The 72089-nt window shown below is 40.6% G+C and overlaps 5 protein-coding genes and 1 pseudogene across 5 annotated transcripts; 3 read left to right on the top strand and 3 right to left on the bottom strand.

Moving 5' to 3' along the window:
- LOC137268369 (toll-like receptor 4) overlaps positions 1-992 on the bottom strand; it is a 2607-nt pseudogene extending 1615 nt beyond the window's left edge.
- Positions 993-20755: 19763 nt separating this feature from the next.
- LOC137267567 (heparanase-like) lies at positions 20756-27424 on the top strand. Its single transcript, XM_067802049.1, has 10 exons — positions 20756-20994; positions 21567-21697; positions 22464-22637; positions 23152-23311; positions 23669-23719; positions 23992-24189; positions 24522-24633; positions 24922-25031; positions 26224-26367; positions 27062-27424. Exons 1-10 carry the CDS (start codon positions 20819-20821, stop codon positions 27240-27242), a joined length of 1437 nt encoding a protein of 478 aa, XP_067658150.1. The 5' UTR covers positions 20756-20818; the 3' UTR covers positions 27243-27424.
- A 2649-nt stretch (positions 27425-30073) lies between these two features.
- On the top strand, positions 30074-38195 carry LOC137267807 (heparanase-like). The gene is made up of 10 exons (XM_067802245.1): positions 30074-30243; positions 31256-31386; positions 32841-33014; positions 33602-33761; positions 34158-34208; positions 34642-34839; positions 35269-35380; positions 36733-36842; positions 37327-37470; positions 38015-38195. Exons 1-10 carry the CDS (start codon positions 30074-30076, stop codon positions 38193-38195), a joined length of 1431 nt encoding a protein of 476 aa, XP_067658346.1.
- A 677-nt stretch (positions 38196-38872) lies between these two features.
- On the bottom strand, positions 38873-70136 carry LOC137268394 (uncharacterized). The gene is made up of 4 exons (XM_067802963.1): positions 70076-70136; positions 69613-69877; positions 42308-42456; positions 38873-39120 (listed from the first exon to the last, which is right to left on the bottom strand). The coding sequence occupies exons 1-4, from the start codon at positions 70134-70136 to the stop codon at positions 38873-38875; spliced, it is 723 nt and encodes a 240-aa protein (XP_067659064.1).
- On the top strand, positions 46898-49994 carry LOC137268493 (uncharacterized). The gene is made up of 6 exons (XM_067803056.1): positions 46898-47088; positions 47964-48031; positions 48250-48402; positions 48772-48813; positions 49090-49152; positions 49393-49994. Exons 1-6 carry the CDS (start codon positions 46898-46900, stop codon positions 49635-49637), a joined length of 762 nt encoding a protein of 253 aa, XP_067659157.1. The 3' UTR covers positions 49638-49994.
- LOC137268730 (putative nuclease HARBI1) lies at positions 52104-53951 on the bottom strand. The gene is made up of 4 exons (XM_067803317.1): positions 53470-53951; positions 53093-53205; positions 52826-52937; positions 52104-52501 (listed from the first exon to the last, which is right to left on the bottom strand). The coding sequence occupies exons 1-4, from the start codon at positions 53888-53890 to the stop codon at positions 52104-52106; spliced, it is 1044 nt and encodes a 347-aa protein (XP_067659418.1). The 5' UTR covers positions 53891-53951.
- Positions 70137-72089: the final 1953 nt, after the last annotated feature.

Below are 72089 nucleotides of genomic sequence, written 5' to 3'. Positions count from 1 at the left end.
AATGTCACTCTATTGTGATTCATGGATATTAGTTCCACTGTTTTCAGGTGACCGATACATTCTTGGTCTATGAGTTCCACCCTGTTTGAATCAACATGAATCTCTTTTAAACTAAGATCACTGAAATATCTCGTGTTGTGTTTCTTTATGTGAACTCCAATTGCAAATGTTGGCACTATTCTGTTGATCTTCAAAACACTTAGAGAAGAATATCGAAGTCCATCTGCGGCATCACCCATGAGATCAAACCCTAAATACTGATTATCAGACATATCGAGTGTGTGAATATGTCTTAATGGCCAGAATGTATTTGCTTCAATAAAGGTGATTCTACATTTGCTTATGTCCAGGTTCCTGACAGATGGTGTGTGGAGAAATGTCGTGTTCAACAAGGTTTGAACTGAGTAGTGGCCCCTTTTGCCTGACAACGACAGAGTAGTAAGATTCTTCAGTTTCGAAAATCCAATCCCAAACGAGGCATTCTGAACACCGTCAATGAAAAGTGTCTGAAGAGCAGTAAGATCACCAAGGGCTTGATCTGGGTGTACTGAATCTGCGATATCAGTGTTCATGGCGATGTTCAGGGTAAGTAATTTTTTCTGCTGTCTAAATATTCCCATTGGATATGCTGATTCGTCAAGTTGGAGATAGTTTCCATTGAGGTTCAGATGCATCAGATTTGTAGCTCCTGTAAAAGTGTCTACATGTAATCGTTTTAGTTGATTGAAAGAGAGATCAAGATGTTCCAAAGCGGAGAAGCGTTTAAACGAACCACCTGGCAGATGATTAATAATGTTGTGAGACATAAACAGGTATGCTACTGAATTTGGAATGTGCTTGGGGATGTCAGACAGGTGTTTGTCCTTACAATTGGCGACCAACTTTTCATTGGATGTCCTCCTACACACACAAGGCTTGCAGGAGATGTCCACATGTTTCGCTTGGGTGAGATTAAGGCAGGCAAGGAACAGAGGCAGGACACACAGCAGCATGTTATCTGAAATCAAGGAACAAAATAGTTCTTTGATTGATTCGTTTTGTAACCTATGAAGCTTTCATAAAGATGTAAACTATGTAAAGATGACATATATGTCATATGTCAAGACACCCTCAAAACTGAAGTTCACAGCGTGCAGAACAATGCGACTGAGGTCTTCTGTAAGGTTGAGCTCCTCTAGTGCATCTTACAACCACACAACGTCTCCCCATCATTCTCAGGGCTCTGTGTATCCTAAATCCTCATGATATGTTTTTCCTGCGGATGTATCTCAATCGGTTTAAGTGAGCACGCCGGCATACATGTAGTACTTCCTAGTAGTTTTGGGCATTCACGATACTATGTTGCGTACGCAGTTCATAAGCTTTATATGAGCAGTACATCGGTCCCACACCAGTCGTTCGCGGTATAAGTCTGCTATGTGTTCTGTTTTCGTTCAGAATAAATGGTTCATACGTTGCACTTCGCTGATCTCCAGACACTATGAACCGCGTATATTTGACGCATACATACTTATTCAGTTTGACCTGTTCAATTTGCTACTCCACACACATATGCATGTTCCGGATGGCCAAATGGCAGGTCGAGTTATTAGGTTCCTTAAATAGGGGAGCAGAGAACGTGCATGTTTTTTTGCACGGTCACGCCATGCCTTAACATTCACTTGATCATCTCAAGATGAACAAGCTGTACCTTCCTTCGGCGGTGACACAACGTACACCAGCGAATGCCGACGTACTGATCGACCACGTGATTTCCATGAAGTCTCCCCATAGTATGATTTGAAAGACGTAACATTTCCATACAAATTTTAAAATAAATTGTTCAATTTATATTTTTAGCTTACATTCAATGTACGTGTTCAGCTGAAGGAAAAATGCAACGAATGACCCCATGATTTATCTGCTTTCCACACATTCAGTCCGTGGTTTTCATCTTCATAGGTTGCAAAGTCTCATTTCGCTCGGGAAGTTACAATTGGAATTAACGCATTCGCACTGTTTACGACTATAAGATATACTTGTAAACAGAAAAAGAGAAAGATCGAAATATGTCATTGTCAGGTTTTGTAATTTTGAGGATTTTATTACTATTTCGCACGTAGCATACTTTGTAAACATTGATTCACTTTAAGGTTATGCTGTGTTTTGTAATACGGTGACGAATGTTCGCTGTGGCATCAGAAACCTGGCTGCACTCAGTATATCTGTGTGGATGTATTAGTTTTTTTAAGTGAGTGAACGGTAAAGCCACTGCTTAACGTTTTGCTGAAACCAGGAAATTATCAACTATACTCAATACGCTTTAGAGAATGGACTGTGGACTGTAGTTACGGTCTTTTGAAACCAGACAAATAGTACAATCTTCTTTATAAATTATAAAAAAGTACAAGTCCTTGAGTAATATCGAGTGTCCCTTAATACAGTGATTTACGAGCAGAAGGAGTGAGTGAGTTTAGTTTTACGCTGCTTTTAGCAATATTCCAGAAATACCACGACGGAGGACAGAGATAACTGGCCTCACTCAACAAGCCGAAGGAAGAGTGTTTGTTTCACAAATACAGAAGGAAGACTTCAGACGCTGACAGACTCGTGACACAGTTTACCTTTCTCGTCAAGCCAGATTTGCAGGGCCAGTTAGACCTTAATACAGACACACCAGAAACAACTTTTAAATGTCGTAAGAAGTGACGCGGTATGTGAAGAGTTGCTCCTGTCATGTTACAGCGACAAAATTCGTTCTGTAATCAATATTAATTTTAGTAAGTGTTTGTAAGTGTAAGTATGAATCATCAAGTAATGAGGGCACTCGGTGTTTCCCTCAAATGTGCTCATTTTCTCTTGCGCAGTTTACACCAACCACAAATACATGCAAATCTGAAGGATATTCTCATATTAACATTAACATTCGACGTAAGTCAGCATAATGGGTTGTATTGGACTTTTACATGTCACCCGTGTGTCGAGTGTGGGAACGTCCCCTGCATATGAACATTTTGAAAGATTTTCTGAGAAAGATTTTATTCCATATGTAACTACATGTACGTTGTTAAAATAACTCGCTTGACACGTGCAATCGTATCCCAGTTGCATAGATCAATGCTCATGCTTTTGACCACTGGCTGGACTGTCTGGTCCAGACTCATTTACAGACAACTTTAATGTTGTCGAATGTGGCGTTAAATGGCTAAACAACCAGCCTCGATTAAATAAATGGACAAATGATTCGGTTCGTCTATGCATGTCACCAAGCAATGCAGTACATGCAATGAAATCAGTCGGCTCGTCTGACAAGAGCAAGCTGTTGGGGGATGAAATCTAACGCTGAATACCAATAACTGACATCTGTTTTCAAACGACCCTTAGCGTTTTGTCAAAATAGATGAAAATGTAATCTTCAGTATGTTTACATTCTCATGATTATGTTAAATGATCGACTTTGACGTAGGTCGTGAATTCGTTAATATTTTGTCAGGATATATCTGCACTCACATTCACAAACAAATGATATCTTAATAAAAACATATGGATTCATCAATGCAAAGAGATTGGGAGAGACGTGAATTCTGTAGAGGATCAGATGACATGACAGATCCTTTCACGGAACATCTTGTGGGTATTTCACATTTGAGGTATGAACATTGAAACTGGATCTGGGTTTTACCAGTCGTCCCGTCTGTGGTTTGTAAATTTGTCAAGACTGATGTTGACTACTTATAAACAGAAAAACACTTGTACAGTCAGATTTTGGTGTCCAGTTTCACCTTGTGTCTTAAATATTCCGCATTCAACGGTTACCAACCTTAACGGCTTATTGAACTCAATACATTTAGTCTAACGAGTCATGATATGAGAAGACACGGGGATGAGATTGCATTTGTCATCCAAAGTCATTCTCCAACAGTTATCAGTGAAAGAATGAATTTATCTGAATACAAACCTGCCGTTAGGCTTCTTGAGCAGTGATCTCACTGAGGTCACGGTGTTGTGAAGTCAACAATGATGACATCATAGCATTGTCACCCCTGTTAGTAGTGATGTCAAAGCACTGTCAGGTCTTCAACTGATGATGTAATAGCATTATGAGAGTTCAATTGTTGCTATACAATGTGGATATCGTTTGTAGATATCGCTTGATATCTGCTGTGGGAGCCAGTTTGGGATGACAAATTATCCTCCACTGAATACTGTTCTTTGTTCAAACTGATTAATACGGATCAGTTATATTTCTGATTGTGTTCGTGTAACCCGATGGTGTTGATCTATGATATTTACCGTTGGTGTGTCTGTACACTCAAGCATGATAGTTGATGACAAGTAGCGCCAAGGATACATTGCCGAGGATAGATTGGAAGGAAACAATTGATGATGCATGTACGGGATTCGAACGCGCACCCTCAGATCCTGGCACCTAATCGGCAGCACACTAAGTCAGCCGTCTACTCCACCCAACCAGGCATTATTTTGTTTTAGGCATGATCAGTTCCAACAAAGTCCAACCCATATGTATGGTTTTGATATAACAGAGGCACTTAACACCGTACGGCGAAGTGCGTTAGTCAGCGAGTCCACCAGTTAGCTTACTAACCAATTGTAAGTCTTCTTAGACACGTGCGTGTTTGCGTGCGTGTTTGTGTGTGTGTGTGTCCTGATCTACTAATCTGGTCTAATGCCATTTCTATAGTGATCTCCCACCCAGGCACCATGCTTTAGTTTACCATAAGAGTATCCCACTCAGGAACAATATATACTACCCCAAAGATAAAAGGCGATTTCTAGTCTAAAAAATCTGTTAATTACCTGTTGTGTTCAAACAATCGTCAAAATATGAAACAAAAGTGCTGATAACATGATTTTACACAACTGCTCATGTACAATATAGATTTTATCTGAAAATGTTGATTTTGATGATATTTCTGTAGTAGCGGACGAGGTTCCAGTTGTATAAATAACACGGAACAGCTTCTTGATGGTGAGCTGACAGTATGCACTTTATTAAAGAAGCCCAGATTTTCCAGTCAGTGTTTTCCAGCTCTGTGAATATTATATAAATATACTATTACCATACATGGGATAAATTGCTTGTACCAGCCATATCACACAATATCACAAATTATGCCTGAATAACATAGACATGGAATAGTCACTACCGTTAAACTGCAAAAGATTATTTTCTTGAGAATAAACAATATGTCTACAAGGCTGACACATTACAATCAAACTTTAAGATCTGCAGCCAATATATATACAATATGTACAGCTAACTTACCACTGTGTGGCAATGAGCGGGCAGTTCATAACGTTGCTAGTGTCCAATCAGGATATCCTATAAATGTTACACAACTATGAACTATGAGGAAATATGGCAATAAATCTATAGGTCATAAGTTCATGGATTAGAAGTGAAACTATAACCTTAAAAGCCGTTCTAATATCCGCACATATAAATATACTTACACACTAAATATGAATTTCAATAACACACCATAAATTGCAAGTTAATTTGTTGGTTCAGCAGAGAAATATATCCTATCAATGCATTAGCTTAATGCATTTAATTCTTATATAGCTATACACCGGCATATCTATATATACATAAACATGAGAACAAAACACAAACTGACCTTATATATATAAGCAGAGGTGAAGTCCTCAGCCACTCGGTCCACAAAAAGCCAAACTATTTGCTGAGCAAAGTATTGGACCTCTGACTTGTAACACTCTTATCTTACCACTGCTTGATCAGAAAAAGTTGAACTGTGGGCAACATGACTTACATAATGGAGAGATAGGAAAAAAGGCAGACAATGCAGTGCGCTTGGCATTAGATTGAAGCTGGCTGTTGAAGAGTTAATAGTTATGTAAGTGCTGGGTTGAACCTATTGTCAAAGTATTCTAACTATGCTACTTGTGTTATCTAGCTTGTACATGTACTTGATGAAAGAGAAACAAAATAGATTAAAACACGTTTCTAAAACATTTATACAGAAGTAATAAAATCATCCCGGCCACATTTCTTACAAGGATTAGAAAGGCACTGCCGCAACGCAACAGAAATCACCTTCCAGTTGAAATTGTGCAACAAAGAGCATTCACTGTCTGGCATTAAAATCCAGATTATGTTGAGAAAATGACATTAGTTTTGAAGTAGATTCAAGGTCAAATCGCTTCGTCACATACTGACTGCTACACGGAACATCTCTATTCAAAGAATGCCTGCTTGAGAATACCAATCTTCTGTTGCCTGGGGTCTGAATGTTAGTGTGAGCAAGATATCATAGCCTCAGCTCGTTGCAACCAAACATGTATAACAAATGACCGTCGCCGTGCAGACAGACCTGAGTTATCACTGCAGCCTAAGATCGGTGCACCTGGGTATTACACTTGCGTGATCGTACTCCCACGGATGAGAGCACACAACCTCTGATTATTCCTCTCTGACAAGACAATGAGAGGGATAGTATTGCTTGTGATTCACACGTACACCCGTACACCCTCTTAAGTTTGCTATCCTGACTTTAAGCAATGGCATTTGGGTTCTCATTATTTCATTACAAGATGAGGACATGAAGGGGATCCAAAACCAAATACAGTGGAAGCTGTCAAACCCGGCATCTGTCTAATCCAGCAAGTTGTCATCACCGGCATAAAACCCATGTTCCTTCCACGGCTTGTGCATTTATCATCAGCTCTACAATCCGGCACATTCTCTAAAATGGATTATTTCCTCCGTCTCAATGCGTGCCGGATTACATAGCTTCCACTGTACTTTCATTCATGGGTATTTGACATCAACCAATGCTACAAGTACTTGTGCTGATACAACTTGAACGTGACTTTATGTACTCGCCCCGATAATAGTAACTTGCACAAGAGGAAAGAGAGTCTTGAGACAGCGTTCAGTGTACATGTACAATGTAGGTCAAGCAGTGTGTTGTCATTCGGAAGATGCTGCATCAATGGTTAATAGGAATGGGAATTGTCATTCTATAGTACACGTTAAAAGCAATATAAAAGCACTATACACGTTCGTGTACCAGTATATAACCACACTCACTGACATACCAGGTTTCCTTGGGAGGTGACATTCACAGCGGCGCGACGCTTCACATACTACACGATTGTAATGAAAGGTTTCTTAGTGAATATTAGGAGCACGGCTGCGTCAGTCGTTTAGCCGCCGATATTCGATGTTTACTTTAACGTACTCGTGCAGAAAAGGCGATTACCGGGATCGGGTGACCAGGCTCGCTGACTTGGTTGAAACATGTCATCGGTTCCCGATTGCGCAGATCGATGCTCGTGATGTTGATCACTGCATTGTTTGGTCCACATTCGATTATTTTCAGACCGCCTCCATATAGCTGGAAGGTTTGTGGGTGCGGCGTAAAACTAATTCATTCACTCACTTGTCCTGTCTTGAAAAAAGACGATATAACCTAACACATCTCTTACTTAAAATCTAGACACTCCGAGGGCAAAAATGTTCCACTGCAGATATTAAATATCGCAGTGTTGTAATCCAAATTAGGTTTGGGAATCCCCATATATATTCAATACGGTATATAATTCCCAAGGGCCTTTGACAATCCGTTTTAGTTCTTAAGATTATTATTATTATTTCCTTAGATTATTTTTGTAAATGTATGAATGTTAGTATCGGGAATGATTAAACCGACGGACTACCTTACGAATATTTAGGACGCCATCAACCCCAGTGTCACCTGACAAGTACAACTTCCTGGTTCACACGGCATGACTTATAATGCCCTGCCTCTTTCTTACACATGCTCCGAAGCAGAACAGCTCAAAACAACACAACAACAAAGGAACGTCCTTTGAATGTGATGTTCATTATATGTATGGTATTGAAATAATAATTACGTGTCACTCTATATTCATCATTTCTAGGTTTTCTTCCCGAAACAGACCCGTGAAGGTCCCGGGGTAGAATAGGCCTTCAGCAACCCATGCTTGCCATAAAAGGTGACTATGCTTGTCGTAAGAGGCGACTAAAGGGATCGGGTGGTCAGACTAGCTGACTTGGTTGACACATGTCATCGATTCCCAATTGCGCAGATCGATGCTCATGTTGTTGATCACTGGATTGTCTGGTCCAGACTCGATTATTTACAGACCATCGCCATATAGCTGGAATATTGCTAAGTGCGACGTAAAACTAAACTCACTCACTCACTCACTCTTCCCGAAACACATTGATACATATTCATTTCACCTGGTCCCTTTGTAGTTCATCGGTGCCTCTTGATTCTTGGTGCTTGGACGCCATGAACTATTATTATTACAGGATATTTATATAGCGCACATATCCATGCACCTAGTGCTTGCTCAAGGGGCTGGTATATGGTTCCCTCGATCAATCTCAACTCCCTGGGGAGTATACAACTCTTGCTGCCACTAGGCGCACCGAGTTTTGTTGTGGCTCTCTCATGTTAACGAGGTACCCAATTCACAGCTGGGTGGACTTGGACACATAGCCACAGTACTTTGTCCAAGTTTACTGCATGTTACTGTACCCGCAACTAGGTGTATGCAAGTATTCGTGTGGTCATCATCTGGTCATATACCAGTGGCTACTAATGGCCTTACTGCCGCCTTAATAGCTGACACAGATATTTAACAACGGCTACCGTGACAATATTATACATGGCAGCTTTGTGTAATATTGTAACATGGTTAATCGAAAACAGTGCTAAACTTTCATAACATAAAACACAACTATGTAAATCAAATAGAGATTAATCTAGCCAAATAATTTGAGGTGTTTTCTTACCTTTTTCACTGGTTCCTTCCCAGATGCTAGTTTCTTCGCAGGAGTGTACAATACCACGCAGTACTGATTCGCCGGGTAGTTAACTGGATAAAGCTACTCAGTATGCTACACATCGGGTATCGCTTCTAAGAGAAGCAGTCAGGCATGCGTGAGACACACCGACAGCATGGCCAGCAAAGCGTTTCAGAATACTCAAAGGCAACGGTAATTGCAACTCACAAAGAAAAAAACTGTTCTCCTGTACACGCAAGACAATTACATAACCATACACCGACAACAAACATTAAAATGAATATTGGCCCTGTCGCAGTGTCCACAGGCTTGTATCGCTTAGAAACGACGTTCGAAAGACATATAGGTGTATAGAACCTAATACTTGTACTATATAAAAGGAAAGGGATGTAACGGAGAAACCACCCCTCCTCGTGAGTGAGTGAGTTAATATGTAACGTCACATCGGCAATATTGCAGCCATATCGTGACGAGAACATTCTTGGAAAACGGTTTTTATGCATATGGTAAAAAACTGTCGACGAAAGACAGTAAAACAACTAGAGTATCACAATAAGAATTAAAACTAGCTTGAAAAGTTAAAATTAATATCACTTTTCGGACAGTACAATATAAAAACAGGCTATAGATCACCAACAACTGAAGGTAGGTCACCATGCTAGAGACCAAGGGGACGTACAGTACTTCTGCTACCTGCATGGTCTCTAGCTGGATTTACACCATCCCTTCAGCTGTTGCCGACTGTATGCAAGATTAACCACAAATTAAAATGACAGAAATACTACGGCTAAAAAACGGAAGACTAACTTTGACTTCGGACTTAAGTGTTTTCGGACTTAAGTACCCTCTCAGGAGGACAATAATTGTACGTTACTTCAGCCCCCCTCGAGGATACAGCCACTAACAATCTTAGTTACTATTTGATCTTCCAATCATAAAATACTTATTTATTTACATGTCAGTCAATAAATTCAATTCTTTTAAAAATGCAATAATTAAATAAAAACGTACGTTACTAAAAAGGTCCTTCATACTTCTTGATTTAAAATAGTTATCCCTTGTGATGGAATATTCAACACAGTCAAGCAAGACATGCTTGACCGTGATTATTTCATCACAAGGGATGCAGAACGGAGGATCCTCACCTTTTAAGAGATATCCATGCGTAGAATGACCGCTTCAGATCTGGACCGACAACCCAAGTAGTTGTAACCAACATATATGGTTTTATTGTATGTAATTTATTGATACCTACTTATGAGTCCCACTTCTGCATTAGATCACGGATATAAGATCTAATGGTAGCTTTATAATCAGTATAGGGAATATGCAGTGGTGTCACAGATTTGTTTAGCGCTGCCTTAGCAGCAAGGTTATCCAAAGTGTTACCAGAGATTCCAACACAGCTGGGTAACCAACAGAAGACAGTGTCGTATTGGCCAGTCGCAAGATAATTATAAAGTTCAATAATTTCTATTAAAAGTGGATGTTTACATGATAGGTTTTTAATAGCCTGAAGGCACGAAAGAGAGTCGGAATAGCTTATATATTGTTAACGCTTAGGGTGTCTTTCAATAAATTTAAAAGCTGTTAATATGGCGTTAGCTTCTGCTGTAAAAATAGAACTATATATTTTCTGGTAATCTAGAAGACATTGTTCTGGATCCATTGAGAGTGGCACAGCTTGGACCCATCTGTAAATAAGGATTTATGATTGCGATATTTATGTTTCAATTGATGATGTTCTTCTTTATACTGTATTTCATTCGTTTCTGATTTTTTAAATGTAGTTAATGTTAGGTCAACTTGTGGCCTAACCAACTGCCAAGGAGGAGAAGAAAGAAGACGGGGGGGAGCTGTGTTTTCCAGCTGAATACCGGCTGAAGACAGAAAGGGTTTAATTCTGTGCCCTAGGGGTGGAACAAGAGAAGACTTCTTATCGTATAAATACTCATAAACGGGATTGAACACACAGTTATAGGCAGGGTTAGATTCATTAGAATATAGTTTAGTAATGTATCGTAAAGACAATTTTACACGACGTTGAGTAAGAGATGGTTCATCGGCCTCAACGTAGAGACTATCAATAAGTGAAGGTTTGAAAGACCCAAGACAAAGTCTTAAGCCTTGACGGCGTACAAAATCAAGAATTTTAAGGTTGCTTTTGTAGGCTCCACCATATACAGTATGGTTCAAAATTATTGAGAATAGCTAAAGCATTTCATATTATTAAACGAGAACAAATCAGATAAAATTGAATGTATTGTGAAAGTGAACTGACCTTTTCATGTTGTGTAGGTAACAATTTAATATTTTATCAAGTCTCCTTGAGCTTCACGGCACACTCTAAGACGGGTAGGCATACTTCCTATCAGAGAGGTTAGTGTCTCGTGAGTTATGTTGTCCCAGTATCGGACCACTTCTCTCTTCATGTCTTCAATTTTTGTCAACCCCTTTTGATTCACACATTCCTTCATCATCCCCCAAATGTTCTCAATGGGATTTAAGTCAGGACTATATGCAGGAAATGGTAATGCAGTCACATTTTTCTCCTGAAACCACTGCTTGGCATGTTTTGCGGTGTGTTTAGGATCATTATCTTGCTGCAAAATCCAGTCATTTCCATAAATCACATGTGCACTTGGAAGCAGAAAATTATCTAATATGTTAGTGTAGCGTTGACTTGTCAGATTTCCCTCAAACACACACAGCGGGGTCGTTCCTAATAAGGATATCCCTCCCCATACATGAAACTTTGGGCTGTATTTAGGTCGTCGATACAACGGTGCTGACGCAGACTTTGTCAATATTTTCACATTATTGGGATATACCCATATTGAGCTTTCATCAGTAAAAATCACATTTTCCCAGTCAAAGTTTTCATGTGCCAAACACGACTCAACACGCCTGTCTTTATGTTCTTGTTTCATGAGAGGAGAAGGAATTCCAGTCTTTTTCTCCCATCCAAGATCAATCAAATTTCTTCTAACTGTAGATTTTGATACAACTGTTGATCCCCTTTCTATCATTTCATACCTGATGTTGGAGATGCTTGCCCTTTGCTTTTTAGACGCTAAAATTCCCAGCCGGACGCGATCTGAGAAGTCCAATTTTCTGGGTCTCCCTGCTCCTTTCTGATGCCCAAAATCCTTTCCCTCTTTGAAATTCTTCCTAATCCTATACACAGTAGAAAGAGGAGTTCCTGTTCTCTCTGCCAGTGTATTTACATCATCAATTCCTTGATTACACAACTCAAAAATCAACCTTCTTTTATCTTCAGCAGACATTGTTGACAGTGCTGAGGAAAATGACGTCTGCTACAGATTCAGGGGAGGTAACTCTAATTGTACTATACTCAGTAGGCCAAGATGAGTTACCTCCCTTATACCATTACTTAGTTTTAAGTATCAGTGAATCAGTTGAGGTGTTAGGATAGCTCAAAGTAAGAAGAAAAATTCTCAATAATTATGAACCAGACTATACGATGGAGCCATAATAGAGTTTCGAACGGACTAGTGATCGATATAGGTGTAAGAGGGTCGCTTGATCCCCTCCCCACTTTGAGTTGGAAACAACTTTCAACAAATCTAGTGCCCTCGGGCATTTAGCTTTAAGGAATTTAATGTGCGAGAGAGGGTTAAATGAGAATCGAAAATTAAACCCAAGAACTTGGCCTCCTTTCCAACTTTGATGGGAGTGCCATTTAAAGATAGTTCAGGGTCCTTATGCAGCTTATATTTTCTACAAAAGTGTATGTAAATGGTTTTGGATTTAGAAAATTTAAAGCCATTTTCAAGACACCATTTATTTGTAGTTGCTGTTCAATAGTATGCATATTTTTACCACCACAAGAAATATTAAAATCATCCACTAAAAGTGATCCGTCAATGGAATCGTGTAAAACCTTGGACAAACTATTGATCTTAATATTAAATAATGTGACAGACAAAATACTGCCTCGTGGAACACCCTGATCCTGATTATAATGGTCAGACAGGATAGAACCCACTCGGACTTGAAATTGTCTGTATTTTAAAAACTGTGATATAAAAAGAGGCAAACGGCCTCTCAACCCAAAGTCATGTAAATCCTTCAAAATACCATGCTTCCATGTCGTGTCATAAGCTTTCTCGAGATCAAAGAAAATCGACACAGTATGTGGTTTATTTACTATAGCATTTTTAACGGAGGATTCTAAACGTACCAGATGATCAATAGTACTTCTAATCTTCCGAAAACCACACTGAATATGTGTAATGAGGTTATTGGTTTCCAGATACCAAATTAATCTGGTATTTACCATTCGCTCCATGGTTTTACAGACACAGCTGGTTAAAGATATCGGTCTGTAATTGGAAGGATCAGTATGTTCCTTACCAGGTTTGGGTATAGGGACCACAATGGCATTAAGCCATGAAGGAGGAAAGTTTCCAGATGTCCATATTTTGTCAAATATATCCAAAAGTGTAACCAGACATGGTTCAGGCAAGTGTTTTAGAAGCTGATAATGAATATTGTCATCACCCGCTGCTGTGCCGTGAGCTTGCTCAAGAGCAGTATATAGCTCATGTAATGAAAACACTTCATCATAGTCTTCACCGTTATTTGATTCAAATTTAAGTTTTGTCTTCTCCTGATGTTTCTGATATCTCTGAAACTCAGGGACGTATTTTGCTGATGAAGAATTTTTGGCAAGAGTTTCGCCAATTTTATTTGCAATTTGACATTTGTCAGTAATTAGATTATCACCATCTTTGAGATGGTGAACGGCAGATTTTGAACCTTTGCCTTTAATCCTTTGAACCATGTTCCATACTTTGGACAATGGCGTGCGTGAATTACTTTTGGAGATATAGTTCCTCCAAGATTGTCGCTTGCTTTGTTTAAAGGTACGACGCGCCTTTGCATTCAGTATTTTAAATCTGTTTACGTTATGGACAGTTGGGTGATAGCGGAAATATTTCTCTGCCTTTTTACTTGATTTTCTACCATTTTACAGTCTGTCGTAAACCATGGCTTTCGTACATGTGGAGTTGTAGAGGATCTTGGTATGCACTCATCAGCAATTACATTTAAAACGTCAGAAAATACCTGAATAGGATCAGCAATATCACTGAAACATTCGGGTCTTAGTTGAGATGTGCATTGAGTTTGAAATAAGGACCAATCCGCCTTGGAAAAATTCCATCTTATAAAAGATGAAGAATCAGTCGGAGATGATTCAGATAATATCGTTGGAAAATGAGACAAATCTAGAGAAGAGTAGGTGCCGGTTGCAGGATGTACATAAGTGCTTGAATCATCATTACAAATGCACAGGTCATTATTTGAGATGAAATCTACCAGTATTTTACCTTTAGTGTTAGTATTTGTACCCCCCCCCCCCCCCCCCCCAAGACTGGATTGTGACCATTAAGATCACCCATTATAATGCAAGGTTTCGGAAGTTGATCATAGAGAGCTTGTAGATCAGTCAGGTGAAGTGTTGAAGAAGGCGGAATATAGAGTGAGCATAATGTAAGGACAACATGAAGTGTGAGTCTCACGGCAACTGCTTGGAGATTAGTTGTAAGTGGCACATGGCTGTGGATAACATTCTGCTTAACAAGGATTGAGGATCCACCAGTGGTCCTATCACCCGAAGGTGAGAAATAATGATATGCATCGTACTAACGTAAATTAAAAGTATCTGTCTGTTTCAGATGAGTTTCCTGCAGACACAACAATGATGGTGCCAGATCTTGGACTAATAGATGTAACTCATTATAATTAGTCGTCAGTCCTCTACAGGTCCATTGTACTATATGTTTGGAAGATATTATCTTTTGGGTGGATTGATTGGGGATCTACCCCTTGCTTTGTTGGAGGGCGACAAGCTCTGTGCCCTGTGGTGGATGTTTTCTGACACATCCATGTCCTTGACGGAACAACTTTTACTGAATAATTTTATGCGATTATCTGAACCCTTGGGTTGTCTACCAGTCTTTTCCCCATTATCTGTTCTCGGTTTGACAGTACTTTTAGACATTGAATTTGTTTCAGAAGAAGTATGTTTTGTAGATTGTGACAATCGTTGTTCTTCAGACTGTACTGCAGAAAGCACACGGGCGTTCCCATTTGTTTCTGAAGTCTGAGTAGATTGTTCAGGCGTGGAAAGTTTCGGGTTATCAGTATTAACCCAAGTCAGGTCTGTTTGACACACAATCGATGAAGTTGAAACTTTAGGCATGGCTTCAGAAGGTACTCTGACCACTGATGCATAAGTTGCATTAGGTATTGTTGATTCCACAACCTTTTTAGCATCAGCAACGCTAACGTTTTGAGTGAATTTTACTTTGTTTATTTCCATTTGCTTTTGCCATATTTTACATTCTTTGGAAAACGATGAATGATTGCCTAAGTTGTGCATTTTTTGAAAGTGCTAGTGCAGTCATCCGTTACATGAGATATCAGACAGACAGACAGGTTTTATTCAGTAGTGAAGGCCCAGTGGCCCATAGTACAGTTAATTTTTCTTTTTAACAAATATTGGTCACGTGACACGAAATTATGGTTTTACATGTAATTTAAGGACATCAAATGTTTAATAAAACTGGCAGCTGATTTAATAGTGTCATCGTTTTTAGATTTAAGTATTTTATATATCGTTTGTGGGGAATCATTAAAGCATTTTAAATACTTCCTTCGGCCGGCAGAGAATGCCTCACAATCTAATAATAGGTGACGTTCGTCTTCAGTTTTACCAGAAGAACAATAAGAACATGATAAATCTTCTGGTGTATTTTTATCTTTTCTATAACGCTGTATTTTTAAGGCATGTAGAGAGATTCTAAATTTACAAAAATTTCTTAAAAGGGACTTATCATTAAGGACCCTAATATATTTTTCAGGTCCAAACATCGATTTACATTGTGAATAATGACTTAGAAAACTCGATGAATTTACTGATGCGTGCCAATTCTGAATGTATATATCTTTTATTCGTTGTTTAAATGCTGACAGAAACATTTTTATATCACCAACATCTTGCTTAAACCAAACATAAGAAAACCCGCTTGAAAATAACACATTTCGCACACCCGAAGCGCAAGAATACTTTCCACGTTTGTCTAGGGATAATAATAATTGATAGCTTTGATACGGGTAGCGGTAGTCGGGCATTCTGATAAGTTTAATCCAGTATCTGATAACTCTCATTTGACTCTCAATATGCATGTTATAGCGTCCTGTATCGCCAAGTACGGCTTTGTTGGAAGCAAATTTACCTACAGTAAGAAATCTTTTAAAATATGATGCATGCACATTTTCAATGGCTTCGAAGTAGTTTACTCCCCAAATTTCAGATCCATATAACAATATTGGTGCTATTTTAGTGTCAAAAAGTAAGCAAGTTGAGTCAAATGAAATAAATTTATTAGCCTTAAAGAGTTTGAAAATGGGAAATAATGCCTTCTTAGCTTGTGCTGCAAGAGTTTTAGATGCCATGGACCAATTTAATCGGCTAGAAAATAAAAGACCCAACTATTTATAATATGAAACAACATTCATACTTTTGCCCCGGAATAACCATTTTTCAGAATGTGCCACTATGCCCCCATTTCTAAAGACAACTATATTAGATTTTTCCATATTCAACTCTAGTCCCCATGTGTCACAAAATGTTTGAAGAATATTTATCTGTCTCTGCAGTCCGTTTACCTTAAATGAAAACGTAACAATATCATCTGCAAAGAGAAGCAAAAGTAAATCTTTGATTTGGGGAGTAACAAATATTCCATTATCACATGATTTATACATATCATCTACAAGTTCATTAATAAAGAATATGAAGAGTACGGGGCTTAATACACAGCCTTGTCGCACACCAGCGGAAGTATTAAACGATTCAGTGTTGCCAGAATTAGTTCTAACACAGGCTGCAACAGAGTCATACATGCTTCTTAAAATATTATACATTTTGCCATGGCATCCTTTGGTATGTAACATAAACAGCAATTTCTTACGGTCAACAAAATCAAAGGCTTTCTTTAAGTCGATGAAAGCGCAATAGAATCTCCCTTTAGGTCTGCAGAGGTACTTTGTACATAATGACTGTAATATAAATAAATTATCAGTTGTACTATAATTGGATCTAAAACCAGCTTGAGCCTCGTCAAGTAGTTCGTTTAGGTCAACCCAGGCACGTAAACGCTTTTCTAATATATTAGCAAATAATTTTCCAGAAATATTTAGAAGAGATATTCCACGATAGTTGCATGGTTCTGATACACTTCCAGACTTGAATAAAGGGACAATCATGCCTATATTCCATACCGATGGGAATGTACCACTGTCAAGAACTACATTAAATAAATCTTTCAAATATGACACTAAAGAAGTTTCATGAGAGCTTTAGTGTCATGAGATATCTCACTACAATGAGCGCATGTCACTGGCTGTGTACAGGTGTACACTCCATGACCATATTTTTGGCATCGAAAACACCTCAACGGATTTGGGATATAGACTGCAACTGCGATATTACAGTATCCCACTTTAACAGACTGGGGGAGAGTTGGAGATGAGAATGAGAAGAGGTATGTGTTTGTGTTCATCAGTTCGTTGTTTTTCCGGGTAGTAAATCGTATGACATATGTCACACCTTGATCTTTCATTTCAGACGCAATGTCCAGTTCCGACATGTCAGTTAACAAACGGTCTCTGTCTCTTGTGATGCCTTTTGAAGTGTTCAAGGTTCTATGGGCGGTGACTGAAACAGGAATGACAGCCAAAGTTTGCAGTGTCATTAGGTTGGAGGCCTGCTGTTTTCGATTACATTCAATCAGTAGGGAGCCCGAACGCATGGGTTTGATGTTCGTCACCCGCAATGCCATATATCCCCTTAGAAATAATGAAAGTATTCAACTTGAGTGGAGTCTTGTCAACAGTGTCAAGAACAAGGAAACGTGGCCAATTTTCTGTTACAGTGGATTCATTCTCTTCATTGTTGTCAAGTTGTCGCTTGGTCTTTTTGGAGGGAGTTTGGTAAGCCATAGTGAGCTTATAACTGTTTAATCATCCGGGCTCCCCACCCACCACGGAACATCACAAGGACAATGCTAAAAACAAACGGATCTCCAGTTTGCAGCACCAAGGATACTCGGATGATACACTCCAGAAGAAAAATTAAAAGTGTAATCATTCCATCAGATTGGCCCATGAGCCACCGCCTTCTGGGCATACGAATCTAGGCAAAAACATGAAAGTGTATAGTTGAAATGAAGAAGGTCCAAAAATTCGCCAAGACTTAAAAAGATACAATTTTCAAATTTTAACATTACATAATGTAATGCTCAGGGCTTGGCGTGACTAGCCGATTGGTTGAACCGGGGCCATTCAACCACCCGTCTCGGTGAAGTCAGGGCCGAAGTGGTGTATTAGGCAACAGGAACACGGTTGCAGGCCCCTATTGCCCTCACCCACCAGGATCCCCTCCTCCACCGACACCATGCCGCAACCCACGGCAAACGGGTTGGTGGACCAAATATCCCCCTGGGTCCACAACGGGGGTGTCGGTGAGCTCTTAGCATTAACCAGCACCCACCACGAGGAGGTGGCTAGCCATGGGTGCCCACCCCTCCTCGATCAAAGTTACATGTCACGGCGTAAAATATATTTAAGGCCCCGTCGAGGCCAACGGATCGAAAGCCAGATGATTTCCATACAAAATGAGCTATTAATGGTCACAATCAGATCAGATCCGCACAACGGATTCGGGCCATCCGATTGGTTGGAAATTAAATATACTTTGGTCGAGGAGGGGGTGGTTTCTTCGTTACATCCCTTTCCTTTCATATAGTACTAGGGTAGGATCTACACACCTATATGTCTTTCGAACGTCGTTTCTAAGCGATACACGCCCTGTGACAGTGTCAGCAAACGTCAATTTATTCAAAAGACATCCTCAGATATCTGCGTAATGATAGTAATAATAGTACTGCAATGGTGATTATCGAGAGAAGACACGTTCCCTGCCCTCTTATATACACCTTACTCATCCATACTGAATACCTCTCTTTACCACTGGATATCACTGCGGGAAAATTAGTCTCTCCCTTATTCACAATGCATTCCACCGTGAGAAACAACATGAATCAGTAATATCTTTTTCGCCCTCGACTGCACTCTCCTACCCAGAGTCCCATGCGGCGAGCCAGCATAGTATCTCTGCCACAGGCCAGAAAGATGTGGCGATTCCTCACACCTTACACAGTCCATTTAATACTATGTATATAATATCATAACTTCTTTTTTATGAGTTTATTGGTTATACGGCTCCACGTGCTGTCATCGAAGCCTAATGGGGAGCAAAGGATGAAGCCGGTTTGAAAAATAAATATGTATTGTCATAAACCCTACTGACGCAGTTGCAGAAAAACATTTTCGTAACAGTGTAAAACAATATAAAAATCTCGTCGTATCGATTCCGTTATGCCAGTCTCAGCTTATTTATGAATATGCGCATTTGTTTACAAACAAGAGAAAAGTCCGGTCACGTGATATGCAAATTAGTCTGTGGCAGTGATGTTATGCTGCGCCGGAGTGTGCCTCGAATGACGAGTGTGATGAGGCAACAGACATGCGCACTCGTCCTGTAACCACAGTTTGCCAAGTTGGACCTCTTTGTTATCTGATAACTGCCCAACAGGCAGTTTGTGCAAACATTGCAGTAAGAATTAACGGTCCAAATTGACATCACACTTGCCAGGTACAACACAAGCGGGGCTCATAAGCAAGATCATATGATCAGTAGAGAGAGTGTCCACCTTGTACACTGATGCAGGCCAGACACATATTGCACGGGTCGTAAGAGTTTCTAGCTTGAACCTGTGTCTGGGTGGAGTGTCATTTCTGGGAACGACTCCTTTGTGCGTGTTCGAGGGAAATTTGACCAGTGAACTGTAGGAATATCTGGATTTTACAAGGGGACCCAAAACACCGACAAAGCAGTCTGAGCGACTCCATCCCTCTAGCCCCCAGTTGTTACAAGCCACTAATTAGTGCCTCTAGCCCCTCGCCTGGCTGTTCTGTTAGTTGTACTCACTCCCCTGTAGCTGGATTAACTGGTACTATTAATTCACTCGTAAGCTCGTTTGGTTAGGTGTTGGTAGTGAGTAGGTGACTACCGATACTTGGAAGATAATAGAGAATCAGAGGTCAGTGGTCATTATTGCTCCGTAGATGGCAACCATTTCTTAATAACTGACAAAACAAATATGACGATGCCATATTTATTAACTTTCACAAATTAACGACTTCAGACCTTGACACACAGTAGAAGATAGAGTCGGATCAGTCGCTGTCCATCATATGTCCAGTGGCACACAGGTATGAATCAGCAGTGGTTCACAGAGAAAAATGTGACTTTGTTCACAGGCCGGACCTGAATCCCAATGAGAACATTTCGAAATACTGAAGGAGACTGATAACCAAAAGGGCCTCACCAAACTTGAAGACACCAAGGTAAACTTGTTGATAGGGAGAATGCCAAGATTGTGCAGGGAAGGTAACAGGGACGTGAAAAATATGAATTCCATACCTGCCGAAATTCACAGGATGTGTACAAATATGGAATACTCAGCGATATTCAGAGATTTCTCTCGTTATTTGTTTTCTAGAAATGACCATGGAATTTTCAATAATTATGAACCGAACTGTGTTTCAACAATCCTCAATTCCATAAGGACGTTTTGCCCCAAATGAAACGGAATGTTTTAGAAGCCGATCCCTGAAACCGATAGACTGGAAAACAGATGTCAAGTCAAATTTACACAAAATAGACACATTTTTAGCAGTGTAAAATTACATGACATAATGCGTCTTACAAAATGTGTGTGTTATCTGTTGTCGTGGCTTTGCAACACCTGCTTTAAGGCCACTCCATGCTGACCCCTAGACATTATATAACTCTAAATATAACTCCAGATATGAGACAGAACACATTTGCAGTGGTTAGTGGTTACAATATTCAACGATATGTTCTTCTTGTGTTTACTGGGCCTGGCTTGGATACAGCCGTTTACTGTGTCGCTGCACACCGAACATGTCAGAGTGAAAACTGACCACGTGTTGCAGGTGATAGATGACATGTTTGTGGGCGTCACTATCGACAGTGGTCAACTGAAGTACAATCTGAAGTATCACGATGTCAGGTATTCATAACATCTTTACCAATATCTCTGACTGATTTGGAACATTACGTAGTTTGGGTCAAGGACCTCTGGTATATTGGGATGTAGATGCACTCAGAGAACTGTCATCATACTCCACATACCAGTGTTGAGCCATCTTGCCTCTATCTCTTGTGTCCAGCTGTACTGTGCTAAATGTGATGCAAAACCATACTCACTCACTCATTCAGTCATTGACTGGATTGTTTGTAAGCTGTGAAGATATATCTTGAATACTATTGAGTATTGTCCATTCACTTACCTACTTATCTCACCATACAGTGTCATATCTAAGATACCGGTGATATGCCAATATATTGTTCAAGATGTTTGTAGAAGCTTTCAAATTTATCCTGACAGTTTAAAGATATGGTGGAAGTTAAAGCGAAGGTGCTGGTTTGATTCCAAACTTGTGAAACCAATCGGTGAAACCTATTTCTGGTGTTCACTTCACAATGTTGCAAAACTGCTGTAAGGTAACATCAATATCGTTAAGTTGGCTACGAGTATAATTTCATGAAAGTTGAAGTTATGACTATTTTCTATGTCAACAGCTCTCCCAAGGTGCTGGCCCTTGGAAAAGCTTTAGCACCCGGATATCTGAGAGTCGGGGGCACATCAGGGGACTTCATGGTGTTTGACCCGACTCACAGCATAGCTACTGGACAGCAGTTCCAACTCCAAGGTAGCTACATAACATTGTTATGGTGCCAAGAAACCTCTTATAATCGTAATAAAAACAATTCCCTTCTACTTTCGGGCTACACATATCCAACCAAAGTCGATTCATTTTGGTTTGCTGGTTTGGAATGATATGTACTCACAGGAGTACACAAAGTAGATTGACTACAATGTCAGTTGTCATCCTCCATCTTTGTTGAAGCCGAAGTAGCTAGGTGGGTTAGATAGCTGCTCCTGCGGTGCCGTTGTTTTTTTCTTGATGGGACTCGCCCCCCAAAGTACTAGAATTTGTAGTTTGGATCAAGAACTTTGTGTACACCTGCAACAAACGTAAATTTTCACGGATACAACGGCCGGATCTGAGGATGCACAGGGAAATGTATTTTGTGTGGTGTATTTTTGAGGAAGTGTATTCCAAACATAACGTGTTACACCGATCAGTTTCTTAACGGATTTGTACGTTTACGATGAAATGTCATTTGTGCGGACCCTCTTAACCAATTACAGTATTACTGCTGCAGAAAGCAGAGCTATGCAGGAAGGATTTGATATCCTATGTTGACATAATCAGTTCACAGAGAACAGGTCCAGGTAATACTGGTTACAACAACATCCAGCAGCCCTTCTACTGAAGGATTTCCCTGGCTCCAGGGTGATACTCTGTCCGTTACGATCCAACACGGAGCTTCCTGCACGTGTTGTTTGAATTACTTTTAAGAAATTACTGAAAACAGGAAACAAGTTTGTGAAGTAAAATCACATCTTTTCAGCAAAGACCTGGGATGATCTCAATATGTTTCTCCATAAGACCGGGCTCAAGCTGGTGATTGGTCTCAACGTCATGCTCCGTGACGGAACAAAATGGAACCCAGCAAATGCAAAGCTGTTGCTCAAATATTCCTCTGACAAAGGGTATCCCATTGCAGGGATTGAATTGGGAAATGGTAGGTTTATGTATGTTTCACATCTGTCACAGAAAAATGATTTCCCGGAACGATCCTGGATTGTATGGTAGAGACTATTGTGTACAGACCAGCACAGCACTATATAGCTGAAATCTTACAATAGTAAGTGCCGCATTAAACAACAAACAGGTAAAGTGCACCCCCTTTGGGGAAGAGGTTCAAAGCGTTGGAATTCGGGCTAGGTAATTTGGTTCATCACGCGTCATCATACATGTACTCATCTATTTGGATGTTGTACACAGCATCAGTTTTTTGCTTGTCTGTGAAGACTAGTTTCATAACGAAAAGTAATGGAGATGTACGCCCAGTATAAACAAGAATATCGTCGTTTTCCTCATTGACATGGAATGCAACCGCACAGTCTCATTTGTGTGTTTATATGCTCCGTATTTTCAAATTAATTTCGCAGTTAATGTACACTAACGGTAATTCTTGTGTATGTAGACAGGTTTTCTTGTCACACTTGATGCACTCATTTTGTATTGTCGTTGAGAACCAAACTTGTTGTACCGACATTGGAATACAACCGTCAGTGACGTGCAGCTAGGAAGAGACTACAAAGAGCTGAAACAAGTCGTCCAAGGAACGGCCTATAAGTCCAGTCTCATCCTGGGACCTGACATAGCCGGTTATAAAGACAGGTTTATAAACAAGTATGTACATAACACATCTTTCATGGTCGTTGATGGGGAATAACCTAAATAGTGCCCATAGACGTAAATGATAGATGTTTTCATACTGAAACCCTACACGTCATAGTTTGTGGTGGTTGTCTTACTGTACAGATTTAGCAGGATTGGCCCTGAAGCAACACCCAGCAAACTGTTACAATAGTGAACATTTATGCCCGAGTCACTTCTCCCTGTGATTATTTGTAGCGAAAACTTTGAAATCAAACACACAATAGCTTAAAGGTTTAAACATCAGATACTGCCAACATTAATGGAAATGCACTAATGATATTTTATTTGAAAAACGTATTTTTGTCCAATGTGACCTATCATTTCCAGCTTCCTGTCCAGTGGCGGAGCCAGTGTCCTGGACGTCTTGACCATCCATCAGTGAGTGTCATCCATGGCTGGACGTTGATTGCAGTGTAGCTTTCATGTCAACTCGGACAACTAAGGGTCCCCCAATTCAATCACATAATGCGGAGACATATACCGAGAACATGGTAGAATGCAATGGAAACGTAAATAACAGACATGATCATATATTTCTATATAGCTGGATATAACAGAATAGATTAAATTATGCAGTCATTTTCTAATCCTATCGAGGTTAGTGTTTGTTTCGTGTATCACCCAGCAGACCATCGTGTTCCTGTTTACAGTTACTATTTTAATGGAGCAACGGCCAGTGTGGAAGACTTTTCTAAATCTTCCACAATGGACAAACTTATATCTGAACTACACACAGTGGCGGGGATTGTCCGAAACCATCATGGCCTGGTGGCGTGGCTCGGGGAGACATCCTCTGGCTATGGGGGCGGCACTCCGGGCATAGGTGATCGATATGTCGCAGGAAATTTGTGAGCATTTTAGTTTTCTAAATGCTATTTTTTATATCTTTTCTTATTTCCTAAATGAACTCTGCATCATATTATCAATGTGAAAAGAGGCACCAATCTTTAATAAAGCATACGAAAATGAGGAACAGCTTCCGGAGGAGGTTCTAGGTCACTTTGGTGCAGTTCTAGTTTCCGTAAACGTGTTTTATGGTCTGCCGATATTCGTCTTTGCCGATGCTGTTTGTCGTGACTGTATGGCATACTCGTATTCAGGTTGTGTTCCTGATACGTAATAGGCGTACATTGGGTGTACAAGTAATTTATTTCTGTTGAACATTATTTTCCAATTACAGGTGGCTTGATAAGCTTGGTGTATCAGCAAAATATGGCTTAAAAGGAGTCCTGCGTCAGGCATTCTTCGGAGGTCATTATTCACTTCTTGACAGCAACAGCGACCCTAATCCTGTACGTACACGCACGTCGTATAAAAATGTCACAGTGTGATGGTGTCGATTATCCTTTCCAGAATTCCACTTAATCATAAGTCACCAGTACATGTAGTTCCTCTTTTTATGATCCGACTCCAATGAGTAATGGGTAACGAGTTTCGCAGCCTATTGCGACTTTTACAACATCAATCATTTGCATATCGAAATATGTTTTACTCCTGGAATTGTGCTGCCATTGGCACAACTCACATCAATGCCAACATTATCTTTCTTATAGTGAGTCCGCCATTCTTTTCTTTGACAGGACTACTGGCTGACGCTTCTATACAAGAGACTTGTTGGCAACAAAGTATTTGATGTTCCATCCTCATCGGACAACATACGACTGTATGCCCACTGTACGAAGCTCAACAAGTAAGCTGTTTGGTAACTCTATTGTTACGGTTAAATATTTGCCCTGACAAAAGGCGTAGAAAATCACCCTAGACCCGGCAAAATGTATAACACTGAGAAGTTTGAAATTGTCAATAATTCTTTATATGGAGCAAAACAAAGGCAAAAACATACAGATTCACAAGAGAGGTTTCATGTACAATACAACTGAGTCTATTCTAAAGTAGTGGGTCACAAATATAATGTCAGCTCACCTAAGTGTTGGTTATGCAGAATGTAACACAGTGAGCTGTCAGGAAGCGGCTATGTAGATCAAGCGTTGTCGGAGAGGCAGATATATACTCCAGTGGTCTGTGTGTATTTCCATGTCCACAACACGGCAACCAGCCCTATATATATTCAATCAACATTTCCTGAAAGTTCGAGCACTTACGACTATCGCCACTAACGTAGAATGCTCTCGGTGAGCCTCGTGTTTACCTTTTTCAAAGGGAGGTAAGTCTAGAGAACTACCCTCAAGGCCTGCCGATAAAATACTAATACCACTGAACAGTTATGATACGGAATGTGACCCATAATCATTATTACTGAATTAATAATACAATTTACAGACAATACACTCTCGTAACACTATACACAACCTGTTACTATATATATATTTTCACATGCCTCACTAGAGTATACACAGATGTGTCTAACTTTCGCGTAAGAAATGGAGTTACAACATGAAGTGCACATTTGAGATCGCTCACAAGAAACATTATTACTCCGTGTCTTTTGAAATAAAGGATTATGACATGTTTTGAGCGTAGAAAATGCGAAACAGGGCACAAACACATATGTTTATCACGTTAAAAGACGTGACAGTACAAGCTGTCACACCGGGTACAAAACGTCGTACCAATTTCTTTATGTGTTCGAAAGCAGACTGTATCGTGTTGGTCGCTGATGAATTTCTCACGTCGATTTCACAGACTGCAAATACCTATGATGTTTTCAATGTAACGGTTGTATGTGCCAGTCTCTGGCTGTCGACTCAACATTAGTATTGTAATTAAGAGTGTAAAATTACAGGTACATCACAGTGACATGATGATGTCATGTTGGATGGAATATTTACACCACAGTGGTTGTCAAATTCAATGCCATAGTGAGCAAAGTATCTGATGATCTGTACTGTCATTTGTTGTGACATCACTGGTTCATGTTTCAGTATATACAACTACAAGCCAGGAAGCATCACAGTGTATGCTCTGAACTTAAATAAAGCTCCCATAATCCTGACCATATCGGATCTGCAGGGCAAAAACGCAGACGCATTCTGGTTGACACCCGAGGGAGGAGACTTAAAGTCACAGTATGTGTATGACCTGTAAATCCGATAAACCGCCACACGTAACTTTTCGTCTTTACTACACATATAAAGATATGTTAATATAGTTCACTAATGGTATTTCTTGTAAAAACCGGAACTTGTGGGGTAGCTTAGTGGTTAACGCGTTTGCTCGTAACGCCAAAGAACCGGATTCCATTCCCAACAAACTGTCAAAATGTGTCAGTCCCATTTTCGGTGTCCCCTGCCGTGAGGTGTCTGGAATATTGCTAAACGGGGCGTAAAACTCATTTAGTTAATCACTCTTGTGAATGGCGTCCATTGTTTATCGTCATTCAGGGGCCACATTTTGTCTCTGAAGCATGAGCTATAACAGAAGGCAAGGGAGCTAACCCGAAACAACAATGATGTGTGTGATACGACCAATGGTCCATTACGCCGGTGAAAAACACACAGTGGCATAAACTGATTCTTGTCTGTGTAACTGATTTGTGGTATTTGCCGATGTTGGCAGCATTTCCCTTCATCAAACATGGACTTCACATATTCATGTGTGGAATCAGATAACGGCGTGACGAGCAAACTGTTTAAGAGAATCCCACCGCTTGAAGACTGCGAAAGGAAGATCAAGATACAGTCATATAGACATATAAATATAGTATATGAATATACGTCCGCTCTTTCCTCGTACCAATGAAGCATCTTCCCTTTTTTCTAGAAAAGTACAACTAAATGGCAAAACCTTGGAACTTGTCAACAACCAAATACCACACATGACGCCAAGACATTTGGGAAGCAGGCAGATGACAGTTCCTGGGAACACCTTTGGATTCATCGTCATTCCCGACGCAAACATAGCAGCCTGTCATTCACAAAACCATGGACCTATTATCGGATAGTTGTATCAACATTACGTTGTCATTGAAAGGTTCAATAAACGCTTCTATGATGTTTGCTGTACGACAATTTAGACGATGCAGGCATGCATCATATGGTGATGACAGGAGGTCATGGGGGAAACCTCTCTAGAAACGGCTCAGATAGGATGAACATGAACAAATAAAATATTTCGATTATCTTATATGAAGTGGTTAAAAACAGTTGTGGATAAATCTAAACAAAAAGGACAATCGATAACATATTTTGACACTTTACAACATTGACACATTTCTAGTGACATAATCTGACAAACAAGGTATAAAAAGAAAACACGTGTTTCACATTGGTCCAATTAATGTGAAGAGGAACCGCCAACATATGACATCAAAAAAGACGCCGTAAAGCACCCAATGAATTAAAAAAACGCCATAAGTTACATTCATTCCGTGAAATAGCCTATTTCATGAAATGAGCAATGGCTTGTGTAAGTTATATAAAAGTAGTCACTTTGATATTGTTATGGACCAAATAGCATATGTAAAATACAAACGTAAACATTGTACTCGCGATTTTAAAAACTGTATATACTTCCATTGTCAAAATTATATTACACATTTGTTTTAACGCACTAGAGTTACTTTCATGACTGATTGAGAGCTCTAGATAAATATTTTCACTGGTTATTAGATAGAAAAGGGTCTGAGCAGAAGTCTACGGGGCCTGATAATTACTGTAATCAGAGATCCAGTGAGGGGAGAGTAAATATTTGCACTGACAACAGGTTTAAGCAGCAGGGATGTATAGACACATATCAATCATTATTGTTATGCGTAATTTCTGGTCATTTTAAGTGGCCGTAAAGAACTGATGCGCTCATAAAATGACGACTGTTATAGTTCACATATGACACCAGAATTCTGATTTGTTGACAGTTTGAATTGTTTCTATTTCGTTGGAATTTATACTGCTTTATGGTATTCATATTACAACTCTTGAAAGGAACTTTTGATGTCTTAAATGCGAACGATCTATGTGGCGTCTGGTAAAAAATTATGTTCAAGTATCATGATACATATAATAACCAAGTTTGTTTAAGAAATCATTGCAAGAATACTTGGTGAGAAGTGTTTCCCAAACACGCCCTGTTGTGTAGGTCAGAAGGAAACCCATAGCTTTTCACAAGTGTGTGTCAGTATGTGTTCTTCATGGGTTATAATGTTTAATGAAGAAAGAAAGAAGAAGTTAGCAGCTGCCCAGGGACATCAGATCTATGTCCATTGAAGCAAATGCTCGAGATCTGAATGACACCGTTGTCAGTCGTATACGTCAGAAAGGGAACCAGTAAAGTTAGGATCGCGCACGTTTTGGGCGACCCAGGGTGACGTCAGATTGTGGAGACATGGCTCTATCGAGGTTCATTTGATTAGAATCTGAAGAGAACTGATTCATTCTTCATGAAGATGATGGACGCTTAAGCATTGCATCGAAAAACTTTCTCCCAAATGTTGCCTTTGATGGATACTCTGCCATGGCGTGGGGATGTATTTCACATGTAAACCTGACTTGGCTACAATATGTGAGAAAATGTGGGAAAGTGACGGGGTCAGTGTATCCAGATGGATCCAATTCTTGTCATCCATTTTGATAATCGTCCTCTTGGTTTAAGACTTTATGGATGTCAGTGTCAAATAATGCAGTGACTCACAACCCCTACATATAACCTAGTGTTGCTGTTCTCATATGTTTTATTTACATGTCCCTATTGGATAAACCTTCCCCAAAATTCAATTTTGTAATTTATTTCTTTGTTCATTCGATCATGGTTACGTGTATTCCATCGACATGTTACACGATGCATAGAATGTAATCTGTTTTATATACCAGCATATGTATTTACATGATTTATCGTTTGATATCTTTGCGTTCACGTGGGCAATGGGGCTGGCCCACTTAGAATATGGGTAATGCTGACGGACATTTTGTTTCTTGTAGGCAAACTTAGGTGTAGGCTGAATGGGGTGTAGGCCATATGAGGACAGGCCCTTAATATTTCAGAATCAGTTATAAAATGTTTCGTATGGACATGACGAAGCTCACGTTTCCGTTGATATGGTACGTCGTTGCCGATGACTGTAACTGCGTGCCATGTTTATATCCTGGTTGTGTGTATGATACGTAACTGGCGTATTAAAATATTATGTGCTCAGTTAATCTATTTCTGTTGATCATTATATACTCCAACTACACGCGGCTTGATAAACCCGATGCATCAGCATAAAATATGGTTTAGAAGGAGCCCTGAGTCAGCATTTTTTTCAGAGGTCATTACTGACTTCTTGACAGCAACAGCGATCCTTATCCTGTACATACACGCACGTGGTATCAACATGTCTCAGTGTGACAGTGTCGATTATCTTTGGTCTGAATCCCATTTAGTGACAGGTCATCAGTAGTTCCGCCTTTAAAATCTGACTACGATTAGTACTGGGTAACCAGTCTCTCTGACTTATTGTCCTATTATTATCAACATTGTTATTCTGTATGGAGCCAAAATGAAACCAACAATCTTCGATTCTTGAAGATAAAGGGTATGTTACAAGCCGACCCTGAAACCGATAGACTGGAAATATGGCTTACAGAAGTACCAGAGAACCACATTTTGACACTAGTCGTATATAATCACTCGACGGCATGCCTCCTACGAGTGTGTGTGTCGTGGTGTAATCTGTTGTCGTGGCTTGGCAACATCTGTTTTAGAGTCACTCCAAGTTGACCCCTAGACATTATATAACTCCGAAACCAAACTATATAAGAAAACATCAGCGTTGTGTAATGGTCAGAATATTTAACAATGTTCTTCCTGTGTTTATTGGGACTGGCTTGGATACAGCCGTTTACTGTGTCGCTGCACACCGAACATATCAGGGTAAAAGCTGACCACGTGTTGCAAGTGATCGATGACATGTTTGTCGGCGTCACCCTCGAAAGTGGTCGACTGAGGTCCCAGCAGTTCAATTTCAGGTATTCACAACATTGTTTTCCAATATCTCTGATTGATTTGAGAACATTTTTTACATAGCTTCGTTGAATAGTCCATGGTAGAAGTTAAAGATGCACTCGCTCTGTCATTCAACCAGTTACATCCATGGACCTTCATTAACGGGGTTGTTTGTTTGCTGTAAAGATATATCTGGAGTGCCGTTGAGTGTTGCCTTTACAGTGCAGTTGCTAAGGGTGGAAATAGATATTTGGTATGAAACATTTTCAAAGTGCTGGAGAATGTCACGATTAGACTTACTTTTAGGATGTGCCCGAATTTTTGGGACCATTTTCCGAAAAATCCAAGATGGCGTCCTCGATGGCCGGCGAAAATCGCTGATTTCCTCTTCTAATACTATCTGAATTTCCCCCGCTGAATTATACCAGAAAGCCTTGCACAGTGCCAAGGATCATCATGATTCATCATGTTTTCCCCCAAATCCATTATGGCCGCCAAAAATCAAACAGTGCTGAAGTATATCTGGAGTCGGCTTTGGTAGACTGATCTCCAAAATATGTATTCATTATGATAACCTGTGAGAGCACTGACTGCATATTTATTTGGGTATGACATGGAAACTTTCATTTCCATAACATGCCAGACTCAGAATGCTTCACGGTGAAATTGCAACCGCACTTTTGACAAGTGTTCTTTTTATCTGGACTTCTGTTGCAATGCATTATGCGTCATCACCGTACAGTGCCATATCCAAGATACAAGTAACATGCCAACATATTGTCGGCAATCGGAGGCACATATTTGTTCAATATGTTTATAACATCTTTTATCCTAACAGTGGGAAGGTATAGTGGAAGGTAAAGCAAAGGCCCTCATTTGATTTCAATCTTGGGCACAATTGGAGAAGCCCATTTCTGTTGTCCCCTTCATAATGCTGCATGACTGCCATAAGATAGGTAAAATCTTACTCGCTCAGTATCATTAGGGTAGCTGTAGTGTATTTTCAAAAGTCGCGAGTATTTTCTGTGTTAACAGCTCTCCCAAGGTGCTGGCCCTGGGAAAAGCTTTAGCACCCGGATACCTGAGAATCGGAGGCACATCAGGGGATAGCCTGGTGTTTGACCCGACTCACAGCATAGCCACTGGATATCAGCGTCCTGTAACAGGTAACGGACCAACAGTGTCATGGTGCCAAAAAAACGCTTATAATCATAATCAAGGAGCAATATCCCTGCACAAATTGGTTGTAAAACAGTAATATAAAGGTCAACGCGGGTCTTTCGGGATGCCCAATATAATTTTTTAAACTAGTCCATTTCCAACCAAATCCAAATCATTTCGTAGTCTGGAATGCTACAGTCAGGCTTCAAAGCCAAGTCATTAGAGATTACTGGTTTGAAATGAGCAACATGAAGTTAGGGATTCGGGGTTCGGGATTAGGGATTGGGGATTCGAATTCCGAATCTGAATATTTTGTTCAGATTCGGAATTATGACCAACAGTGTCAATATACATTATCTCACCCGTTCTAAGGTACTAGGGGCCCCTAATAAACCTAGCTATCTTAGGTATAAGAATACAAAAGCCTACATTTTTCTATATTTCAACCTCAAGTTTGACTTTTCTTCATATTCGGGTTTCGGCATTTAAATCTCGAATCCGAATATTCAGATTCGGGATTCGAATCCCGAATCCCGAATCCCAAATCCTTTTCTAACTTCATGTTGCTTTTTGGAATGAGATGTTGCGAGGGATGTGATGTTGCGAGGGATGTGATGTTGCGAGGGATGTGATGTTGCGAGGAATGTGCACAAAGCTCGTGATCTCGAATGCTGCAGTCTGGCTTCCACTGCTGCGGAAACCGCGGTGTCTGAGTTGTTTAAATCGCTAAATCTGTGTACTGGTAAATACGTGCCCGACGACGTTGTTTCACAGTCCGGATGGGACTATCCCAAATAATTAGCAGAATCTGCACTTAACTGAAAAGGTGTAATCACAAGATGACAACTAGTAGTCTGAAACACGAACTTTGTGTACACCTTTCACAATGAAATGACTATTACTATTTTGTGGTCCATTAATGCGAAAGTGTAATTTAAGATATAACGAGATATAACGATCACTTACCTTACGGACATGTCAGTTACAGTAAAATCTGAAATTCCTCTTTTCTGGGCATTTTTATTGCTGAAAAAATAAAAGCTGTGTAGTAAGGATCTTACATTCTATGTTGCTATCAGTTCACAGCTCCGGATTTTGCTGGTTGTCACTTCATCAACATTTTCGAAGTGATATTCTTTCCATAATGATTCATGATGTAGATCTTCGCACGTGTTGCTTGAAAACAAAACACAACATAAAACAAGTATCTGAACACATCCAAAGACGACTGAAATAACTTCTTTTCAAAGAGGACCTGTGGTTAACACTGTTTTTCGTTCTAGACAACAACACTTTCAACCTACTTTTATACTGATGGATATCTATATCACTGTGTTCGCATAATCGTATTCAATATATCAAGATTCAAGATTCCCCAAATGTAGTTTGTTTTTTATTAAAGGTTTACAACAGAAACAATGTATTATATGAAGTCAGATCAAGAAATACCAATTTTCAGCAAAGAACTGGGATGATCTCAACATGTTTCTTCACAAGACTGGACTCAAGTTGGTGTTTGGTCTAAACGTCATGCTCCGTGACGGAACAAAATGGGACCCAGCAAATGCAAAGTTGTTGCTCAAATATTCCTCTGACAAAGGGTATCCCATTGCTGGGTTTGAACTTGGAAATGGTAGGTGTGAAGCCGGACATATGTCATGTCTATTACAGATAAGTATTTACCCGTGAAGATCGTTACTGGTTTAGAATTGGTCTGTCTTGGTTGACACATGACATCGTATCTCAGCTGCATATATTGATGAAGATGACTTTGATCACTGAATTGCATGGTCCAGACCATATTTACACACAGTCGCTATACAGCTGGAATATTACGGTGTGAAGCGTTAAATACCGAACAGAAAACAAAGAACCCCGAGCAACCTGAACTTGTAGTAAGTGACTGACTGGGTCAGAACTCGGGTAATTTGGTTCATTAAGTACCATAGTACCCTTCGGCGTGGATGGTGCACATAGTGGCAATAGTTTGCGTGTCTAGTATGATTATTTTCATGACAAAATATGAGGTCTTAACTGATAGACCAAAACATATCAACAGAAATATCATCTACAGTGTTAAATATGGACGAAGAGCGATATTTCCTCACGGAAGTCATTTCGCAACTAATGCCAACTAATATATCTAACGTACTTCCTGTGTGTGGGTGACAAGTTTTCTTGTCACACTTGATGCACTCATTTTGTATTCTTGTGGTTGAGAACCGAACTTGTTCTACCGACATTGGAATACCACCGTCAGTGATGCTCAGTTGGGAAGAGATTACAAGGAGTTGAAACACGTCCTCGAAGAAACGGTCTATAAGTCCAGTCTTATCCTTGGACCTGACATCGCTGGATATGCACCCAGGTTTATAAACAAGTACGTGCATAATACCAATAACATACTCTTTCCTCAGGAATAAGCTGAATAATGGTTATAGACCTCCGGCGAGATGGTGGATGGTTTCATAATTTAGCTGTATTCCTACAGTATAAATATAGCAAGGTTGGACTTGAGATACAGCACGTCAAACTGCAGCGACGCCCTCAGGGCCCACAATCTGGCACGTGATGAAGGTTTTCGCTAAACAATATAACGCCTCTCAGCTGAGTCACATCTGTTCTTACCCAATGCTGACATTCAGCGAAAGCGTTGAAACCAAACGCAAAGCAGCTTAAATGTTTACTCATCAGACACTGCCAGTGATAATGGTCATGACTCATGACATCGAAATTGATAAGTACTTCTATGTGTCCAAATACCGTTCATTTCCAGCTTCCTGTCCAATGGCGGAGCCAGTGTTATCAACGTCCTAACCGTCCACCAGTGAGTACCTCTGGCGGTGGAGTATCAGGGGCTTAGGTTACAGTGTCGTTTTTATTTATAGCATTAAGGACCCGTGAAGGTCTACCCGGGGTAGTCTTTCAACAACCCATGAATGCCATAACAGGCGACTATGCATGTCGCAAGAGGCGACTAACGGGATCGGGTGGTCAGGCTAGCTGACTTGGTTGACACATGTAATTGCGCAATGGCCATGCTGTTGCTCACTGGAATGTCTTGTTCGGATTTGATTATTTACACACCGCGGCCATATAGCTGGAATATTGCTGAGTGCGGCGTAAAACTAAACCCACTCACTCTAGTATGAAGACTCACCCCATGCAGAACACGTAAATAGCACATATGTGCCCAAACATGGTAGAATGTCACCGTATTGTTACGTATTGAAAAAAACACACCTTGCTCCCATTTACAGCTACTATTTTAATGGACACAGCGCCACACTGGAAGACTATTCTAAATCTTCCATAATGGATAAGCTTATTCCTAACATAAACACAGTGATGGATATTGTCCGAAACCATCATGGACTGATGGCGTGGCTCGGGGAGACATCTTCTGGCACTGGGGGAGGCACTCCTGGAATTTCTGATAGATATGTGGCAGGCAATCTGTGAGTATTTTAGGTTTCCAAATTATTAAGACGTTTAGACGTTTATATCTGAAAAGGTCTCCTGCTCAAATATCAAATGTAAAAGGAGACATCAGTCACTGAATACAACATATGAATGTGGACAACAGCTTCCTGAGGAGGTTCTTGTTTACCTTGGTGTAGATCTAGATTCCGTAAATATGTTTTATGGCCTGCCCCAAACTCTCAGTATTGGAAATCACTTATGAAAAGTGTCATTTGGACGTGAAGAGGCTCACGTTTCCAGTTAGATGGTACGTCGTTGCCGATGATGTTTGTCGTGATTGTGTGGCATGAATGAGTAGCATAGCCATGTTCCGATTGTGTTCTGATTGTGTTGTAATTAACTGGCGTACAAAGACGTTGGGTGTAAATGTGAGTTGCTTATTGATAATTATATTCCAATTACAGGTGGCTTGACAAACTTGGTTTATCAGCAAAAAATGGTATAAAAGGAGTCATGCGTCAAGCAATCTTCGGAAGTCATTACTCACTTCTTGACAGCAACAATAACCCTAATCCTGTGCGTACACACATTATCATTATATTAATTTGTCACACTGTGATGGTGTCGATTATCCTTTGATAATAAGTCGCCAGTCCTCTTCGATAAGTCACCAATTCGACTACGATGAGTAATGGGCAACCAGGCTTAGTGAACTGTCTAATCATGCATGATCCTATTTCGACTTCGTCGACAACATCACCCACTCGCATAACATGATATGTACTAGGCGCAAGAAATAAGGGAGACCCTAAGTCGCCCCTAACCTGGCAGTAAGTGTGTCTCACTATCTCGTGTGAAAATGCCACCTCGAGAGTATCTGACAAACGTATAATAGAGGGCGGACAATCTAAGAATAGTGTTGCCCGTTTCTAGGGGTTCAAGGGCGTAATTTACCGTCTCATCAACTTTTAAACGTCAGACATGGGGCGTTAAAATGAGAACCGGTCTAGGAAGACGCCCTAAAGCCACCCCCAGACAAGATAGCTTTTTGAGAATAAGATCTCTGAAGAATCGACCTAAAGATGAAATTCTTCAGAGCAACAGGAACGCGAATTTTACATTCAAAGGCGTGACGATGAGAGCTTACCACAGACGTCTTCGTTGTCAGTGGGCTTAGAAACGTCAGAGATGTGTGAACCGGCAGGGGCGACATGTGAAAATCCATTTTTTCTTTGCGATTCATTGATGGACGATTGCGTGTGTGGCAACGCAGTGGAGAGCGTTATGGTGGCACCAACGGTGCAGGAACACAATTGTTATGGAGGAGGCTCTATCATGGTCTCATGCTGTATTTCTGTAAATAGGGGAACTGGTTTGATTCTTGTACGGGGCCAGCGGTATATTGACGGGGTTCTACGGCCAAACGTGATTCCAATGGCTCACGGAGCAGGTCGGAGCTCTGTGTTTCAGGAACATAATGGACGTCTTCACAGATCTCGTGCTGACGCGAACTTCTTGCAACAACAAGGTGTTTCAACTTTACTCTGGTTGGCCAGCCAAATCCCCAGATCTGTCCCCGTCGAACATCTGTTGGATGTGTTAGAGCGTCGAGCTCATCGACTGCACCCGCAAATCTTGAAGCGTTAGGGGGAGTACTGCAGCATGAGTGACACTGGTTCGAAGGAGACAATGCGGCGGTTGGTATCCAAAATACCTGCATGGTGTCACGCGCGCATTGCAGTTTAAGGTGGACATACTCGTTATTAAGTATATCTGACATACTTACCGTACACTTATGCTCATTAACTTATACATGGAAGGGGATCTTTTAGTTTTTGTGCCAAGCATGTTTTGTGCCTTCAGTGGCAACTCATGTGAATGACAACATAGTCATTCTTATATGGAACCCACACGATTGCTTTTGCCAGGACTACTGGCTGACTCTTCTATACAAGAGACTTGTCGGCAACAAAGTATTCGATGTTCCATCTACATCAGACAACATCCGACTGTATGCCCACTGTACGAAGCTCAACAAGTAAGTTGTTTGCTAACGGCACTATTCCCATGACATATTACTCCGGACTATCCACAGATGCTTCCAACTGTCGCTTAATGAACGGAGGTTCATACATGTATTTGACATCTTTCACAGGAAACATCATTTACTTCATGCCTTTTGTAATAACAAGTATGGAAGTATGTTTTGAGCGTTTTTTTACGTTAGAAGATGGACGTGACAGTACGTGGACGTGACGTGGACGTTACAGTACAAGCTCTACATGTCTTTTGAAGGCAGACAATATTATGCTCGTCTTTGTTGTCAGATCTAATGAATTTCGATTTCACAAGTTGCACATATCGTTTTCGATGTAACGGTTTTACACAATCCCTGGCTGTCGGCTAAACATTAGTATAGTACCTACGAGTGTAAAATCAAACAAAAGTCTAAATTTCATGGTGAGTAAAGTATCTGATAATATATGCTGTCATTTGTTTTGACATCACTGTTCATATTTCAGTGTTTACAACTACAAGCCAGGAAGTATCACTGTGTACGCTCTGAACCTGAATAAAGCTCCCATAATCCTGACCATATCGGATCTGCAGGGCAAAACCGCAGATGCATTCTGGCTGACTCCAGAGGGAGGAGACTTAAAGTCACAGTAAGTACATACATTGTATAATTGTTCTTTCAAACATAATGATATAAATATAACAGTTTAAGTTATGGGTTCAGGATTCATAGCATCAAGGTCTCTCTCTCTCACACACACACTCAAACACACACACGCGCGCGCGCACACACATGCACACATGAGCACATGTTCAGCTGATATGGCATCAGGTACAAAAAGTCAGATTCTAGGGTGGAAGGTAATACTCCTTACCGTTATTGGATGGATTATGAAAGGATTTAATATTTAATGCTTAATAGGATTCATAAAGCTCTTGTGTTTAATATATACACTAGCATAGTAATGCTTATCGTATAGGCGGCTAACAGGGTCGGGTGGTCAGGGTCGCTGCCCTGGTTGACACATGTCGGTTCGTCGGTTTCCAGTTGCGTAGATCGATGCTCATGCTGTTGAACACTGCCTGGTCCAAATTCGGTTATATACAGACCGCCGCCATATAGCTGGAATATTGCTGAGTGTGACGTAAAGCTCAACTCACTATGCCAGTCAAATGCCTTTCATACTTTTCCAGAAAAGTACGGTTAAATGGCAAAACCTTGGAACTTGTCAACAACCAAATACCACACATGACGCCAAGACATTTGGGAAGCAGACAGATGACAGTACCTGGGAACACCTTTGGATTCATTGTCATCCCCGACGCCAACATAGCGGCCTGTCAGTCACACGGCCATGGTACCATTATTGGATAATTATAGCAACATTAAAAGGTTTAGGAAATGAATGTTTTACGTGGTGTTTATTATCTGAGAAAGTATGTATGTTAGTCTTGCTTTGAAGTACGGCATTTACGGAATAAAGGCGTTCCTTTTGCTAATAACACAGATAAATAGACTTATTTTGTTAACGCATATATTTCACAGAGTGAGGTTCGACAGAGGAATCCACACGATGATAAAATTAAATACAGTGGTTAAACACGTAAAAGAATGGACAAATGAGCACATATTTTCACACTTCCACTAAAATTACAGTTGATTCGCTTCAAATAAAATTATCTGGCAAACAGCTGAAACAAAACGAGGCAGGTGTTTCACATTTATCTACTTGTGTAAAAGGAAACAGTAAAGGATGACAGATCAATACTTATTTGAAAAAAAGTATAGGTACATATAAATCATTATTGTTTACTTTGTATGTCATTTGTTGAAAAGTGAAGGACTGGGTTAGAATATATCCTTTTAATAACCAGATTTTTCGTAAAAGGCGACCAACGGGATCGGTTTGTTAGGCTCGCTGACTTGGTTGAGCCATGCCATCGGTTCCCAGTTTCGCAGATCGATGTTCATGCTGTTGATCACTGATTGCCTTGTGCAGATTCGATTATTTACAGACCGCCGCCATATGGCTGGCGTATTGCGGCGTTGGGTCAGTCACAGTAACGAAGCTGATATGAAACCCATCCATTTTCAGACGTCATGCTGAATGATGCATTGTCTCTGTTGTAGAGGGCGCAGACAGCCTGTTGTTTGTTGTAGCTATACATGTGGCAGTTTCCGTGTGCCTGACACTGTATGACACAGTGTAAGCCACTCCACGCCTTGGTCTCGTATAACAGCCCATCGGAGTACCTCCCGCTCCGACTAGCAACTCCATACAGCGACTCATACCCCTCACCTGCAAACACAAATGTATGGTTGGAGTTATGATAGCTTATTTTAACCGTAAGCCGTTTGCCGTGGACGATGCTTATCCCCTCAAGCATTTTGTCGGACTGATTTCCCACTATGTTCAGTTTCCAATGTCTTCAGTGAAACTTGCAACAATAGCTCGTTATAACGGTGTTGTCCATGTAGTTTTGACACATAAATTGGCTATACAGTGATTTACAAGCATAAATGATCCTTGAAATTTGGGACATGGAAAGTACCGGTTCTGCGATTCTCAAAGACCTTCACCAATCAATGCTTGCCATAACAGGTAACTATGCTTGTCCTAAGAGGCGACGAACGGGATCGGGTGGTCAGGCTCACTGACTTGGTTGGCACATGTCATCGGCTCCCAATTGCGCAGATCGATGCTCATGTTGCTGGTCACTGGATTGTCTGGCCCAGACTCGATTATTTACGGACCACCGCCACAAAGCTGGAATATTGCTGAGTGCGGCGTAAAACTAAACTCATCCCTCACGCACTTCTTCGACATTTCCTTTATTTACTGTGTATGACATATATGGCCTTTATCGATCATCTCCCTTGGCTCTATCTGTCATCACATCCGCTGTATGAGGAAGTACGATTGTTTCATTGTTGGGTCTTTGTCTGTCTATTGTTGTCAAAACCTGTATATACATATGTTCACATCTACAATGGAAGTCCAGTATCCCGACTGCATGTGTGTAGGGACGACCGCGAGCAGGATTATGCCGCTCGTAGGAAACGCTCTGGGTTGAGCTGGAACTAAGCCCACCTCATTCATGGATACTTGTTTGTCTTGTCTTGTGAAAGCAACAAGAGAAGTTTGAACTCAACCATGCCTTCATCTTCGTCAACGTATTGTTCGTCTTAGTTATGAGCTAATTGCCCAGTCTTGCACCATATGAACGCGTTCACATGTCTACCGCTTGTCGGAGTGTTTGTCTATTCCGTAGGATAACAGAGGACTGTCAGCCTTCATGTATTTCTGTTACATACTTCTTTGTATGCTGTTTGTTCAAAGGTTGTGCTCGTCAGCAGAATAATCAATTAAAAAAAATAGGTTATCTATTTGTTGTTCTGTGTCGCCATCACCAACCAGCGCTTCCCATTGTATCCTATGAGACAACCCACCACGTTGAACTATCAATAATCTGTTGGATGAATTCCTGAAATCGATGCTATTGATGAGTCATTACGTTTGAAATAATTACTTCCACTATTGCTTCCACCCTCTTGTCACGAGGCGAACACGCAAATAAATAATGCAGTTTAAATACCATAGATGGTAATTGATGAATACACATTTGCCAGAAATAGAAACGAAATTCCCATCACGTGTTAAGGTGACGAATACGCCAAGAAATTTAAAAGTCTGATACAGCTTTCAGCGCCGTTCTGTGTTATATCCACGTGTTTGTTAGCTCTGCACCCGCACTCAGGAACATTCCAGCTATACTGAGTCAAAAAGGAAAATTCACTAAATGTAACTTTAAAAAATAATGAATCATTATTTTCTGATGATACATCTATGCATCCGAAATGGGATAACTATCTTTCGACTCTAGAAAAAACGTTAGCAAACCCAGTCAAACCCATCCATTCTCGTGCAAATGACGTAGTGCCAAATCAGGTTTTGCACGTGCAGTCGATCACGTGATCTCCACATCGAAGTTTTCTTCGTTTTCACGTGTTTGCATTGGCCTCAAGATTTAAAAAAAACATCCCACTTTTAAGCCACAGTTCTATCGGTACTTTAAAAAAAAACCAGAATTGTCAAATGCATAACGTGAACGTGCCGTTGGCATGTTGCAAGCGCGAAGATCAGTTATTGACGTCGCAAGAGCACTGGGATGCAGCCGTCATACTGTGTATGACTTGCGAGATCGTCTACAACAAACCGATCGCCCAAGGTCGGGTCGTCCACCTGTGACGTGACGATTAGAACACCGTCAAATCGCCCTACGTCACTTACGTGACAGATTTCTGCCGGCAACACGGACCAGGGCTGAGATGTTTAGAGGTCGACTGTCCTCACAGACCATTCGAAATCGGTTACGGCTGCCAATCCCCATTCACAACGCTTATAACGTAAAGCAGTATTGACGCCGTTTCATCAATGTCAACGTCTGCTGTGGGCCCAACGTCACCTCCGATGACCCAGAGAGACTCCTCTTTTGCTATGAATCCAGGTTTACCATTAGATTCGCGGACGGCACGCATAAAGTCTGGAAACGACGTCGTGAACGGTATTTGGGGACAGATTCGTGGCGAAAGTTGCATGGTGTGGGGTGTTTTATGTGGGACCAACCGTTCCCTCCTCGTTCCTTTCATGGCGGCTCATGGCCCAGGTCTACAGTTCCAGCATGATAATGCTCGGCTGCATACCGCGATGTTGACACGGAATTTCCTCCAAAACGCTGTAATGAACGTCATCGACTGGCCATCGAGATCCCCTGACCTTAATCCAATAAATCACTTGGGAGAAGGCTTCGTGGTCTTAGGGACCAACCTCAGAATTTGCAGTAACTTGGCGCTGCCTTGCAAGTGCAATGGAGCAGAATCCCCAATCACGTGTTCACAAGCATCAGGCAGTCGATGAGGAGACGGTGTTTGGCAGTGGTGAATCCGCGGAGGGCCCATTCACATTATTGAACTGAGAAATTTCGTATTTTTATTCTTGTGCCTTGACATTCTGTATACCCACGTTTTGGAACGGCGGTGTAGCCTAATGGAACTGATTGTGGCACTGTCAGTGTATCGAGTACATCACACAGATCTTAGCAATGAAATAATAACAATTTAACCATCTTACCATCTTACTTATCTGTTTCTTTTATAGTGCCCTGAGGAAAGAATGTGAAGTTTCTTTTTGGACTCAATATATATATATATATATATATATATACACACACACACACACACACATCTATCTATCTATATCTATCTATCTCTCTCTCTCTCTCTCTCTCTCTCTCTCTCTCTCTCTCTATATATATATATATATATATATATATATATATATATATATATATCGGTGTGCCAGTAACCACGTCAGCGAGCCTGACCACCTGTTTCCGTTCGTCGCCTATATACCACGTGGGCAAGTGGGGTGATATGTACAATATAATTCACGTTCTCATGGGAGAACGAGGAGAGGAAGAACCTACCAAGAATGTACTCCACCGTGTATACATATGATGACACACTGAACACCTCAATGGATCTGTTGATTGGTTCATCAAACACCAGCTGCGAGCCAACAAATCGACCTTCACCGAACTTCAGGCGACCTTCACCCCACCAGAACCAGAACCACCTTTAAAAGATTGGAAGCACAGTAAGAACAATTACACAATATTAAATCAAGATTGTTCGAAAGTATTTCGGAATATGTTCCTGAATACAAAGTCCCATGTAGAAAGTGATTAAAAATGTAACGGATGTTTAAACGTCCCCAGTTAAGTACCGATTCAACTGTTGTTGATACTTTCCATATTCCAGCAAGTAATCGCCGACGTACAAGGTCAGCAATCTAACCCACTCAGCCACCGCGACGCCCATTGATGGATATAAAGTGACGTTTACACATTCTTCAAATGCCACTCGTTTCACATTGACCAAGACACACAATACGATATGTGCTTCTGTGTTATATGGCAGTGGGGCAGGTTTATGCTTGTGTTACATTGCCTCTGTTAAGATTCGGTAAAGCCCAGCGATGCGCTGTTTATCATACCAATACTGTTAAAACTAGTACAATCTGGGACAGAGAGTTAGTGATCGCTCAAGCAACTTTTCAGATCACAAACAGACCTACAGATGTTTGGAGATCACCTCTCACCCTGGATGAGTAGCTGAGGTGTATTTTTATGCTTGACCTACGTGGTAGTCTGGTGGATATTATCAGCATTGTCTGCAATGTTTTGCAATATGTTGCCAATGTACTTGTATTGTGATTGTAATTCCTTTGCCCTGATTTCTATTCATCTTTGTTGTTTGCTGGTTTCACGCCGTATTTTTTACAGACTGATTTTCTTATCGTTACAGGCACCGTGATTTCACCTAGGCGGGTGGTAAGATGGGCCCGGTTCTACCAATCGGGTGGTCATGCCAAGCACTGTGCATAGTGGGAATTATTGCACATATTCGATATGTTATTTGATCTTGGCTTTTAGAAACTCCAGTTATTTCAAGATATTATATTGCCTAGAGTCCTATGCCAGCAGGCTGTGGCTCATGGGCCAATCTGGTGATGTTGACCTCTGAATTCTATATGTTTTTAAGTTATTGTTATGGGCAGTCTGACAATGCACTTAATAAACGAATATAGCTATTCATGTCATATTTGCTGGAGTATAGCATCCCTGTATACCTGGTGTCTGCATTCTGGAGACCCGATGCAATTAGATGCCGTCCTTGTCGACACTCCATGGTGGGTGGGGAGCAGGGTTGTCGAATCTCTTTGATGTAATCATGGCTCGTAACCATTCTGGTTCTACCCGAAATGAAAAAAATAGACGTTTGGACGCTGAGATATTGTCGTCTGATGATGATGTTTCTCTTGCAGCAAATTCTAACTCTTGGGCACGATTTATTGTTGTTGAATTTAGGAATGGTCTTCCTTTAAAAATCAACCCGTTTGCTATTTCTAAAGCAATCGAAGGTATTTGTGGTGAGGTGATGAATGTTTCACGTCTCCGAGGCGGCTCCCTTTTAATTGAGTGCGCGGAGATAGCTAGCTATTAACCTGTTCAAATGTAAAAACCTTGAAAGAACTTTCTGGACAGCATGTCACCTCAGTGAAACGCTTCGTGAGAAGAGATGGTGATGCTTTTATTCCAACCAATACCTATTTGTTCACATTTTTACTAACTGATGTCCCTAAATCCATTAAAGCTGGCTATTTCAACATTGGTGTGGATGAGTATGTACCCAATCCACTCCGGTGTTACAATTGTCAGAAATCTGGACATGGTTCTAAATTCTGCAATCGCCCTTCTGTGTGCTCTCGATGCAGAGGTAATCATGAAAACACTGGTTGTAGGGCTGCACTAAACTGTGTAAATTGCAAGGGTGAACATGACGCTGCTTCTAAATCTTGTCCTTCGCGGATACATGAAAAAGACATTTTGACAGTAAAATGTCAAAACAACATTTCCTTTGAGGAAGCTAAACAAGTGGTTGCGAGCCGTTCGCCTCCATCAACACAAACTTATGCTGCAGTTGTCTCAAGCACATCTTCTACAACATCCGTAGAATGTCAAACTGACGTGACATGGACAAACTCGGAACGCCCTCAGCCTGTTTCTAAACCATCAAACAGTCAGACAATGTCGATAGATAGTCAACAACATGACATTCCTCGAGTATCTCAGTGTGTTCCAACTCCTGAAACATCAGCTCAAGCAAAATCATAGACTGAAGTGCCCAATCCTCACAAGAAGAAACAGGAAAATCAAAACTAAGATGCCACTCCTACTGAAACACCGGTAGATTTACGTAACATTTTTTACCCTCTCGAGATGGATCACCCCATCCTGTGAACGTCTTGGTAGTACTAACTACTCCTCGCGTTCACGTGAACGATCACCTATAGACCCACCATGAGCCATTCGAATCTTCTTCAATGGAACTGCAGAGGACTTAAACATAATTCTCATGAACTGCAGCTCTTAACTCAGGATATAAATCCATCAGCAATTTGTTTACAAGAAACCTACCTTAAACATACCGATAAATTTGACTTCAGACGCTATAATTCCTTTCATTCTTATTCTGCCCCGGGTGATAAAGCTACTGGTGGAGCTTCTGTTTTGGTGCGACAGGGCGTCATCCATAGTCCTGTTCCCCTTAACACAAACCTCCAACCAGTAGCCGTTCGTATTACCTTGCAGATTACCTTTACACTTTGTTCCTTGTACCTTCGTCCTTCTTTAAATCTTCAAAAGTTTGAACTTCAACAATTATGCGACCAGCTCTCTAAGCCCTTTATCGTCATGGGTGATCTAAATGGGCACAATCTTTTATGGGGAAGTTCAACCATGAATCAAAAAGGAAAAGTGATTGAAGATTTCATATCTGATAATGAACTGTGCATCTTTAATGATGACTCTGAAACCTACCTGCACCCGGCTAAAGGTACATATTCATGTTTAGATCTCTCTTGCAGATTCAAATTTATTGAGTGAATTCACATGGTTTGTCCATGATGATCTATGTGGAAGTGACCATTTTCCGACTATTTTGAAACCTGTGTCCCCATCTGATGTCCTTCCATCATCACGGTGGAATTTTTAAAAAGCTGACTGGCAATTGTATGCCACTCTTTGTGTTAACAAATTGCAACCCGAGCTGTTCTGATCCCATAAAATATTTCTCGCTTGGATGAACTGAATATAATTGCTGAGGAATGTATCTTTAAGTCCTCTGCTGTTCCTCACATACGAAAACCATGGTTTGATGATCACTGCAAACAAGCAAGGAAGGCAAGGGAAAAGGCTGAACGTTATTTCCGTCGCCATCCTATGGTCCATAATCTCAATAAATTTAACATTTTAAATGCTAAAGCTAGGCATACTTTTAAGCAAAGTAAACGTCAATCTTGGAGAAATCATGTATCAAAAATCAATTCAGGTACGTCCATGTCCAAGGTATGGAATATGGTCCAAACAATCAAAGGTAAAGGTTCTCCACCACGTTAATAATGAAAATGAAGCATTGACCAAGCTCACAATACTGATAACATACATTATCAACTTCTGAAACACTTGCCAGAATCCTGTTTAGAGACACTTTCAAACATCTTTGATAGTATTTGGACATCTGGTGAATTTCCTTCTTCATCGCGTGATGCTATAATTGTTCCAATTCCTAAACACGGACGTGACCATACCGATCCTTCCAATTATCAACCAATTTCACTCACTAGCTGTGTTTGCAAAACCATGGAACGAATGATCAATAACCGATTAGTTTGGTTACTTGGTGTTGCTGTAGGACTACACACATGACAGAGCGCCTTTTTATTTCGTTTCAAACGGGCAGACATGATGTTCCTGCTGCTGCTGCTATCATGGAACTGACGACGATAAGGATGGGATACCTCTATTTATGGTAATGTTGGTGGAGGAAGTGAGGGTAATGTTGCTGGCTTTGCTTTCTTCTTGTTCTTCTGGCTTCTTAACACCATTCGGGTCAAAGCTGCACCTGGGGCTGTTTTCTCGTTGCTCTTCTTGGTCTGTTTCCTGGAGTTGCGACGCCCCTGAGGTTTCCTTTGAGGTTTCCTTTGAGGTTTCCTTTGGCGACGAGTTGTGTTGTGTTGTCGCTTCTGCTGTTCCTCCTGTAGATAGGACTGCCAGTTCAACAAGATGCGAGGCAACACACCTGCCAACGCACCACTTCCACTGCATTTCATCAAGTAATTCAGACGTTCATCCACAGGCAAACGTGCATTTGTAATCTTGGTCAACACGTCTTGGTGCCTCAACAGCCAGGGTCCGAGGTTATAAACAAAATTTCGTGCTCAACTCAAGTTTATGCTCAAATTCGTGCTCATGCTCAAAATCGCGCTCAGCCGAGTTTCGTACTCAAGCAAAGGTTATAAAACATTTTGAGCACGTACTCAGCTGAGTACAACTCAAGCTCGGCTTGAGTATGCTCAATGTACTCTTTGTTTATGATACAAGCGGCAATTTGGAACTCTTCCGTCAGGAAAGGTAAGAAGAACGACTCGGATGTTGTCGTCTGCTCTGTTTACAATGGCAACCGAGGGTGTGTCCGATTTGAAAAAACGTGGGAAAGGATGGTCGGAGGCTGAGGAGATTTGCCTCATACAAGAGGTACTCCAGAGAGAGAGAACTCTCTTTGGAGACATCAAAGGGTGTGGAGCAAAGTCCATCCATCGACAGCGTAGCGATGGGTGGCAAGAAGTCACGAACACCTTAAACGCGTAAGTTGTTCATCATCTTTCCATATTCAAGCTCTGCACATTAACTATTCCTCCCAGAAATATCACCACATCACTGATTCACTAGCTACCATGTTATCACAACAACCAGTCTCTTGAAGCAAATACCAAAGAATCTGTTCGGGAAAATTCAAGACATATTTTGCAAACAAGGAATAATTTCTGCGCGTCGTCCATAATTAATGGCTGCGGGTTGGAGGTGGGTGGTTATGCTGAAAGTTACAAATAAGCATTTACCATTTGAATGAATTCCCAACCTCCAACCCCCGACACAAATCTTCTGCATGTCATGTACAAAACAGTCAACCTCCCACACACACGCTCCGTGCAATGTTCATCACACACCACCTCAGTCCTGATATTGTGAACGGTCCCTTATTTTTCAAGCTCTTGGCATTATTTAACTGCATCAGCTGTTCAAAGCAGTGCCTGTATTTACTGTAAATATCGATGGGTAATTAACCCTCCTCCCCAAGAAAATGCATAATTACACCGTATCTATACGTGGGGTTTCCCCAAGTCTAAACTTACATAAATCACTTCATTGGTGCGTTTAGCGTCAGTGCCATTTTGATTGGCCAATTACGCGGAAATCGGCTACAAGTTTTAGCTGTGCGGGGGCTCTGGTCTTGAATGAAAAAAACATCTCGAATGGAAAAAAAACATACCACACCACCACCACTTTAACGAAAATAAGCACATATCTTCATAAAGAACTAATTGAAATAAAATAAGTAATAATAAGAATGACTAAATATGTAAAGAGGACATGAGGTATTCAAATGATCGTTTGTTAATTTGTGACATATTTTACAAATGTTTTCTTATATTATGAGCCTTTATTTGTATAATTTCAGTAGACACATCAATGCCAAAAGAGAGACAGTGGAGGTCAAGAAGAAGTACTTCAATTTGAAGCAAAGAGGTACTGTTTCATATCTGATTGAAATTGCTGTAGGTGTGGTTTTCATCCATGACTGTTCATTGGGCAGTTGTTAATTAACTACTGAAAGTAACTGTTACTATCTTCATAACACATGAACACATGCCAATTTCAATGGTCATTATTTATGATTCAGATATATTCCAAATACTAATATGTGTAACAATAACTGAATTTAAACTGCAATTTGTTTATTACAGCTAAGGCAAGGATAGATGGCCTCAAGAGGTCAATGTCCGTAACTGGTGGAGGGCCTCCACCACCAACACTAACAAGTGCAGATGAGGCCCTCTCCCAGTCACTGGAAGGGAGGCCAGGCATTCATGGCCTGGATCATGGCATTGACACTGATGGTATATTGTTAGGTAGTAGGTTTTTTCTTCAGATTTTTAAAGATTGATATGAACTTTGTGCAAATATTCTGATAATCCTGATGCATGTAGTGGCACTTAAAATTTTGACATTATGAAATAAGATAAAAGTTGCGGACACTATCTTCATGGACATATCAAGTACTTACTATCAGACACAGCCTGCTGTGTATGTGATCATAGTAAAGAAAACATTGTTTGTGCTTTACATCAGTGCCAAAGTATTTAGGAAACGATTAATGTGTGTCAAAGAATAAACTTGAAGAAAATTATTCATTCATAGCATTCAAATGTGCTGACTTGAAGCAATTTAAAATATGTTAAAAATAATTTTTGCTTTTCTTTTCTCAGATGCCCATGCCACTGGTGAGGAAACTGGCACTGCAGTACAAGGTAAACCAAACATTTTTTGTCTCTGTGTACTATTTACATGTAAAAGTATATACATCTCATGCACAACATCAAACATCTGTCTCCCTTAACTCAGAATTTTCATTACCACGATACATTAAGTCTTCATTGTGTTCAACTGAAAACATTATCAATTACCTGTGTTGTTAAATTATTAATTCCTTTAATTTGAAAAAAAAAACATATATCAGTGTTCGGATAAAATATGAATTTCTTTTAAATTATTGAAATAAAAAATTATGATTCCATCTTTTACAGGCCTAGTAGGTGAAGAAACACAAGATGAAAGGGCAGTGCCACAGCAGGAAAGCAATTCAGATGGTACACTTGAAATAGTTTACTTATGTATGTAAAACAACAATCAAAGAAGTAATCTGCATATTTCATTATTGTCACAGTTGTAATGTGGTTACCATAATACTAGTACAATACTACCAAAATGTAAAATATTTGCACAGAATGTCATCCAAAGTTGTCACCCAAACAGAAGATAAGTTGGACCATTGTTTGAAGAACAACTGTACACTACCATGTCAAATACATCTGTCCTTATGCTTACAGAGATAAAGAAAAGCCGGAAGCAAAGACGCAATCAAGCTGAGGCTACGTATGAAAATACCATTGAGGACACCAAGAGGATCAAACTTGAACAAAGAAAGCTCGAACTTGAAATTCAAATGTTAGAAAAAAATCAAAAGAAATTAGATTCAGAAATTCAGTTGCTCCATGTCAAATCAGTTTATTATCAACTAAAGATGAATGCAGAATTTGGAGTTTCGTTGGAACATTGTGATACTGAAGAATAAATAACATCCAAATGCACTCAAGTTTTATTAAGTAGATGGTTCTGAAATAGGAAAGTAAGAACTACTTTGTATAAAAGATGTAAGTTGTAGTATGTCGTTAGCAGAAAAATGACTTGAAACCGTATTTGCACCTGTCTCCAGGTTAAGATGGCATTGCTTCAGAATTCACAAGGTCTGTTTCTTCTCATTATCATATCTGTGTATTCCAAATTTAGTGCATATGATAAGACAAACACACTTTCTTCAGGTTATATCTCTTGCCAGATTGGCACTTATCAGTGCTGAATTTTAAGTGCACAGATATTCTTCAACTTCATTTATCAATTAATTAAGACTATGGAAGTGATCAGAGTGTACTGTTTTAGGCATGTGTTATGATGTGGGTCTTGGTCCAAGTAAGGGTACCAGTGAAATCCCTTATCTAACTGGCGTGCTGGTTTGCTTGGAGGAATTAACTCAGCAAAGAGTCTGAAGTCACAAGAAGCTAATTACAATTTTATTTACAAGAGATAGAGTAACAAGGGTGGCCACAGAGAGTCCGTACAACCCTCTGGGCTGGGGCTAGAGCTGACCTGTGTTGAGAGTCTAAACCCTACTGATGGACAAATGAAGGTGGAGACTATTTAACTATAATTGAAACAATACAAAGATTATGATTTGCTGACTGATACAAAAATGTGTGTAACCTACAATAGGCAATGAAATACAGAATAAACAAACTGGGGTGTGTCCTACCATAACAACTTCAATGACCAGCTTGAATTTTTACTCTGGGCTGGATCTTTAACGACCCTTAACTGGTGTTAGCATAATGACCTTAACTGGTGTTAGCATAATGTTATTTTATTGTAGGTGATGGCATCTTTACCTCATCAAAGCAATTTATTAACCTGTCTAGTGAATTGTTTGTCTTACATTGAGTTCTGATTACTTCAGGCTAGGATTTTAACTTCAGAACATCTGTAAAATCGTGTGGTCATGACTTACACCTTTTTCAACAGAATGCCTGTGAAATAAGTTTTACTGCTTTTGACAGGAGTCTTGTCTAAGCTATTACTGATACATGATGAAACTAATATTCCATACTTTCCTAATATTTGAATACTAATGTATTGCTTGTACTGGTTACAAGTAAATATGGATTTTGGTATGAATTATCATTTCATGATACATGTATTTGCTCATATACTTGTGTAACGTTTCCACTCTTGCTTAATCTACAGTACAGATTAAACAAACATTAGGTGCTTTGGAAAAGATTTGTTCTGTAACTGGTATGAATGTCAATACCCATAAGACTGAAACTATGGGATTTTTTTCTCAAAATGATGGGTTACTGCAAAGATTTCAGTAATGGTAAACACTGGCTGAACTGTGTAAGTCACTGCTTTGTATGAGTAGACTGGCAAATGAAGCACTTGGGTCCATGTATGACAATGAAACGGATTTGACGGTATGTCTTCTTGTGATTTATCTAGTATTCTTAATTGTATTGTTCCTATGTTAACTAACAAGTCTGGGTTATGCACATGTACGTACTGGTTGTGTGGGGATAGGGGATTGTGTAGGAATCCCACTTATGCCTGTATATATCACTACAATTTTTCAGTATTGTTGCTGACTTTTTCATACATATCACTAAAGACTACCTTTCCAGTGTTATGACATATTGTCCATTTTGTGCATTTAATAAGATTTTGTAAAATGAATTAGGAATTTCACAGGGTTGCCACTTACACCGATGCATCAACACTTTTTCTAATAAGATACAATTGTTGATACAATGAAAACTGTATCGATATTTAGTGTTCAAACTACTGATTTGAATATATTTATGTATCATTCACATTTTGCAGTTGTAAAATGTTTTTTAATGTTTCAACTGATCATTATGATGCACAAAGATGGATGATTACAACTGTGCAGTCTTTGATAATCAAACATGTCCATATGTTCATGGACAATTATAAAATATGAAATAGTAACATTGAAATTTTAACAACATTTATAGAATAATGCAGCGAAAAATGATATCGTGATACATATCAAACCTTCACATGGGTATTGTGATACATCTTGATTCATGAAACTTCTGTATCATGACATCAGCAGAATTTGATATTGAGGATGAATATCCTAAAATGCTTATATTTCATAGGTACAGTTCAGTGGAAAAACTTACCATCAGAAATTCTACACAGAATGATTGTCAATGTGGATAATACTTTGTGCATTTGAAATCAGCAACAAGTAATAATGTTATGTACATTGCCTCTCAGTATCTGAGGAAATTTCAGTGATTAAAAAAAATACTATCTTAGTCTGAGCCAGTGGTCTGAAATAAATCTCTGTCAAAGGAATATTGTTATACAATGTCAGTTTTATCCATGTTTTTCAGGGTGACAATCATTAATGCAGTGTATTACTGCTATGAGTGTAATTGGTATAAACTAATGGTACTTATGATTAATGACTGAAAAATGTCCGAATAATGTGATGTCTCACGTCACTACCATCATTTTGACCTGTATTCAATGGTACATAATTATCATTAACATTTGGTGTTGGAGGTACAGGATTGTCTTCATTATTAATTATATCTCCCCTTTCAATCCCAAGATTGTGTAACACAACACATGCTATAACATATTGCACAGCATTCCTTGGTGTGGCTCTAAGCTCATCATGCAGGCACTGAAATCGCCGTTTCAGAATGCCAAATGTCTGCTCAATAAGCACCCTTGTCCTGCACAAAGAGCCGTTGTATCTCTCCTCTGCTCGAGTGGTTGGGTTAAGCAAAGGTGTCAGGAGGAACCAACGACATGGGTAGCCTGAGTCCCCCAGTAGAAAGCCAGTGTACTGTCCTTAAACAAACAAATGAAAACTTATATAAGATGACAGCATAGTGTATTAATTAAATTTGTAGGTGTATGACTTGTGATATTTATTTCAGCAAGAAATGATTGCAATATTAATATTATGCTTGGTGCTGGAATGATACATTCATCTTCATTTCACTTGAAGACAATGTTTATGATAGAATACCCATTACAAGCAATAAATTAACACATTACTGCAATTATTCTACAATTTAACACAAAAATAACAGTACCATTAATCTTGATATTTTGGCAACCTAAAATATTTATGGGTTTCACGCTAGGTAACGTTTGTGAAAAATATGATACCATTTTCAAACATACGGCACAGTGTTGATGTCCGGAAGATGCGGCTATCGTGTACTGACCCGGGCCAGCTGGCATTACAACTGGTGATCTTAAAATTTGCATCGCAGCACATCTGTAGAAGAGAAGACAGAATTTAAAAAAACAACAACACAACAGCAACAAACAAAATTAACCCTTAATACAATGACAAAACAAAAACACATGTGACACCTACACCATCTTCGAACTAAACATTAACGGATTGTATTTGTTCATATCGATAGTTACCTGAACATTTAGAGAATGGTAACCTCTCCGGTTCACGAAGTTTCCCTCGTTAGCAGTAGGCCGCTGTATTCTTACGAAAGTCCCGTCGATGCACCCGACAACATTTGGAAAACCTGCAAGTACAAAACAATGGCATGGTCTCACACAGATAGCATATTTCATTTTCACGTGATAAAATGGTTTTCATTGACAACCAAAGCCCTCTGCTAAGGTAACACTTATCGCTAACATAAATTTCACGTACGTTTATGTTTCGATGTGTGACACGTCCTCGACCCCTCAACCAATACACTGGCCAATAGAAATGGCACTGACGCGTACTGCACCAATGAAATCATCTAGGTATTTTTATATTGGGGAAATCCCAATGTACGTACCTGCAATGTTGCGGAATGCCTCCTTTGCACGAACGGCATCCCTTCCAACTGGAAACTTGATGAAATTTCTGGAAAGCTGTGCTATTTTTAATGATACTGCCCGTATGCATCTGCCGGCAGTTGATCTGGAAATGTTGAGGCTATCCCCAACCAACAGATGCATAGCTCCAGTCGCCAAAAAGCGGAGACAGATGAGTAGCTGCAAAAGTGGTGGCAGTGAACAGTTCCGTGCTGTGTGCCTGGGTAAATTCAGTACACCGAGCAAATAAATGATCGTTCTCGGCCTAAAACGATATCTGTCGAAGACCTCGTCCTCTCCCATATCTTCGAGCGGATTCGAACGATCTCGAAAAACTCTCGGTACTCGCGATCTCCGCCGAGCCTGCCGAATCTGACGCAGGTGAGCTGCCATTGTTGACATCGAACTCAGCGTTGAGCACGGTCCTTAGCATACTTGAGATCATAAGGGTTTCATGCTCAAGTTGAGCACGAACACGTACTCAGATTTATTTATAACCTCCATTTACTGAGTCTGAGTTCTGAGTTGAGCACGAAACCGGATTTGAGCACGAGATCGTACTCAGGAAAGTTTTATAACCTCGGGGCCAGGTCTTGTGTTGAGTTTTCAAACGAACACGCCCTGCTCGCATATTTCTCACGGCAATGGCAAACCATTGCAACAGCCGGTGACGTCCTTTGATAGCCACACTCTTTGCCAAAGGCAAGCGTTTCACAAGGCGGATGGGTTTGACTCTTCTGCATGACGGTTTGTGCGTGGAGGTTTGGAGCTAGGAGCACGAGGTTGAATCATGGCAGGAGACGTCAAGGGTTGAAAGGGTTGAATCATGGCAGAAGACGACGAGAAAGAAGGGGTAGATGCGACATCAAAAGAAGAAGAAGAAGGAGGAGACAAGGTGGTGGCAGGTGAAGCACGATGCGTTTAGACAGGGACAAACGTGTTTGCCACCATGGTGGGAGCTGTGGGGTACAACTCTTTTAAGGAAGCTCTTGGTTTGGCAGAGGAGGAGGAGGAAGCAGGAGGAGTGCTGAGACTTTCGTACAACCCTTGTACACCTGATCGATGACGTTCGGTGGGATCACATCCCATGGTGGTCAGGAGAGTTTTACGGATGGGTTTATACAGGCCTGTGGCAACAACACGTTTGCGGGGCTGGGCCTGTTTTCGTCTGTCTCCCATGGCAGGTCAGGGTCGACTGAGGATAAAAGCAGATGGTCACCTCTATTTACCACTTGGGAACGTAAAGGGTGGTGGTGATGAGAAACAGATGGGTATGTACACGATGCTCTTTGGCCGTGGCCAAGAAACAGATAGGAATAAGGAGCCAAAGTGGCATCCTCATAAACCTCTCGAAGGAATGTCCTGGAAAGATTTGTCAAGCCAAGTGATCCATTTGAGAGGCGTCCCTTGGATTTTTAAACAGCACCAGGTAGTAGACATTTAAACTAATGGTGCGATGATGGGGTGATGAGGCATAAGGTTTTGTATCAAGTACAGCACGGATGTGTTGTGACGATGACTTTTCTTGGTAAACCATCACAAAACTTCTACCTCTTCATCTTTGGTATTGTCCAACAACAACAGATCTCCTGTGAACAACAACAACAACAGATCACCACCAGTTCAAATAGTCGTGGGGATTACAAGTCGAACAACGTAGAAAGTCCATTTGCCCGGGATGAAAATGATTTTCATCGTTAAACATGGGAATGTCCGAATAGTCCTCGGGAGGCATCTCTGGAGTCATCTCTGAAGTCATCACGGATGTCATCATGGGATCCGTCATCATCATCATCTCTTCTGAATGAGCAGGCGTGTCGGAAGTGCCCCCTAGAGCTGCTGTTTGCTTTGCGTCAGTAGTGGTCATACAAGTCTTGAGGCAACTCATCGTGGGGTGTTAGGGCTAGCAGGAGAGGAGACTTGAGACTTATCGGGGCTAACATCAGCAGTTTGCTGAGAGTTGTTCCACAGCACATCAGTATTCATCTGTTTCTTCATCATTTTCTTGATGATGATAATGAATGACAATTTTCAAAGAAACTCTTCTTTATATATACACATGCGATGACGTCATGACCTTGGATGACGTCACTCGGTCGTCTCTGTCAGTCCGTGACTCCATAATGTCAGTCTTCTATGATGATCCCAAGCATCCTGCAGAGTCAGTTGTCTGTAACTTGATGGAGTCTCTCCAGGAGTCTCTACTCTCAACAGTGTCATGGCTTCTGTCTCGTCACATTCCTTCAAAGCTTTGCAAGAGAGGGTGTAAGCTTGGGGTCCTCGTCGGGACAGAACATCTAATAAAGCTCTGACCCGATCGAAGGAGGTTTGTGCTACCTCCATAATGTCAACCTCCATGAACATGGTAAGGATTTTAAACTCCACCAATTTGTTGACCACGGCTCCAACATCGTTGATGGCTTCTACGAGACTGGAGCGATTTGTCCTGAGTCTTTCACAGTGAACGGGCTGCATCCTTTTGCTTGGGGTGCAACAGACCTAAACCAAGAGGTGTGTGTTCTCTCTCTGACGACTGAAGTCTGAATGGGGACATTGAGTTGGGGAGGTCTTTATGACACGTGACTTCATGACTCGTGACTTCATGACACGTAACAGGGTTTGGCCAATGATGTGCTAGGGGATGTGTGACCATGGACTCCACCAGGTCTGTGCCTAACAAGATAATAAAAGGGTGACCATGGACTCCACCAGGTCTAACCCTGAAGACAAACGGCACTACACACATGAATATCCATACATAACATTGTGTTTTATTATTCTTGATAAACAAACAATATATACAGTATCATCAGTTTCTTGTCCATGAATGATCAGTAACAACAGTTACTCTTTGTACCCGTAAGCCAGTGTTTCCACGGGCATTCCATCCGAGTTCTACTGTACTCGTCACTTGGTGTACACCATGCGGTACACTTTGCTGGTGTCCTTGGACAACAAGGTGTTGTTGATATGGTACTGTGATGGTGACTTGATCCCGTTGACACACAAGCTTCTTCATGCTGTCAAAGTGAACGTACTGGCTCGCTGTGTGATTGAGAGTAAATCCTCGAACGTTGCTGAGAGCCATGGTACCATCTGGTTGTGGTTGGCGTAGCTTGTACCCGTAGTCCTTGGGTCCTCCTGAGACAAAGATCTGAATACTGTTGCCTCCTCCCAGCTTGTCGGTGAGCTCTTGAATGGTGTCTCTGAGTGGAGGGTTGTAACAAATGGGACGATGAATGTAGATGATGATGTCAGTATCAAAATAGAGGACGCATCGATCCAATGGTTTCAGATAGGAGTAGAGCTGGAGACGGGCTTGTGCTGTCACCCAGACAGCAATGACCACATTGTGAGCAGGATGTGGGTTGTGAAATTCTGGTTGAGGTTCGTAGGTGACGCGTATAAAGTCCTCATTGACAACGTGGATGTCGTTCACTAGGCACCGTTCGTCTCGGAGAAGGGCAAAGTACCTCTCTGAGGAACTGATGTACTCTGCCTTGTCAAACCCGACACGTTGATCAAACTTACCCCAGTGGTTTTTCAGGCAAGCTTTAGCTAAGGCCCGCAGCCCTGGGTTTTTGCAGATGTGAGTGTGATCCATCCCTCTTTTCGCTGAATCTCTCTGATTTAGGCGTCTGGGACTGTACAGCCTTCTGGGTATCCGCTGGCCTCTTGCTTGATCTTGAAGAAATTGTTCACATACTTGGCAAACAATCCTCCCTCTTGTGTGTCAGGGTCGTAGGTGGTAAGACTGTCAAAGTGCCAAGCCTCAAAGGTATGAAGCACTTGATAACCACAGTCTTGAAGGCATACTGAAGCTCCTTGCTGATGTAGGTACCCACCCATTCTCGGTCTTCATCACCGTGGGGACAGGAACCAGCAAACTCTTGTTCAGCACAAGTACGACACAGAGGAAATAACAACTTGCCTTGGATGCAGTAAGGAAGAACAGGATGGTAGAGGTCGGTGTGTGGCAATACCCGGCACTGGATGAGACTATGTAGCTAGAGTAGCAAGTCAGACAGGGGAGGGTGATCCTTGATCTTGGGATGTCCAATGGTGTAAGTACTATACTTGCAGATGTAAGGGTACAGCGAACACACATCCACATATTTGATTTCTTCCTCTTCCTTGGCTTTGTAGTACAACTTGGTAGCGTAGGTGCATCCTCCAAAGAAAGCATTCCTGGGATCCAACGGGTCAGGCATGTACTCATGAGGGCCTTGCAGAGTGGTCAGGAATGTTCTCAGATCTTCGTTGTCTTTCTGTTCTTTCTAAGAATCACATTCCCACTGGGTCACCACATGATCGATGTCGGGATGTTGTCGTAACACAGCCAGTTGGTACATCGTATTATGGAATCGCTCCCAGGGTGCTGTGCCCAAGGTACTGTGAGGTTCACATCGCCCTGTCTTGTAACAGCCAGTACATTCATGCCAGAAACAGCCCAAATATTCGTACATGGTGCGTGTGTTAGCGTCGTAGCCGTCCACCGTGTAGCGACTGCCATCAGCACAGCTGAAGTCGACCTCGCCACTGTTACGAGCATGTTGAATGTGGAGGTAAGGACGTTGATGCATGATCCAGTTGAGCCAGTGGAGACACTGAACAGAGTACCGACGCTGTGGACGATAGCCTTGAGGCGGTATGTTGGCGATGGTCTGGGGCTCCAAAAACAGTTTTTGGAAGGTGAGCATGCAAGCCTTGGGTAAAGTCATTGTTTCGTAGAAAGGGTCCACGTCATTCTGTTGGATGAACATGTGGCAGACGACAGCGCAGCCTCGACGGAAAATGTCGACGTCACTGTGGCAGTAAGTCAACAATTCTTCATCCAAATCAAAGACAGCTCCTTCAACCATGCGTTCATCGTACCAGGCTAAGAAAGCTTTGCGTTCAGCATAAAACATGCTGTTAGGATCGTAAGTGGACACGGGAGGATAAGGACCCACATAGCCTTGATGAGCTTCAGTGTTGAAAAAGTGAGGGAAGTACCCTTTCTTGAGTTCCATCAATCCAAACGTTTTTGGAAACTGTTTTAGAGCCATGGTGAGATAGTTGAGGGAATCCTTGAAGACGAGGCACTCCACGTTCATTTGAAAGATCAGATTCCCCCATTCGGTGATCTGGGGTGCTTTCACAAGATGGCGATGAAAGTATTGCTGGAGCAGGTGTCCATCATACTCACAGTAGTTGTGAGCAGTGACTATGACATCATCATCGTCAATGGCAAGGTCTTCCTTTTCTTCTTCTTCTTCGTCATCGTCTTCTTCTTGTTCAACATCATCTGGGGATGGTGGTTTGGAGCGTTTCGAGGGTTGGCGGTTTGGTGCCTTCCGTTTCTTTGTGGTTTTCTTTTCCGCTAGACTGAGCAGCCAGTCGCCCATGTCCTTCAAGGTTGTCGCCCCACGAAACACTTTTATGTGGCTAGGTCCTTCTCCTTCTTTGCACCATGGACACTTTTCACAAAGTTCACTTGAGGCCTTGGAAATACATTTGCTACATCCCAGATGTACAACACACAAGTTGGGAACATGTGTACCTTGATCTTGAGTACATTCAAAGTCATAAAAGATAAACTGGCGCTGTTGCCGTTCTTTGTCTTCATCGTTGTTTTCACCATCTTCTTCTTCGTCTTCGCATGTAGCACTGGTGGTTTGATTCCAAGGGCTCTTTACAGATCTTGCAATCGCAATTCGTGCTGCACTTGTGATGGGCCATCCCCTGGATTTTTCTCACGTTCACTTTGGCATAGCAGTGGTGACAAGTGTGAATGGTAGAGCAAGTGCTGGGATGCTTGGCAGAGGCTGTTTGATGACGTTGAAAGCAGTATTGGTTGCGAAACCATACTCCACATTGAAGGCAAGAGAGCCCTTTGTTATCCACGTCACCACAGAATCCAGGACACTGACACCATGGACAACGAAATTTACGGGTGCAGCGATGATCCTTGGTCACAGGTTTCACAGTAGTAGGGACGACCTGTGAAAGCCGTCATGGACATGATGACATCATAATGTTTGTGGTGGTAATACAAGTGCAGGATCTTGGTCGGTTGAGGCACCTCGCTCTTGTACAGGAGACGATTCATGACATCTTGGGAGTAGATTTTGACTTGATAATAAGGCGCCAAACGTTGACTAAACTGCTTCCACGTGGTATGCGCTGTACATGGACCTTCGGGGATATTCAGTTGGCGAAATAAGGCCTTGGCTGCTTTCAGTTGAGCTGGTTTACGATGGTCGTCGCATAGGTACTTCCATTCCTTGGTCCATTCCTCCGTCACGGGATCTGGTTGGTGGACATGGTGGCTGGCCACCACGAGGGCACAAGCAAAACAGAGTGGATCATTTTCGTTCTTGATTTGAACGATGCATTGTTTCTTTTCTAGGAAAGTGTTTAAGCCAACAATATATCTGGGTCGCCCGTATCACTCGCCCATGCGTTCAGGATCATCAACGTGGAGCAAGAAAATGTCCATGTTGTCATCGATGTTCAACTCATGGCTGCTTTGTTGAACTTTTTCTACTTGAGCCAAAATGTTCTCTCCCTAGAGCTCGTCCATGCGACGTAACTGGTTTCGAATGTTGGAATCCAGGGTGGGGTGTTCTAAAATCAACCCGATCCGATCACCATCATGCCCGTACACGCGGTCTCTCAGCTCTAACAAAACGGCGTTGAACTGTTCTCGGACAACGACGGGTAAAGCTTCAGGTTGGAGATGCGGTAGCCAAGCTGCATGGAACTGGAGCTTGAACCAATGAGTCGCTGTCCAGAACTTCTTGAGCATTCTATTGGGTGCCGATTCCAATTGGTAGGGGACAGGCTCCTCTTCCAGTTCTTCTGCTTTAAGTTCATTGCTGTTGACGGCATGATGAGAACTGACAAGAGCCGTGTAGCCGGCTTTAGATACACGTCACTCTATGACGTCACCGTAGGCTGAACAGTGTCAGCCAGTGCTGGGCAGTGTCGGTCAGTGTCGGCCAGTGTCAGCCAACCATGAGTTCGTGGAGTGCACCACGAGTTCGTGAAGTAATTTTGTTTCCAAGGGGAAGGCCCATGACGTCACACATCCCTGTGACGTCGCGTCACACGAGGCCACTGACGCCGATTGTCGATTCGCGCCAGTGTGACGTCATCGACTCTATATAAACTCGAGGTTTTCCAGCTTTCCTCATAAGTTGCTGACTCAAGCTTGAAGCATGCAGACGTCTCCTGCCACCACAGCCTGCTCTGTATCCTTTCGTTGCCACCTGTGCGAAACAGATGATCACAGTTATCTGGACTGTCTCAAGGTGGCCTGTACCGAGTGTGGTGTTCAAGGGCATCGTCATTACATATGCCCAAACAATACCAACAACGGCAGTACCAACAAGCACGATAACGACACGTGTTACAACTGTGGTAAAAACGTAGGTCATCGCAGTTACGACTGTCCACATCCCTTCTGTCACTGTGGCAATGAAGAGCTCAAGAGCATGAACTGCCCTAAAAAGACCTCGAAATGTTCGCTCCCACCAACCACTCGAGTGAACCACCGAGGAAAGTGAGTAAACAGGAAGACAATCATCTACTGACTCGTCACCATGACAAGATCATCCTCATTCATGGACACCATGAACACTCTCATGCAACGCATCTTGGAGTTTGTTGAACCCATGGACCATGATGTCTCCAACAACAACAGCAGAGGACCACAGTCATAAACCAACCCCAAACAATACCAACGGCGCTTTTCAGGGCCATCCCAAACACTCCCCAAAGGAAAACTCGACGTCCAGGCTTTTAACACTCGAACCAGCCTTATTAGCTGCCGTCGTCCTCTTCCCTCTCCCCCACTCCCCTCTCCTCTCCTCTCCTCTTCCCTTCCATTCCTTTCCCTCCCTCGTCCCGTCCCGTCCTGTCCTGTCCCGTCCGTCTGCCGCCGCCGCCATCTTGAAACACGTCTCCTCTCGCGAGATCTCGCGCGATTCCACCGGATGCGATGTCATCCATGACGTCATGCGCGCGCATACACCGGAAACGGAAACACGAGTTATCACCCCTGACAGGAAACGGAAACACAAGTTATCTGCCTTTGACCGGAAGTCACTGGTCACGTGACCAGAAGTGCCGCCATCTTGAAAAAGGCGCCAGGGTGACATGATATACTACTCTTGATGGCGCTGAATTTAATAAGAATTGTTTCCAACTCAAAATGGGGAGGGGACCAAGCTACCCTCTTTCATCTCTACAGATCATTGGTCCGTTCAAAGCTTATGGAGATTATGGCTCCATCGCATATGGTGAATCCTGTAAATGCAACCTTAAACTTCTTGATCCCGTCCACCACCAAGGTTTAAGACTCTGTCTTGGATCTTTCAGAACTTCATCTATTGACAGTCTCTACGTTGAGACCGATGAATCATCTCTTACACAACGTCGCATAAAATTGTATTTACAATACATTACTCTAATAAATCTAACCCTGCCTATAACTGTGTCTTCCAACCCCTTCATGGGGACTTAAACAACAAGAAATCTTCTCTTGTTCCGCTGAGACTTAAGCCATTTATTGCCGCTTCCGGCATTGAGCTGGAAAATATAGCTCCTTCCCTTTGTCTTTCCTCTCCTCCTTGGCAGTTGGTTAGGCCACAGATTGACCTAACATTAACTACATTTAAAAACTCAGTAACGAATGAATTACAATATAAATAAGAATATAATCAATTAAAACATAAATATAGCAAGTATAAATCCATACTTACAGATGGATCCTAGGACGGTGGCGTAGTTGCTAGTGCCACTGTCATTGGATGGAGAACAATACATGTCAAAACATTGATTAGAGGAACAGTCTCGTTTCCTGTTTACTTGGTTCCCGTCCTATTGCGCATCTTAGTGCGATAACCAGTTCAAAATTTTTATACTATGTCAATTAATTGGATGCATATATATAAGTCTATGCACTTGAATAATGCAACACTAAGCTCCTTCTAATCCCAGGAAACACGTCGTACGGCGTGCTCTGTCGTAAAGCGAGCTCCGATAAACGGAAACCTGAAAATCGTGGAAATCTCAAAAAGAGGCTCTGCAGCTAGAAACATTTGGCAGTCTCTGACGGAACTGATATTACATCAGCCTCATTGTGCGTTACAGAACTACCCTGAATAAGCGCAAAAAGCACATAACAGGTTTAACCAGTGAACCAGAGGCATTGTGACTCATTTTTCGACCTCATCAAACAGGGGCAGTCTGCGATTCCATAGTTAAGGTCTGCTGCCTCAACCTCGACATAAAGTATAGATAGTGTCATTAAAGTTTATAATTACAATTCATATATAAATATCATTTTCTTATGAAACAAGGAATTGGAATTCAGTTTAACTAGAATTGTTTGAGGTGTCAATTTACACTTTCACACGAGAAAAGTCGGATCGGCTGAAACGTAGGTCATTGTCTGAATAGGTTAATGAGACGTATGGTTCGGTATGTTCTAGATTACCAGATAACAGCTCTATTTTTACTGCAGAGGCAAACGCCATATTGACGGCTCTTAAATATATTCAAATACACCCTAACCGAAAACAATATATAATCTATTCAGACTCTCTTTATTGACTTCAGGCTATTAAATATATTCCTTGAAAAGATACACTTTCAACAGAAATTATTGAATTATATAATGATCTTGCTACTGGCCAATTCGACATCGTCTTTTGTTGGTTACCCAGCCACGTCGGCATTTCTGGGAACACAATGGCCGATTTTGCTGCCAAGGGAGCCCTGAACACATTTGTGACAGTTCTTTCTTTCCTACACTGATTATAAAGCTAACATTAGAACTTACATCAGTGATCTGATGCAGAAGAAGTAGGACACCCAAGTTGGTATCAATAAATTACATGAAATAAAACCCCACATCGGTTATACTTACTTGGGTTGTCAGTCCACATTTGAGGAGGTCATTGTGCGACGATGTCGCATTGGCCATACGTGGTATACTCACGAATATTTGCTTAAAGGTGAAGATCCTCCGTTTTGTATCCCTTGTGATGAAAGAATCACAGTCAAGCATGTTTTGCTCGACTGTGTTGAATATTCCATCACAAGGGATAACTATTTTAAATCAAGAACTATGAAGGATCTTTTTAGTTATGTTAGTTATCATTTAATCATTGCGTTTTTAAAAGAATTAGGTTTGTTACATAATTTGCAAATAGATAAATATTTTATAATTGGAAGTTGAATAAGGAACTATGATTGTTAGTGGCTGTATCCTCGAAGGGGGTTGAAGTACGGTAAAATTATTGTCCTCCTGGGAGGGTACGTAAGTCCCAAAACATTTGAAGTCAGATGAAATCTTCCACTTTTTCAGTCGTAGAATATGTGTCATTTTAATTTGTGGCTAATCTTGCATACAGTCGCAAGCAGATGAGGGGATGGTGTAAATCCAGATAGGGACCATGCAGGTAGCAGAGGTACTGTAAGTCCCCAAGACAAAGCCTTGTCTAGTGAAGTTGTTCACACTATCTTCGGAGGTCCAATATACGGGGGACATTCCACATCAATATTGGCAAGTCTTTTGTGGCAGTGAGTGAGACCGAGCCCCTTACAAAACGTCGCCATATTGTTCGCTCTCCTCTCAGAGACGCTTCTGACGACAAATAACTTTCCCATTAACAATGTTTCCAGTTACGGTTACAGTCTTACAGTTACTTAAGTTGATAAAGATTAAATTTCAATTCAAACTGTGTTTGTATTTTTGTCTTCGTGCAAGAATAGCTAGTTAATGCATCGCGCTCTTTACTTAGAAGCATTACACAGGGAGTTTGCGTCCATAGTGTCGTATCACTGTATTCTTGCGCGACCTTGACCTTTACGTCAAACGGCAACAGCTGATTTCGTTTTATGCAGACTTTGTTGATTAGAAAAAAAATAGATACAAATGGATAATAAAGAAATTAACACACTCGCGATTGTGTCAGAAAAATCCATATTATTTGGATATTATATGGATTTTGTCTCTGACACTCGTTTCGTAAAAACAATAGGAAACGCTCGTGTATTAATCTCTATTTATTTCATTTCATCAGGATTATTACAATTTATGTCTCTTGAATATGTTTCTACATATTCGACAGATTCGGCCAACAACTATGTAATCTATTAATGGCTATGAAGGTTTGGAAAAGCCATCCTTGTTTGTAGAATCACTGCAGTGCAAATCTGATGCCGATATTTTTAGTCTCTAAAGGATTATCATAATTATTATATGTTGAACTCGGACATTCGCAGTTCAAGCAACTTTGACCAAGGAATAACTTTAAACTATTTGATCGACTTTGAACTATTTGAACACTCTCTATGAATGTATAAAAAGTGAAATGTAATGTAATTTGTTAATTCAGTATTAATACAGTGTGAAAGATTATCGCACATCATGTATACGTTTTTGATATTGTAGGAGAACCAGCATATTTGTTTTTATTTCAGCTATACTCATTCAACTGTAATCCCGCTCATACAGCTAATGACATAGCCCTTCCCTGCTTGATGCTGGTGTGAGCGTTCTTGTTTTGGGCGACTGACCGATCTTTAACCTGCCAAGGCAGAAACTTATCTAAATACTTTTAAGTGTTTTAATTCATTTTTTTGTTTTCAAATATTTATTACAGAGATGTTTTCCACTACGGTTTAACGCACATGGCCCCTACATGACCCCTCATTGCTGGTGATCGGCGGGGCTTACTCTCATTCTCTCTTAATTTTGGTGTCATTCGCTTCACACACATAGATAACACACTAAAGTAAAAACAGGATAATACCTAAAAGTAGAAGAGTGTGAAAACAGGAAGAGGAAAACAGAAGAGAAAGGGATAAAGAAATAGCAAGGAAGGGAGAAAGAAATTTGGACAGAAGGAAGCGGTGGGTACGTCGGTGGCTGCATGTTTAGATTTAGTAAGTTGTAAGAGTGCTTATCAATGTTTAATTGGTATGGCCGTTAATATTTTTTTCAATGTTATAAATGTGCTCGATATCTTACATCTAAGCCGGGAAATGCAACTTAATGTATATGTTTTTTCGTGCATAAATATACCGTTTAAGAATAATGTGCAAATGAATTTACAGAGTTCTTTCGTTGGGTTCTCCCAGTAAGATAACTGACTTAAATATTACTAACGTCGTTTTTTTCCCTCCTGATTAATTCGACCCTGTCTTGTCAGATTCTGATTTTTTCAGCAGTCATAGAAAATTTGCATTTCTGGGTCCTCAGTGCAAAAGAAGCAGCGACTGTTGTCCCTATTTGATCTCACTATCAGTGACCTGATTTCACTATACAACCCAAGAAGAGCACTGAGATCCAATTCTTCGTGAGTGCAAGACAATCCACTGACCAGAAAAAAAGAATTTCAGTGGCAGAGGTTTTTCTAAAGCAGGGCCGTGTCTGTATAATAACTAAATATTCAGAACATCGAAGACCTTGAACAATTCAAACATCTTGAAAAATCACTGTTTTGACAGTGCCTTTGAGAAAAAAATGTTGAAAAAGATGATGTATAAATACGAACTTTATTATAATTATTTTCTTTATCTTTTTTGTTTGTTCATGCTGAAAGGCTTCTGGGTTCAACATCGCAGTATGGTGACATTAGGAACTGAGCCTAAATAAATATGTCAATAGTGTATATTTATCTTACGTTTGTGTATTCTCCCTCTTGGCGATGCAGCTGAGTGAGTTTCAGGTAATTATTTTTGCTTTTATTTCATCTCATTTCTCATTTGCTCTCTTACATTCTTTCCTTTCACTACATTTTTTATCATACTTCTACTCGGCGTTTGTGAGCTGTGTGATTTCTCAATTCAGTGAACACTGTCTGCACTCATGATAGTGAGTGAGTTTAGTTTTACACCGCACTCTGCAATATTCCACCTATATGACGGCGGTCGTGTAACTAATCGAGGCTGGACCAGACAATCCAGTGATCAACAACATGAGCATCGATCTGCGCAATTGGAAACCGATGACATGTGTCAACCAAGTCAGCAAGCCTGACCACCCGATCCCATTCGTCGCCTCTTACGACAAGCATAGTCGCCTTTTATGGCACGCATGGGTTGCTGAAGGCCTGTACTACCCCGGGACCTTCACGGGTCTCGCTCATAATAACTATACATATAATGACAGTATATATGAAACATTGTAAGATAATGGGTAGTTTATCATTCTCATGATAAATGCTTGGGGCCGACAAAAGTAACCAACTCAACACAACATTTTAACTTACTCTGAACCCCATTAGCGCCCATTTTTCATGTCACTAGTAATAGGGAACGGAACGAATGAATTAAGACGACAATGGTCACGGTCACTACGACACAATAGACGTGTCCACTTCTCTTGTGTGAGATACAAGGTGAACGTTCACAATTCAATGCTTCACCTCTGCATACCGAGAAAAGCGGGGTAAAAACGTTCGAATTTTCAAAAGCGTATTCGATCGATTTCCCTAAGAAGACATCCATGTCATTCAAAACAAATTAGTAAAATTAAACTTCAACTCTGCATATCGATGGGTTTGAGTATGTTCGAAAAAGGCAAGGTAAAAACATTCAGATTTTCAAAAGAACATTTTATTGATTTCCATAAGAAGACACGTATGTCTTCAAAAGCAGTTTGTCAAATTAAACTTCAACTCTGCATTTTGATTGTTTTGACTATGTTTGTAGGAAAGCGAGGTAAAAACTTTCAAATTTTCAAAAGAATATTTAATTCATTTCCATAAGAAGACACCCATGTCTTCAAAAACAATTTGTAAAATTCAACGGTCATGACCTTTCCTGTTTTTCATATCCATTAGGGCTTGAAGGCATTCATTAATAACATTATCGCCTCGTAGGTTTGTTGCTTTTCGTGTTGTAAGATTGGGCAGCATCCACAGTGGAACGGCATATCTTCCTTGTAACATTCCGAATTCATATTCGTTCGAAATATGTATCACAATATGTCAATACAGGTACATTTTCCATACCATACACCTACCTTTTAAAACTTTTATTTTTTTTATTTGGGGTAAATGGTATGCTGGGTCCCCCAGGTCCTGATGATATTGTAAAAGAGCTCAGTATAATTATGTGTCATTGATAGTGGTCTGAATATATCCCCCATGCCGTAAATTAACGACCTTCATGCAGTTGTTTATATAATGTATATACAGTAGTTAGTATATCTATGCCATGATACATCTGTACCTTGCTAAACCCATACAATAGTGGTTATGAACCGTCCTATGTACTACGCCTTGATGCACTGTATGGGTAGCATTGTAACAGGTAGCATTTCATATGATAGATTATGTTTTAGGACTCTTGTCTTTATTTTATTATTTTTGTATATCTATCCTGTAATGTAAAATTATGCATTATTGTTCGTGGAATGTTACATTTCACATGCCTGGACACACCTGTAGAAACATTCAGCATAACCGAATGTATGTACATAGCCTTGCTGTACCTGCATAAAGCTAAATTCACCCACTATTGCCATCAAATAATAATTCACACATGTTTTTGTTTGTAAAGGGTTTTCTTAAGAAAGTATGCTGTGCTTTTCTTTCCTTCCTCGTATCATTTTTCTTTACTTTTGTGCGTTGTGTGTTCAGAGAGTTTCTAATTCAGATTTCTTCTCTGTTAGAATTATCAATTCATGTTCATTTAAACTGTGATGGCTGATGTTAAAAGATGTTTACAATTTTTCCAAACAATTTTTAACCCTTTTCCGTTCTTGTGTTGTTTTGATAGAATATAAAAAATTATTAATAGTATCTTTCTAATTTTCATTTATAAAAACTCAAAATGGTTTTGAAAACTGTCTGGATAGTTTATGGAAAATTGTCTGTACATTATATCTTTGTTTTCATTTGAGATGCAGAATTCGTTTATTGAATTGCTGATAATTCCAATAAGAAGATTTATGAATTGTGTGCCTTATAGAAGAGAGTTATTGGTCCTCTCTCTCTAGGTTGCATAGAGAGTTCTAGTGATATAAATGAACGATCTGATCTGTAGCTAGGACCTATTAATGAAGATTTAGACATGGACATGGCGTCTTCAGAAATAGAAAAATCTACTTTATTTAAGGATATTTGCTTTGCGCCATGTATATTGCATTTAATCGGGGGCGAGTATTCTCCATTGGTCAACTAACACTACAGTATCTTTCATTTCTTATATTGCTTATTAGCTAAAGGATTATTCCTGTGCTTATAATAGTTTTCTCTCCTTAGAACTACATCTCCTTTCATGTACATCGTAAATTAACTACAGGGATTGATAAGGGATCTATCACAACACCATGGTATTACTGGACACAGCGCTTTAGATCTCCCAGACAACTATATGCTTCAAATTACAACTGTAGAGCAGCTTGATACAGTCAGTATCAGTATATTATGTTGTTGCAAAATTTTCTAATAACCAGAACGTGGAAGACCTAAGAGAGAAGGGTATGTTGTAGTATATCGTATTGCTAAGTATACTGGAGTAGAGGTAAGGATACACTGATACACTGACCAATTCTGTTTCTTCTTTTACCGATCCCACCGGTCGTATTTTTTGAAGAATAAGAGAAAAAAAAACAGCTATAAGTTTTAAAGCAAATGAGCTAATAACAACTATCAATAGATTTTGTGAAACCTCCCTTTTTGAAATTCATAAAACTATACGAGTTCAAAGGTTTCCTTACATGGCATGACACTGCGCATACCATACCAAAATGGTACTGTGTGGTGACGAAATCACATATTACAGATTGTGTACACGTAGAATGGATAAACTAACTCTCTGGCAACTGTACAATGTACAAAACGAATGTATTTCTTGAACATTTCCTCCTTTGGTATTTTAGGTTCGCATGACACTGTCAAACATGTATCCAGCGCAAGGCACTAAATATTGATCATATTCAAATTGAGTAAGTGGCGACCTAAAAGGAAACCATTTAGCTTGAACATTATGACTAGGCTAGGACTCATTATTATCGGATTTAAACATATTGGAAAAAAAACCTACTCTGAATATCTGACAAAATTCATAATCGTTTCAGCGTTGATAGTCTGTGCAGTTTGGACATTCAGTGATCTTACCTGAATTCATCACAGTGTATCCCTCGTGGATTTGGGAAGAATATCTGAGTACTGTAACATTCACTACACTGTCTTAACCCGGTCGCTGCCCTCTTCCATGTACCAATGTCATAGGAGTTGGTGGCTGTTCCGTCCCCTAACCACACATGTGCTTGGTCACAGGCCTTGATCTGCAGTGGAAGAGTCGTACACGACCTGATGTCGACACCATACTGGGAGGTGTTGATGAACACAAAATCTCCAGGTGACTTTATGTGTAGAGACGCTAAACACAGATGGCGATGTAGATCTGCAAGATATGTGCCAATTTAATTGTCGTGCTTCCAAACACGAACATCACCTTTCAAACTTTAACATATTTATACGGGCTGAAATGATTCTGGCCAATCTAGAAAATGTCCTCCACAAAGAAAGGAAAGACTATAAATTAGAAAAGCTAACGTAGAACTAATTTTGATATCACCTTTAATGATGTGGAGCGATAAGCAGACCAAGAGCAGAAATACGCAAAAGCTGGAAGTCATTGTGAGAAAAAGACCTAGTCCCTGTTCTGCGTTACAGAATCCTGCAGCCTTCTACGCAATACTTACCTGGTCGTCGATGAGAAGTTCCAGATCAATATGTTCTTGAGTTAAATGAGTTCCAGCTACGTGTCTTCCATTGGCGCAGTGGGATGACTCTATATAATGCAATGTTTGCCTTGAGTGTGGCAAATTTTGTTCCAATTTATTTCACAGTGGGCAGATACAATTTACAGTCGTGGGATAACAAGTATTTTCATTATATTTGTTTGATTCTAAGCTTGTGAAGGATATCATAAGATATCTCTGTCATTCAGTTTAACCAGTTTCAGATTATGTGAAAATTACTTCTTACACTAACAACAATCTGTCATTCGTCCTTCGTTACAAGACACTCTGCAAATGGGTTTGCGACCACTGTAGAAGTAAAAGCATGTAGACATTTGTAGACAATGGAGGAGACCAAAGTCAACAAAACTGGTCTAGTCTATGTACAAGTATTAGTGTGTTGATTTAATTTTTCAGAATGGAAAGGAAGAAACATTATATAATGAACTGCGTCTGAGATGATTGTCATAAATATCGATCATCTAATGTCAAGATAATGTAGAGATAATTAAACGAATGTGTTGATATATTACTGCACTGGGACTAAAGACTCATATGACCTCTGACATTTTACTTTTGACATGTGCAGACTGACCTTGTCTAATACTGCTGACAGAAATACATATTCATGATAATGTCAGAAGTGGACAATCGTCGAGATTTCGTGAGGATGTGGGAAGGGTTTTGTCGTTAATGTTTCCATATCCAATAATCTCAGCCATGTTTTGTAACTGCAACAGTTCCAGCAATGGTATTCCTGGTTGACCGAACGGAGGTGATGATGGTGGTGACGGCAGTCGTTTCTCCAACAATGAAGTCACAGTATCGATGTAGCATACCACTATCTAACATATACTTTTTCATGTGGATAGGTATTGCAATTGATCCACTATCCTGTTTATCTCTCAAACACTTTACTGTAAAAATCGATGCACATATACTGCCTAAGCTCAAGAAACAGATATATCTTGTTTATCAATATGACTTGGTGTCCCAGTATGTATTTAGTAGTTAGTAGATGCAAGTAGATTCCACAAGTGCTTCTGTTAAGGTCACAGGCAGACAGAGTGGGAAGTATGATGTGTTTAACAGCTTTGGAATCAAGCAGTTGCACATTTACACCGAGGGCGACAGCTTAGCAAGAACCTTCATGTAACGGGGATTTCTCAAGCATGGTGAACGGACACCGGTGGCTTGTGTCTGAAGTGGTGCAAGACCGCCAAACGTTCAAGTGAATGCGCGGTGCTTGAGTCGGCGAGAAGAGAAAACATTCTTTTCTCTCTAATATGGCAGCAGATAGTTTCCGCTGAGACCATTTGTGTCAGATGAGTTGTTCGGACACAAGAGTAAAATTGCAAAATACTTTGACTGAAAGGCTGGTACGTTGGAACAATTAACCTGACATGATTAATTCTGCTATGATGCAAGCGCAGGCAAAATAATGAATTTGGAATCCTTCTGCAGATATTGTGTAGATGTCGATCTGAAAAAATTGCGATTCTGTGTGTAACACAACACACGTGGATTGTATATTATTTGCATATATACTCTGTGAGTCAGAATGGGTGATCGACTTTAGTTTGGCGGGCACTCAGTAATATTCCAGCTATATTCGGCGGTCTGCAAATAATCTTACCTTACCTCACACATAAATGTCGCTGTCTTCTCTTCTGTCATTTCAATATACCCAGTGTACAAGACAAATTCTCACCTGGATATTCACGGGCCATGTGAGTCAGAGTAAGACAAGGATCAAAGCAAGGGGCAAATGCTGCTGTTGCTAAAATAGAGAGAAAAACTCCTGATTTGTGATATGCAATGCTACATAGCGGCGTGGTTCTGTTAGAC

Source organism: Haliotis asinina, chromosome 16 (genome assembly GCF_037392515.1).
Source record: "Haliotis asinina isolate JCU_RB_2024 chromosome 16, JCU_Hal_asi_v2, whole genome shotgun sequence".
Classification (NCBI taxonomy): Eukaryota; Metazoa; Mollusca; class Gastropoda; order Lepetellida; family Haliotidae; genus Haliotis; species Haliotis asinina.
Note: the sequence above shows the minus strand (reverse complement) of the source record. Positions and strands in the feature narration are given on the sequence as shown.

Excerpts from the sequence above, each read along its gene's own strand:
- LOC137267567 (XM_067802049.1), top strand. The coding sequence starts at position 20,819 with ATGTTCTTCTTGTGTTTACTGGGCCTGGCTTGGATACAGCCGTTTACT. Across the intron at positions 23,312-23,668 it reads AAAGACAGGTTTATAAACAA|CTTCCTGTCCAGTGGCGGAG; the intron begins GTATGTACATAA and ends TATCATTTCCAG. Across the intron at positions 26,368-27,061 it reads GGAGGAGACTTAAAGTCACA|AAAAGTACAACTAAATGGCA; the intron begins GTATGTGTATGA and ends CCTTTTTTCTAG.
- LOC137267807 (XM_067802245.1), top strand. The coding sequence starts at position 30,074 with ATGTTCTTCCTGTGTTTATTGGGACTGGCTTGGATACAGCCGTTTACT. Across the intron at positions 31,387-32,840 it reads ATATCAGCGTCCTGTAACAG|CAAAGAACTGGGATGATCTC; the intron begins GTAACGGACCAA and ends ACCAATTTTCAG. Across the intron at positions 33,762-34,157 it reads GCACCCAGGTTTATAAACAA|CTTCCTGTCCAATGGCGGAG; the intron begins GTACGTGCATAA and ends GTTCATTTCCAG.
- LOC137268493 (XM_067803056.1), top strand. The coding sequence starts at position 46,898 with ATGGCAACCGAGGGTGTGTCCGATTTGAAAAAACGTGGGAAAGGATGG. Across the intron at positions 48,403-48,771 it reads TCATGGCATTGACACTGATG|ATGCCCATGCCACTGGTGAG; the intron begins GTATATTGTTAG and ends TTCTTTTCTCAG. Across the intron at positions 48,814-49,089 it reads AACTGGCACTGCAGTACAAG|GCCTAGTAGGTGAAGAAACA; the intron begins GTAAACCAAACA and ends CATCTTTTACAG.
- LOC137268730 (XM_067803317.1), bottom strand. The coding sequence starts at position 53,890 with ATGTCAACAATGGCAGCTCACCTGCGTCAGATTCGGCAGGCTCGGCGG. Across the intron at positions 53,206-53,469 it reads GGCATTCCGCAACATTGCAG|GTTTTCCAAATGTTGTCGGG; the intron begins GTACGTACATTG and ends TTGTACTTGCAG. Across the intron at positions 52,502-52,825 it reads GTGCCGTATGTTTGAAAATG|GACAGTACACTGGCTTTCTA; the intron begins GTATCATATTTT and ends TGTTTGTTTAAG.
- LOC137268394 (XM_067802963.1), bottom strand. The coding sequence starts at position 70,136 with ATGACTTCCAGCTTTTGCGTATTTCTGCTCTTGGTCTGCTTATCGCTC. Across the intron at positions 42,457-69,612 it reads ATACACTGTGATGAATTCAG|GTGGTTCTGGTTCTGGTGGG; the intron begins GTAAGATCACTG and ends AATCTTTTAAAG. Across the intron at positions 39,121-42,307 it reads CACGGTGGAGTACATTCTTG|GTGAGGGGTATGAGTCGCTG; the intron begins GTAGGTTCTTCC and ends TTGTGTTTGCAG.